The following is a 72,089-nucleotide window of genomic DNA, read 5'->3' on the forward strand; positions in this document are numbered from 1 at the left end:
TGTGTCCTTGACAAATAATAAAAAATATATATGGCACAATTAAAAGGCTATTTAAAAACATTTCTACAAAAGCGACCATGTCTGTGAATGTTGTTATATCTTACAATGATTATTATAAGCATATGGCACCGATGTTTAAGTGGCTGCGTGATTTATTTTTCACTTCTGTTTGTGGGATATACTTGCTAATACCAAATATTAACAATTGGCACTAGCGAAGGATAGATCTATTGGCATTATCCAATGCTTGTTATTCTTATTCTGGTTCCATTTACTTTAAGGAAAAGTATGAACCAACAAGATCCACATAACTTCCCTGCTCAGCCTCACTCAACTTCTGGTGCAAGCTTCAGACATTCCAACTAGATGACACTGCAACAGTTCACCTTACATCATAATAAATGTATGAATAGAAAAGCAAGCATGCAGAAACACACCCACAAACATAAGACATGCACACCAGCAAATGAAATCCATGAAGTATGTCTTACAATAGTGAATAAAGTGAAACAGCTTTAGCAGGAGCGGACTATGTAGAGCACTTGTTCCTAACAGGGATGATGTATGTCTTGTTCAGTCCAACAGCACTAACACTACAACAACTGGTCTGGACTCTATACTGTGGGCTAAAAAAAGCACAAACACATGGACACTGGGCACAACTGTACATGCACACAAAGGGGCCGATTACGATGCGGTAAGGAATGGCGTACAGCATCATAATCTCCTGTATGTAATAATTACCGACCGACCCATTTTGATGGAGTCAGTCGGAAAGAATCACAAACAGGAGTTCTGAATGGCTGCCGACGGGCTCGGACAGCCTGTCTGCCAATCAGAAGGCCTTCAGCAATCCCTCAGCCGGCTCTTCCCAGCCGAGGGATTATGATAGCAGTTTCCCACTGCCTTTCTGTGCTGGCCTTTCCGACTCAGAAAGGCATTGGAAACTGTCTTTGTGGGCCCCCAGCAGGGCCCCCATGGGTGCAAGGCTGCCATTTGGCAATCTTGGGGGCACCTATGGTGCCCGCCTGTTGATGCCTGCACCTGGTGGCAGTCACCTTGAAGTGCATGCCACGGGGTACAGGGATGAACTGCACCGCTGCTCTTTGCTATGTGAACATTCGGAATGCCTACTCTCATAGCAAAGTATAGGATTGCGACTAAACACGGTTCAGTCGCATCCTAATAGCGGGGCTGGAACTGACAACAGTAGGTCGTGTGGTTCCTTTTCCAGAGCGATGTCGGACGGACTCCGGTCAGCCCGACATTGCAATCGGACCCATAGCCTTTATCTCTCTCTATCACACACACAACCACCCACCCACCCACCCACACACACAAACACACACACAAGCGTCACTGTATATTCATTATTGCATTTTCTTTTACTTTCCTTGGTTTTTCTATGCAGTCCTCTTTTGGAGCTTCCAACAAGTCCTATGAAAATAGTAGCAGGCAACTGTATTCACTTAGGGGCGGATTTAGCCTTCGGGGTATGGTAATTACACTACCAGGCACTAGAGTAAAATACTCTGCTGTCCTGATGCAGGAACCGTACTTCGAATTTGGATATGTCCCCAGCCCAGCAGGAATATCTGACTATTGGCATTAAACGCCATCACATCGATTCCTGTCAGTGTATTGAAAGTGTGCCATACAGCTCCATCATCATGGCAGTGACATCGGGCACACTTTCAAATCCTCTTTTTCATTTTCAAAAACAAAATCACAAAGCAGCCTTCAGAATAGTATGTCGGTGGCAGAGACAGAGTAGTCTCTGTCACTGTCATACTTACATTCTACCTGACTCTAAATAAGGTGGGCAGAACTTCAGTTCAGTTGTGAGTGAGGACCCGCTCTGCCAAACTCTAAATCAGACATACAGGCTTGATTAAAGAGCAGCATACTTCCTCCAATCCACAAATATTCATCACCACATATTTTATATGCACATTAATCTAGAATTCTTTAATCCACATAGAAAACAACTATTGTAATCATTCATTTTATTGGTGCATACTTTGATGACAATAAAGATGAAAATCACCCACCTAAAATTATCCAACCTCATGTCTCTTCACACAGGCAGTGTGAAGGATAAAGACTGGAACTGCAGAACAGGTATCTGTTTTCAGGTCTGGCGTTAGTCGAGACATTTTGATTTTACTAAAATGATATGTATAATATACTTACTTACAAGGGCTTTCAGCCAGGCCTCTTCATCCATTCGACGGTTGTTGTTTCATTGCATGTTTCTCCTGGCCTCTAAAGTGTGCTGAATGGGGCAGTGGGCCAACCCACTCCAGCCACAATCTAACACCTCTAACTGTGGGTGATGGCATTCTGTTCTTTCACAATTAGCTCCTTCACACACAAAATTGGTTCCTTCAGTTCCAGGTCATGAGTTTTGCTTCTTTTTCAAAATAAAAATGTATTCGTTTAAATGAAAATATTTAATTCTCAGAGTGGTTACTTGTCATTTTAGTTACAGCCAGAATTGCAACTTTAGAACGCTTAACTTTAGCGCGTAGAGTCTTTAATGGGAAGGGCTGGCAAAGCCAGTATGCAGCACCAGAACAAGCGTCCTGGGTGGTGCTATACGTTAGAAATTGGTGGGTGGAAAAGGCCAGTGCTTAATTGGGCCATGGTTTCCAGTCCTCTGCACCAGCACCTAATTGTCAACACCAGCACTTATGACAGCAGCCACATGGTGGCGCTGTTTGTATAATTTAGAGATGAGCAGAACAGCACTTGTTTATCAATTGAGTATACACTTAAAACAACTGATATCTGCTGCCCAAGCCGTTTTTAGGTCTCGTATGGCATCGGGTGCACACATGTGCACTCGAGCTCACGAGTTTTAATGACTTTGAGTAGCGAGGTTACCCCCACCCCCCGTCTTCTCCATTGGCTGGCCTCCTAAACGGTGGCCAGCCATTGGAGAAGAGGTCCCAGTGACGTTCTTCTTTGGATCTAAGCCCCATTCTTTTCGAATTGCGGGCGTGTTTTTGACATTCTTTCTAGGCTGTAAACAACTGTCAAAAACACGCCCCCAGTCTGAAAAGACCGGCGCTTAGAGACAAATGGTTCTTCTTTCTATCTAAGCCCCGTCCTTTTCAGACTGGGGGGCGTGCTTTTGACTGTTGTTTACAGCCTAGAAAGAATGTCAAAAACATGCCCCCCAATCCGAAAAGGACGGGGCTTAGAGACGAATGGCGAGGGCTTGTTTTAAGTGGCATCACTTATTTTAGTAGTAGCTCGGTAATATTTGTTTAAATCTTTGGTTTGCCCCTGTAGTTCATGGGTTTTGTATTTCTGGTGCTTCGTTTACAAACCCTTAACTTTTACAGAAAAGAAGACAAAAAAACGGGACACAAACACATAGCAACCTTTCTTTTATAATGAAAAATCACAACATTCACAGTAATTTACGTGTTGAGCTATAAAAATAAAATACGTGCGTGTACCATTGCGTATCTTCTAAAGAGGGGGTGCACTGTAGGACGGATCTGTTTTTCAGTCTAAATGCAAAGTCCCATGCCGCAGGGGAGGGAGCCCGCGGAGTGTGAAGAGCTCCAGCCAAAGGATAAAGCGCCTTTTTCGGGCTATACTCAGGAGTGCGACCCTGCCCGCCCTCTTGGTTTGAGCTTGCTCCCGGGGAAGCGAGAGGCCGCTGGGTAGGATGCACCCGACTGGGATGTGGACTGGCGGCCTGGACCCTGCCGGGCCCCCGGGCGAACACCTCCATCTGGACGGCCCAGGTGAACTGCACCTACACCAAAAACAACCACACCCGCTCTGACGTGGGGGAGCTGGGGATGTTCGGCCAGCACCCGCTGAGGACGCAGGTGCAGGGTAGCACCCAAAACTACACGGCATAACCCCGTATTGCAACAGTGTTCAGAGTACATGTGGGAAATCATCACCGGCCCAAAACATAATCCAGTAGCCATACCTATGTGGGTCCCTCAGGTAAACTGCAAGTTCCAGAATGCTGTTTTGTTACCTCCTGAGCCAGGACTAGCTCTCAGTGTCACCTCTGCCACAGGTCTACTTGGCAGCTAAGGGTGGTAGTTTCCTTTGTGTCCCAGTATTAGTAACTAAGGCTTTCTCATAAATTCACGAGACATCTAATATATGGGATGGATTACCCTTTTCTGTGTGAGTGTGTGTGTGTGTGTGGCTCTGTGTGTGTGGGGGGCTCTGTGTGTGTGTTTGGGGCTCTATCTGTGTGGGGGTAAGCATGGGCGGAAAATCCGTTACGCTCGCGGATTTTGCGGATTTTCGGGAAATTCGCAATCCGCGAGATTTGCGAATTTCCCGCAAAATCCGCAAATTCGCACGCAGCAGATTTTTTTTGCGGCGCGCGGCGTTGGTGATACAATTTTTGCGGCGCGCGGCGTTTATCATCGTTTGCCGAGTTGTTTTTCTCGATATTTTGCGAGTGCTGCGCCATTTTGGATCTTGCTGTGTGATCCCGCGGGAATTTGGCGAGCGCGATTACGTCATCGCGGCTTGCCAACTTGCACAGCGAGAGTTTGTCAACGCGAGTACGGCGAGATCACGTCTCGCGGTACTTCGCAATTGCGAGATTTGAGATGCGGCGAGCAGCAAGAATCTCGCACAAGCGAAAACATAAAATTTGCAATTCTGCACATGAAATCCACCAGCAAGCAGCATAAACCTTCTTAAAATGATGATTTTTATCTGAATAACTCCTTAGGTTGACATTTGCCTGCACTTTTTTAGCGAGGAGTCCATTTTGGGGAGGGGGGAGGGGGGTGGGAGGAAGGAAGTGCCCCACAGTCTTCAACTTCCTGTTCCTGTTCAGCAGGCTCCTCCCAGTGCTTTGTCCATCTCCTGGTCACTTTTCATTTGGATCTGGAGCTGAAAGGATTACTTTTTGTGGATGCTGCTGGATCTTTGGATTTGAGGCCTTTTTGACTTTCTTTGGATCACTGTTGGATTAGAAATTTTACAAGTAAGTTTGTTTGGGGCATTACAGTTGCTGCAACTAAAATTTTGGAATTTTCGATTTTTGGGCTGTTTTGGGGCCTTTTGCCCAGGGGTACTCAGTGGTGGGTGGACTGAGTCTTTCTGTGGGTTGTCTTGAACTTAAACATCATGGAGGGCATGGATGGATTGGGATTGTGCTGATTTTTCAGTCATTTTCGTTTTTTGGGGCTGTACTTGTGGCCTTTTCACCAGGGGTATTTGAGTCTAGCATGGGCCTAGTCTTTCTGTGGGCTGTCTTGAACTTAAACATCATGGAGGCCATGGATGGAATGGGATTGTGCTGATTTTGCAGTGTTTTTCGATTTTTGGGGGTGTTCATGGGGAGGGACAGGCCATGTGGCTGGTGGCCATTTTGAGTGCTGCTACAGGCACTGGCCATGTTCTGGGAGAGGCAAGTGGCCATTTTGAATGCAGGCTTTGTTGTTAGGCCTGCAACCATTTTGCCTACTTTTCAACCTTTATGCCCAGGGGTAGTGAGTCTTGCATGGGCCTAGTCTTTCTGTGGGTTGTCTTGAATTTAAACATCATGGAGGGCATGGATGGATTGGGATTGTGCTGATTTTTCAGTGATTTTCGTTTTTGGGGCTGTACTTGTGGCCTTTTCACCAGGGGTATTTGAGTCTAGCATGGGCCTAGTCTTTCTGTGGACTGTCTTGAACTTAAACATCATGGAGGCCATGGATGGAATGGGATTGTGCTGATTTTGCAGTGTTTTTCGATTTTTGGGGGTGTTCATGGGGAGGGACAGGCCCTGTGGCCATTTTGAGTGCTGCTACAGGCACTGGCCATGTGCTGGGAGAGGCAAGTGGCCATTTTGAATGCAGGCTTTGTTGTTAGGCCTGCAACCATTTTGCCTACTTTTCAACCTTTATGCCTAGGGGTAGTGAGTCTTGCATGGGCCTAGTCTTTCTGTGGGTTGTCTTGAATTTAAACATCATGGAGGGCATGGATGGATTGGGATTGTGCTGATTTTTCAGTGATTTTCGTTTTTTGGGGCTGTACTTGTGGCCTTTTCACCAGGGGTATTTGAGTCTAGCATGGGCCTAGTCTTTCTGTGGGCTGTCTTGAACTTAAACATCATGGAGGCCATGGATGGAATGGGATTGTGCTGATTTTGCAGTGTTTTTCGATTTTTGGGGGTGTTCATGGGGAGGGACAGGCCCTGTGGCTGGTGGCCATTTTGAGTGCTGCTACAGGCACTGGCCATGTGCTGGGAGAGGCAAGTGGCCATTTTGAATGCAGGCTTTGTTGTTAGGCCTTCAACCATTTTGCCTACTTTTCAACCTTTATGCCCAGGGGTAGTGAGTCTTGCATGGGCCTAGTCTTTCTGTGGGTTGTCTTGAATTTAAACATCATGGAGGGCATGGATGGATTGGGATTGTGCTGATTTTTCAGTGATTTTCGTTTTTTGGGGCTGTACTTGTGGCCTTTTCACCAGGGGTATTTGAGTCTAGCATGGGCCTAGTCTTTCTGTGGGCTGTCTTGAACTTAAACATCATGGAGGGCATGGATGGATTGGGATTGTGCTGATTTTTCAGTGATTTTCGTTTTTTGGGGCTGTGCTTGTGGCCTTTTCACCAGGGGTATTTGAGTCTAGCATGGGCCTAGTCTTTCTTTGGGCTGTCTTGAACTTAAACATCATGGAGGGCATGGATGGAATGGGATTGTGCTGATTTTGCAGTGTTTTTCGATTTTTGGGGGTGTTCATGGGGAGGGACAGGCCATGTGGCTGGTGGCCATTTTGAGTGCTGCTACAGGCACTGGCCATGTGCTGGGAGAGGCAAGTGGCCATTTTGAATGCAGGCTTTGTTGTTAGGCCTGCAACCATTTTGCCTACTTATCAACCTTTATGCCCAGGGGTAGTGAGTCTTGCATGGGCCTAGTCTTTCTGTGGGTTGTCTTGAATTTAAACATCATGGGGGGCATGGATGGATTGGGATTGTGCTGATTTTTCAGTGATTTTCGTTTTTTGGGGCTGTACTTGTGGACTTTTCACCAGGGGTATTTGAGTCTAGCATGGGCCTAGTCTTTCTGTGGGCTGTCTTGAACTTAAACATCATGGAGGGCATGGATGGACTGGGATTGTGGTGATTTTGCAGTGTTTTTCGATTTTTGGGGGTGTTCATGGGGAGGGACAGGCCATGTGGCTGGTGGCCATTTTGAGTGCTGCTACAGGCACTGGCCATGTGCTGGGAGAGGCAAGTGGCCATTTTGAATGCAGGCTTTGTTGTTAGACCTGCAACCATTTTGCCTACTTTTCAACCTTTATGCCCAGGGGTAGTGAGTCTAGCATGGGCCTAGTCTTTATGTGGGCTGTCTTGAACTTAAACATCATGGAGGGCATGGATGGATTGGGATTGTGCTGATTTTTCAGTGATTTTCGTTTTTTGGGGCTGTACTTGTGGCCTTTTCACCAGGGGTATTTGAGTCTAGCATGGGCCTAGTCTTTCTGTGGGCTGTCTTGAACTTAAACATCATGGAGGGCATGGATGATCTGGGATTGTGGTGATTTTGCAGTGTTTTTCGATTTTTAGGGGTGTTCATGGGGAGGGACAGGCCATGTGGCTGGTGGCCATTTTGAGTGCTGCTACAGGCACTGGCCATGTGCTGGGAGAGGCAAGTGGCCATTTTGAATGCAGGCTTTGTTGTTAGGCCTGCAACTATTTTGCCTACTTTTCAACCTTTATGCCCAGGGGTAGTGAGTCTAGCATGGGCCTAGTCTTTATGTGGGCTGTCTTGAACTTAAACATCATGGAGGGCATGGATGGATTGGGATTGTGCTGATTTTTCAGTGATTTTCGTTTTTTGGGGCTGTGCTTGTGGCCTTTTCACCAGGGGTATTTGAGTCTAGCATGGGCCTAGTCTTTCTGTGGGCTGTCTTGAACTTAAACATCATGGAGGGCATGGATGGACTGGGATTGTGGTGATTTTGCAGTGTTTTTCGATTTTTGGGGGTGTTCATGGGGAGGGACAGGCCCTGTGGCCATTTTGAGTGCTGCTACAGGCACTGGCCATGTGCTGGGAGAGGCAAGTGGCCATTTTGAATGCAGGCTTTGTTGTTAGGCCTGCAACCATTTTGCCTACTTATCAACCTTTATGCCCAGGGGTAGTGAGTCTTGCATGGGCCTAGTCTTTCTGTGGGTTGTCTTGAATTTAAACATCATGGGGGGCATGGATGGATTGGGATTGTGCTGATTTTTCAGTGATTTTCGTTTTTTGGGGCTGTACTTGTGGACTTTTCACCAGGGGTATTTGAGTCTAGCATGGGCCTAGTCTTTCTGTGGGCTGTCTTGAACTTAAACATCATGGAGGGCATGGATGGACTGGGATTGTGGTGATTTTGCAGTGTTTTTCGATTTTTGGGGGTGTTCATGGGGAGGGACAGGCCATGTGGCTGGTGGCCATTTTGAGTGCTGCTACAGGCACTGGCCATGTGCTGGGAGAGGCAAGTGGCCATTTTGAATGCAGGCTTTGTTGTTAGACCTGCAACCATTTTGCCTACTTTTCAACCTTTATGCCCAGGGGTAGTGAGTCTAGCATGGGCCTAGTCTTTATGTGGGCTGTCTTGAACTTAAACATCATGGAGGGCATGGATGGATTGGGATTGTGCTGATTTTTCAGTGATTTTCGTTTTTTGGGGCTGTACTTGTGGCCTTTTCACCAGGGGTATTTGAGTCTAGCATGGGCCTAGTCTTTCTGTGGGCTGTCTTGAACTTAAACATCATGGAGGGCATGGATGATCTGGGATTGTGGTGATTTTGCAGTGTTTTTCGATTTTTAGGGGTGTTCATGGGGAGGGACAGGCCATGTGGCTGGTGGCCATTTTGAGTGCTGCTACAGGCACTGGCCATGTGCTGGGAGAGGCAAGTGGCCATTTTGAATGCAGGCTTTGTTGTTAGGCCTGCAACTATTTTGCCTACTTTTCAACCTTTATGCCCAGGGGTAGTGAGTCTAGCATGGGCCTAGTCTTTATGTGGGCTGTCTTGAACTTAAACATCATGGAGGGCATGGATGGATTGGGATTGTGCTGATTTTTCAGTGATTTTCGTTTTTTGGGGCTGTGCTTGTGGCCTTTTCACCAGGGGTATTTGAGTCTAGCATGGGCCTAGTCTTTCTGTGGGCTGTCTTGAACTTAAACATCATGGAGGGCATGGATGGACTGGGATTGTGGTGATTTTGCAGTGTTTTTCGATTTTTGGGGGTGTTCATGGGGAGGGACAGGCCATGTGGCTGGTGGCCATTTTGAGTGCCTCTACAGGCACTGGCCATGTGCTGGGAGAGGCAAGTGGCCATTTTGAATGCAGGCTTTGTTGTTAGGCCTGCAACAATTTTGCCTACTTTTCAACCTTTATGCCCAGGGGTAGTGAGTCTTGCATGGGCCTAGTCTTTCTGTGGGTTGTCTTGAATTTAAACATCATGGAGGGCATGGATGGATTGGGATTGTGCTGATTTTTCAGTGATTTTCGTTTTTTGGGGCTGTACTTGTGGCCTTTTCACCAGGGGTATTTGAGTCTAGCATGGGCCTAGTCTTTCTGTGGGCTGTCTTGAACTTAAACATCATGGAGGGCATGGATGGATTGGGATTGTGCTGATTTTTCAGTGATTTTCATTTTTTGGGGCTGTACTTGCGGCCTTTTCACCAGGGGTATTTGAGTCTAGCATGGGCCTAGTCTTTCTGTGGGCTGTCTTGAACTTAAACATCATGGAGGGCATGGATGGAATGGGATTGTGCTGATTTTTCTGTTTTTTTTCCGATTTTTTTTGTGGTGTATAACTGAACTGATGTTCCTCTGTCTTCCATTGTTTTTAGGTGCACAAGACTCAAGAGAACCACCAGTGCCAGGAAGAAGTCCTGCAGCGGTGTGTGTGTGCAGCATAACGTCACGCGACGTCACGTCTGGCCTCAGACAACTCTACAATTCGTGCAACTGCGGCCTGCTGTCTGACCTGCTCTGAAGAAGATGGCCCCAAAAAAAGTTCTCCGTAGCTCCTCTAGCAAGAAAGTTGCTAGTAAGGAGCAGAAGAAGCAAGTTACCAAGGAGGCTGGTGTGCCAACCGCCACGTTTTTTGGGAGAAAAAAAAAAGTACGCCTGCAGCAGCAGCAGGATCTGCTGGGGACCAAGCTGGGAGCAGCACCCCTGCTCCATTGGGTTCAGTGCCTCCACCACCACGCCAACTTAAGTCAAAGCCCTTGAGTGCTTCAGAGGCAGTCAGTGTACTTCTCCAATCACCATCGACCAGTGATGTTGGCTCATCGCAAGAAAGTAGCAGCAATGTCCCTGAATCAACACAGGTTGTTGTAACTCATCTGACAAGTGTTGAACAACCACAGCCGCAACAACAACACCATGTGCAAGTACACGCCCAAGTACATGTGGAAGGAGAGGCAGCAAAAAGAGATGTGCAAGCAGAGGTGCATGGAGGGTCACAAGTCCCCACAATAGTTGTTCCTCCCGAAGTAGGGGCACATCAGGAAATCGACAATGAAGCCGAGGTATCATTGGAAGCCACTCCTCCTGATGATCATTCATTGTCTTCCACATCCCTAGCAAGGAAAAGATCAAGGGGGGTGTCTACATCTTCTTCAAGCCCACCTCCTTCTGATGCAAGTGATCCATCTTGGGAACCAACACTGCGGTCTGACAGTGAGGCACACCATGATCTGACAAAGGTACCTAAGGTTAAAAGTAGGTCGTCGAAAAACTCATACCTATGGAGTGTGATGAGGCTCAACAAGAAGTGACAGATACTGCTGGTGATGAAGCCTCTCACGATGATGACGAGCCAGTCATCACAAAGGTCACTGCAGCCCCACCGGGCATGCAGCAAAGAGACATTTTGACCCTATCCCGAGAAGCTGCTGAGCGTGATGATGATGTCGACGAGGAGGCAATGGAAATGGAAACACAACAATCATTAGATTTGGAGTTAAGTAGTACACCAACACCTACCGCTTCCATATTTCTTCCTTGCAAGAAGGTACCCACCTCGACCTCAATTCGTGGTGGTGAAAGTGCAAAACGTACTGAAGTTCGGCAATCCACATCCTCCACTTCATCTGGCATTAGCAGCAGGACCACCACCACCAGTATCGCCACCTCCTCCGGCCCCCAAAGACATTTCAAGTCTCCAGTTTGGGACTTCTTTAGTGTTTGCCCAAAAATGGAAAACGTAGCCATTTGTAGCATTTGTAAGCTTCGAGTTAGTTGTGGTAAGCTTGGTTCTAACTATGGTACCGGAGGCCAGAGAGGTCATCTTAGGAGAGCGCACCCTGTCCAATGGTTTCCGCACCTAGAGGCGTTCAAGAAAGCCGGAATTGCACGTAATGAAAACGTTGATTTTTCATCTGATGATGACGAGGAGGAAGAAGACGATTCAAACACTTCACTTACACCCAGTACCCCTCTCAGCAGCACACCCCATGTGAGGCACACTAAGAGTGTGGGAGAGAGTGAGACATCAATGCGGAAAAGTTAATCAGCGAGCGTAACTGGGTCGAAGATATCATCATCATCCCGTAAATCCTTGGTCCAGGGCAACATTAAAAAGATGTTGTTTACGGAAGCGCAATATGAACGCAACCACCCACTGACGCGTCTGTATAACACTAAGCTGGCTAAAATGCTAGCTCTGGACCTTCTCCCTTTTTCTTTTGTAGAAGGGGTTGGTTTTCTAGAATTAGTGGCAGCGCTCTGCGCTAAATGGAAGGTTCCTAGCCGGTTCTATTTTGCCCGAGTTGCGGTTCCAGCACTACATGAAGATGTTCTGAAGGTGATTGGGGCAGCTTTGCAGAAGAGTGCTGTTCACACTATACATCTGACAACAGACATGTGGACCAGTGGCGCAGGCGCTGATTACATGTGCATCACTGCACACTGGGTCTCTTTTTCAGGGGCTAAAGCAAAGCTAAACGCAGGTGTTGACGCGGACATTGTTTTTAAAGCTGCTCGGAAACATGCAACACTAGCCATGTTTGGTTTGGAGAAACGTCACACAGCAGAAAACATTTTGGATGTCTTTAACACAAAGGTCCTTAACTGGCTGTCCCCACTAAAACGCCAGGTTGGTTATGTTTCCACGGACAATGGCTCCAATATAGTTAAGGCCATGAGGGACGGTGACTATTTCAGAGTGCCGTGTTTGGCGCACTGTATAAACCTGGTTGTCCAAAAATTCTTGGGTAATAAAGGCAGTGCAGCGTACAGTGTATTGGACACCTGCCGAAAAATGTGCAAGCATTTCAGCCATTCATTTAAGGCCCGGAAGCAGCTGAGGAGCCTGCTATATCAACGTCAAATGCCAGTGAAAGCCCTCATCCAGGAGGTGGTAACACGTTGGAACTCAACCTTCTACATGCTTGAGCGTCTGTATGAGCAGTATAAGGAACTCAATCAATATTTCCTTACAGAGGGTACAGAGGAGCTGAGGATGGGTGCGGCGCAATGGAACATAGTTCAAAGCCTGACACGCATGCTTCGTCCTTTTGAGTTCTTCACGCGTGCAGTCAGCAAGGAGGACTCTAATTTGGGAAAAGCTATCCCATTGTTGTACATGCTGGAGGACCAACTGAAGGAGGTGTGTTCTGTGTTTGAAAAAGATGAAAAAAACCAAGACTCTTTGCTTCTGGCTGAGAAATTATTAGAGCTCCTACAAGGTGATGAACGTCTCAAAAAGATCCACTCAGAAGAGCATTACATTTGTGCTACTATTCTGGATCCACGCTACAAAAAGGCGCTGGCAGGCCAAGCATTCTTTCCTTTTGATGATGAACATGTTCCAAAGTACAAACATTGGCTAGCCTTGTCAGCCAAGAGGTTTGAAAGAGAACGGCTGAAAATTGAAGGAAATGGCAGTACATCAGCAGGCCATCCCCAGTCAAAACAATCCACTTCTGCACCTGTGGCTGTGGCACAAGTGACCTCTCAGCCGTTACAGACACCGGCAACCGGATCATCTGCACGAGACACAACAGAAACATTGGAGGCTGAAGAGGATTGGCTAGCTCGGCGTGGGTTTGGTTCTCAAAAGGTCAGAGGCACAGCAAGAGCTAAGCAAAGTGGAGGAACCTTGGATGAGGACCTTGAGTCGATGGTGAAGGACTATCTGAATGACTCAACAGAGGTCTATGTTAATTCTGACCCATTGGCGTATTGGCATGGGAAAAAATAATTGTGGCCACAGCTCACCAACCTGGCTTTAAACTACTTGTCTTGCCCACTCGCAAGTGTGTCGTCTGAACGGGTTTTCAGTGCTGCTGGTGGCATTGTAACTCCCAAACGGAGCCGCCTCTCGCCCAAAAATGTGGAGAGGTTAACAATGATCAAGATGAATCAGCACCTCATACCACCAGATTTCAGAGTACGAGAAAGCGTGCCGGATGAAGAGGAGGTGGCCAGCAACATAGATGAGGGAATTTCTACTCTGTCAGGTGACACTGAGCTCACCCTGCCTGAATTCGCAGAGTATGATGACGAAGCCTTATTCTTATTCCTGGACCGTGATACCGAGCCCTGAAAATGAGACAACGAATCAATAACTTTCTTTTTCGTCCTTATTCACTTTTATTCCTGTGTGTCTGTCTTTCTTTGTTGTGCACAGTTAATATATTTCAAACTTTAATCAGATAATCACAAAATCAAGCCCATCAGCAGAACTGTCTTCACTGGTTTGCTAATTGATTTGAAGTTGCCGCAGTCTGCATTCCTCAGGTTCACAAGTTCAGAAGAACATGCTCCTCTATCCTCCTCCTCCAGACTCCTATTTCCATCAAACCAGAGGGCTGGTTTACGCCCAATGAAGAAAGACTCAGCACTTGTGGGGGTGTTGTTGTACCTCTTTGCAGGTGAGTTGACGGCTCTGGGACCATTGTTGGGAAGCTCTAATACCGGATAAAAGTGGTTTAGACCAAATCCCAGGCGGAAATTTTTTTGTGTTTTTGATGACTTGCTTGCCTTTTAGGTGCTCTTAGGGGGGGTTCCGTCTGTTTGTGGGTGAGTTTCGTGGTCTGGGAGCACTGCTGGGACACTCTAATCTTGATTGCATTTGCTTTTCAGGAAATCCGTGGTGGCAACCCCGACTTATGGCCTAGCTACGCAGCGCGTTTGGACCGAAGGCCGAGAAATATTGCAAGTATGAGATTTTGCTTTTGGCCTGTTTGGGGGTGTTATGCTTCTTGGCGGGTGGGTTGGCGGGTCTTGGGGCATTCCTGGGAAGGTCTAATACCGTGTAGAAGTGGTTGGGACAAAATCCAGGCCGATTTATTTTTTGCTATTTCTGACATTTTGCTCACTGAAGCGTTTTTGGGGGCCTGTTTGTGGGGCTTCCTGGTGTTTGTGGGTGAGTTTCGGGGTCTGGGAGCACTGCTGGGACACTCTAATCTTGATTGCATTTGCTTTTCAGGAAATCCGTGGTGGCAACCCCGACTTATGGCCTAGCTAAGCAGCGCGTTTGGACCGAAGGCCGAGAAATATTGCAAGTATGAGATTTTGCTTTTGGCCTGTTTGGGGGTGTTATGCTTCTTGGCGGGTGGGTTGGAGGGTCTTGGGGCATTCCTGGGAAGGTCTAATACCGTGTAGAAGTGGTTGGGACAAAATCCAGGCCGATTTTATTTTTGCTATTTCTGACATTTTGCTCACTGTAGCGTTTTCGGGGGCGTGTTTGTGGGGCTTCCTGGTGTTTGTGGGTGAGTTTCGGGGTCTGGGAGCACTGCTGGGACACTCTAATCTTGATTGCATTTGCTTTTCAGGAAATCCGTGGTGGCAACCCCGACTTATGGCCTAGCTACGCAGCGCGTTTGGACCGAAAGCCGAGAAATATTGCAAGTATGAGATTTTGCTTTTGGCCTGTTTGGGGGTGTTATGCTTCTTGGCGGGTGGGTTGGCGGGTCTTGGGGCATTCCTGGGAAGGTCTAATACCGGGTAGAAGTGGTTGGGACAAAATCCAGGCCGATTTTTTTTGTTGCTATTTCTGACATTTTGCTCAATGTAGCGTTTTCGGGGGCCTGTTTGGGGGGCTTCCTGGTGTTTGTGGGTGGGTTTCGGGGTCTGGGCGCACTGCTGGCTATGGATAATTTACTTTGCAAGAGGTTTGAAGCAAATCCATGGTGGCAGAGGGGAGTTAGGGCCTAGCTGCAGAGCGCGCGCGGAGTGATTTGGGAAATTTGTGAAAAACTGACAAAGTCCCCATTTTTGTACTTTTGCTCTTTGGCTGTTTGGGGGTCTATTACTCGTTTTCTCCTGGGTTGACGGCTCTGGGGCCATTGCTGGGAAGCTCTAATACCGGATAAAAGTGGTTTGGACCAAATCCCAGGCGGAAATTTTTTTGTGTTTTTGATGACTTGCTTGCCTTTGAGGTGCTCTTAGGGGGGGTTCCGTCTGTTTGTGGGTGAGTTTCGTGGTCTGGGAGCACTGCTGGGACACTCTAATCTTGATTGCATTTGCTTTTCAGGAAATCCGTGGTGGCAACCCCGACTTATGGCCTAGCTACGCAGCGCGTTTGGACCGAAGGCCGAGAAATATTGCAAGTATGAGATTTTGCTTTTGGCCTGTTTGGGGGTGTTATGCTTCTTGGCGGGTGGGTTGGTGGGTCTTGGGGCATTCCTGGGAAGGTCTAATACCGGGTAGAAGTGGTTGGGACAAAATCCTTGCGGGAAAGCCTTTTGGCACTTTTTGTAACTTAGGGTTCGTTAGGGTTAGCCCTAGCAGCAGGATTGCATGTGTTTCGGGGTGTTCTAGATTTTTGCTACTGAGTTCTGGGGTCTTAGAGCACTCGTGAGAATGTGTAATTTTGGTTGCAAGTCATTTGAAGAAAATCCATGGTGGGAAAGGGGGGATTTGGCATAGTTAAAGAAAGCCTTTGCCACTATTCTTAACTTAGGGTTCGTTAGGGTTAGCAGTATTTCTATTGCATGTGTTTGAGTGGGGGGGATTTCGAGTCTTGGAGCGATGCTGGCTATGGATACTTTAGCTTGGTTGCTTGCAAGTGGTTTGAATGCAATCCACGGTGGGTAAGGGGTAATTAGGAAGGGGGTACTTCGGCCTACTTTTACTTTCAAAGTAAGTTTTGTCACCAGTTTTCTGCTAGGCCTCGTTTTTTGAGATTTGATTGGGGGTCTTCTACATTTTTGCGACTGGCTTTAGTAAGGGTCTGAGTGGGAGCACTGCTAGGAAGATCTAATTTTGTTCTAAAACACAGTTTACAGTACACCTAGCTTGAGGGGAAAGATCCGCTACATTAATTTGCCCCTACTTATTTATCCTTCAAAAGGTGACTCAGACAGAGTACGCACTTTCAAAAATATTGTACTGTCTACTAGGAAAATCAAATTGTGACTTTTTGCACTCCACAGCCTACATACCTTATATTTATTTATCAGTGGTGTTGTAATATTATATCACTTCCTGTTTTTCGTTGAATAATTACAGGCCGGGTTTCAGTCTCTGCAATGGGGAAAAAAGGATGGAGTCAGGCTTCACATTAGCGAGCCACAATTCAGCATCAGGCAGGCAGTGGACAGGGTGTCTTCTGGTGACCAACATCGATGGACGAAGCGTCGGCTGCAATGGAGGAGTGCCGCTAATAAGAGGATTTTTTTTCTGCAGGCAACTTACTTACCACTTCCAACAGGACAACTACAACAACATAGATACAGTATCCCTTGCCTTTTTCTCTGACTGTGACTGCATTTCTTGGATCTCTCTCTGCTTCTGAATTGATCCCTTAACACATCACTTAGTCCACTCCACTATCACATCTGCACCACACATAGTCATTTGTAAGTGCTCCTACGTAATTCGCAAGTCGCAGCACGCCCCAGCCCGTAGAGGACTGGGATGGCCCCATGATGAAGCATGTCACCAAGGGGCAACCCTGGTGAGTGAGGGGACACCTAGAAAAAAAGCAATTTCTCCTTTTCTATCTACTACACCTTCCAGACCAACCCCATTGAGTGTTGTGAATGGATTTATAGTGACCAGCAAGGCTCTCATGTATCTGGCAACAGAGACCTTATGTTGAATATAGTTATCAATATTTCCACACACGCCCTGTACTGTTGCATTCTTTCTTCCACAGTTGTCGAAAGTACTACTTACTTTTCACTGACATGCATGCAGTAGTGCATGCACTTTCAAAGATTGATGGATAGGTTTGTACCCAAAGATTTGTTTATGTTCACAATTGTTTGTCCATGCTGTGCTATTTTTTCTTGTCTCCCAAAACCTTTCCCAAAAACCCCCGTACCCTTCCATTTTTCAAACCCTAACCCTCTTCCCCCGGGCTGTGTGGTTTTGATTGATGTGTGACTAAATTACAGCAATAAATCCACACACTTGCTGGGGAGGATAAGGTGATAGCAACAGGCTGGTGAAGAAATCCGAGGATATATTCTTACTCTGCTTGACAAAGACCCATGGCTAATGTCAAAGAACTTCAACCGAATTAGTTATACTTTAACATTTGTTAGGCTACAATGTGGCACTGTTCTAGTGTACTTCTGTCACCTGCTATATTCACTATTCTACCGTTGTATTGCTCAGGAGGACAAACCAGATTTCATTTTCTTTTTTTTCATAAGCAAGCAACTGCCACTGTGTCACACCACTAGTACCACCGCTATGAGGAAATTTTATCCGCCCAGGATTGCCAACCTTATTTGCTGTTTCCCGTGGAGCCAGCCCTGGGCCTAGCCCTACTTGCAAACAGAAATTACAGGTAAGATAGGCGTTTGGTTGGAGGTAGTATAATGGAGTATTAGGAGAGACGAGAGATTTGATTGACGGTAGTACTACTAAAGTCCTGGGACTATTCAGGAAAACAAACTTACTGTTATGTTAAACCCCCACCCACCAGACTCAAAAGCAGTAAAAAACAGGTATGGTCAGATAAAGTTTAAAAAAGTATATTTTTATAGCCCTAACAAAAGAATCTCCCGCAAGACCCTCCCTAACCCCAACGATTGTCCTTCAAAAGTCCCCAAAAATCCCAACTCCCAATTCCCACCCCCCAAAAGTCTCTAAAAAAGGGGCAAGGGACACTATGGCAGGGTGCTGTTGGAATCAGCAGCCAGGGCATCATGCTCCTTGCGGAGGGTGGCAAGTTCGAAGCGGAGGCCCTCCACCACGTTCTTATAGTTATGGACCTCCTGCTCCAGGTAGGACAGTCTGAGGGATAAGCGGCGCCGGTGTGCCTTGCAAATCCTGTGAGGGGCAGCTGCTTTCTTTGCTGCTCGGCGGTGGCGTTTGGCTTTGGTAGCCCGGCTCCGTACCGCTGGAGCACTGCGCTGGCTGGCAGCCCGCACGGAGGAGGATGCAGCTGTCCCAGTGGACGTTGTTGTTGTACCAGACTGCGTCTCCTCCTCCTCCAGGGCCACCAGCCGCCGATATTCAGCGACAGTGGCATCCAGCCTCCGTTGCCGGGCCATTCGAGCCAGCTCCTTCCTCCTTGATGGTGTCTTGGATTTGGAAGGAGCAACTACATGAAAAAAGAAATACGTAGTCTGTAACCAATGCTCCTTAAGATCAACACAAAATGATTGAGCAGAAAGTTGTCACAGTACAAGTAGCAAATTGAAAGCACAGTACATAACTATTGAGGACAGTATCTATGTAACCTCCGACTTCTTCATCCTTGCTTTAACATTAGTGGGAGTTTAAGGAACAAATTCTACGAGCACTATGGACTTCTATTACAGTCGACTATGACAGTACACCACTCTTCTTCTTCTTCTTCTCTCTTGTTTAGGAAAATTGGTACGTTATCTTATGCAAGCCGGCATAATGCCAGCGCAGTGAACTTGCACCCGAGAAAAACAGACGCACACCATGGTGAGTGAGACAGACTTGCGTTACTGTACCGGTCCAGTACATGCAGGTGGTGAAGCTCTTACTTTTCTATTACAGGTGGCACTGAGAATACTCTGTTAAAAGGGCTACTGCTTAATTAATTTAGCTTTCACCCTACAGTGCAAATGAGTATTAGAAAAGGAAAATGAAGAAGCTAAATTATCTGATTATCTATCACTTCACATGGGATGTATTTGATGACATATGGGATGACTTTAGGTGCTTTGCTTATTATTGAGTGAACAGTGATACCCCCACACATGAATGACGTACTACTACTAAACTAAAGTTATTAAGGGAGGTAGGGAGTGTCCACCGTAATAACCGGATATATGCTGTGCTTGCAGTTGCAATACAAACTACTGCTACTATTCATGGTAGTCTTTGGACAACGTTACAACTTCTTTTCCTTGCCTTTCCTACACTGGAACGGACGTGCGGGTGCAGTGTTACATGCTCTTCAAAGTAACACTTAGTTCATCCATTGACCGTCTACTCTCTCTAGATACACATATGCTATCTAAGAGTCAGATAGTACCATGGATGATCCAGGCATCCATCCATTCAAAGTATATTGCACACATACAGTTTCTGTCTCACCCACCCAGGCTGTTCTCCTTCCACCCATCCTTGCTTCATCATTCACCCAGCCATGCACCATACCATTTTCTTACCTTCCCAGCCACCTCGGGGACCAAGCAAACACATATCATTCTTCTTTGCCAGTCATCATTACATTTCTCGTGCTTCCACACTTACTTACACCCTTCTTTCGCTTTTCGTTCATCCCATCCATCAAGTTCATCTCAGATCTGATTGGGATTCTTCTCGTCAAAAACTTCACAGCTAAGTCGAAGTACATTTAGAGGAGGCTACTACCTGCTTTTTTTCTAATACACCCGTGCAGAAAGCACACTCTGCAGTCTTCAATCTCAATGACTTAGGAATGTATAGCTTACCTCTGCCCGCCACCACCGTGTGAACCCTCACAGGCATTTCCTTGTCCGGCACTTGCACCGCCTCCTCCCCAGAGTTGTCCTCCTCGTCCAATGCCACCACCACCTCCGCGCTGGCCCCGTCTCCAGATGTTCCACCTACAAAGTACATTTAATAATGTTAGAATACACCACTCACTACTATATAATATTTGGTCTAGGAGGAAGAAAGAAATGTGAAAAAAGTGTACAATTTAATAATTTATGACTGTGTACTCTAGAGTAAAAATGTCCCTTTTTCCAGGGAAGGCTGTTGTCTTGCTGCACTTTTTGGCACAACTGATGAATGTTTGCTTTTTACTTTTTAACACGCACCACTTTTTCTCCTAACAGACAGAACCTTGACTTCTAAGAACACGACCAGGATCAAGTTCAAACCAGGTGAGAGCTCGGCTCGACCACAAGAAATGTGTCCAATTAATCGTCAGCACTAAGCACTTTTCCATTTTCAGTTACACGTTCACTTTTATGACAAACTTCAATTTAATAAATGTGTTTACTTTTAATAAAGCTTTTAAACTTAAATAGACGCTGTGGTTTTTGGTCCTCCAGACTAGAGTGGATGAGTTAAAGGTTTTCGAATTTTTGCAAGCATGAGTCCGTGCCTCTGCCATCGGTGACTTTGGGAGCTAAATGACTCTGCCACACTATCTAGTCAGTAAGGAGATTGGGGGTTCAACTACAAAGTCTGTTATCACTGAGGTATGTGGAAAGTCTAACAGTTACAGCACCTATTATAATTGATAAGCTAAGCGATGCATTATTTAGTGTCCATAGTTCTGTTTGTGCAGATTTGTCCCTGCAACAGTAGTAGAATGGATTGTCCTCCTATCCAAACCAAAAGTAAAGTAGTATCTTATTATTTCTTGGTGGTGGTCATTCACCTTTTTATTGTTGGCAATGGTCAAAGCATAAACATTTAGAATACTTGAAAAGACATTATGGACAATCCCAGAGGACTGCACTCAGTGCATAGAGCTATTGCTGACTAGAATGGGAGTCCAATGGAAATGCCAAATGTGCAATCTTAGTTAGCTACACAGACAGACTAATAAGAATAATCTAGTAATACCACACGGAGCCATAGTCGAGGCAGGACAAGAATTTAGATCCTGTCTACAAGAAGATCAAAGACGATTTAGAAAAAATCGAATGAGGAACGCTAGGAAAAAATAAGTACTCTATATTAAAATTAAAACTTACTGGGGCCAGCAAAGGAGCCCTCGACTGCCCGGTCCTGGCCTGCATCGACAACAGCACCCTCCTCCTCCTCCTCCTGTGTCCTCCTCTTGCCCCTGGGGGAAGCTGATGTACAACATGAAAGAAAGAAAAACAGAAAACATGGATGATATTTCTCAACCAAATCAAACATTTCAAAAGAACTAACAAAGTAACAAAATATTTTTGCGAAATAGCAAATAGGGAACGACTCCACGGGATATATTATTGACCAATCTCATGTGGTCGAATACGTCATTACTTTAGTATTGCTTGATTTGCGGACCGTCGAATTGGAAACTACCCTATGTAACTCACTAAACAAAGTACTAAAAAGGTTTGCCTAGGATTGGCAGGCAGCAGTCCGCAGCACGCAAAGTGACAGCCAAAGTCCATCGTGATTGAAGATCAGCGACAACACTAAAGTTTCCTACTACATTCACCAGTCATTAAAATACTCAAACTATTAATCCACCACCACTATTTCTTCTTATCGCCATGTGTACAAAGGAAGGACTAGACTTGAGTCTGTAGGGGCTGATTTAGAAGGCCCTTGCGGCTCTTTTGCTCCATTGTTGCGTGACTTTTGTGACGCAGCGACAGCACAAAAGAGTTGCAATGGTGCGGCGTATATTAACAACGTGACGCATATGGGAGATGCATCACGTTGTACAGCCCTGCGCCAATAGGGGGCGTTCCGGCGCAAGGGAGGGCGTTCCTGCGCAGGAACGCATCCTAAAAGTGGCTGAGGGAAATCTACAAGATTTCAATCAGTCACTTTGAGGACAATGATGCGTGACTCAAACCCTGCGCCTGCTTGAAGCAGACGTACGGCTTGACGCAGCATTGGGGAGATAGGGCACCCCAGAGCATTGATGGAGCTGCACCATCGTTGCGACGCAACTCCAGCAATGCGCCGCCTTTACGGCACAGATGCGTAACGCTTTGGTGACGTTTTGGGCCCATGGCGCGCCGCATTGTAAATACGGCGCACCATGGGTGATGGTGGCGTGACGCACAATTACTGGCGCATCCCTGCAACTTTGCAGGGATGCGCCGGTAATTAAAAATCTGAACCTTAGTGTGTAGCATTACGCAGTTCTTTCAACTACACTCATACATAATTTCACAGGCCAATGAAATGAACACAAAATCTAAAACAAATAAGCATAGTAGCAACACTACTGAGAAGAAGGAGAGCAGTGTACCTGAAATGCACAGAAGATTTTGAAATAAAATTTACCTACAATGTAATGAGCAGCATTATTGCTCTTGGTAAAAAACAAAAATTTGCAATATAATAACACAGCAGGAGAAAACATAGTAGTAAAGACATAGCTACTACTACTCACCAAGCCCGGGGATCTCAAGGCCAAGGAGGTCGAGCAGATCTCGCTCACGGGTCAGGACATCCGTCCAGCGGTGGGTGGCCTGGTTGTAGGTGCGCCAGACCCGAGAGTGGTGGTAAATGGCCTGGCACACCTTCTCCCACCGCTTCCGGCGCTCCCGGGCCCCGTACCCGGCACTGATCTTGCCGCCTCCCATGATGGTCCTGGGGAGGCGGCGCTGAACATAAAAAACGAGTTGGGCCACCTCCTCCGGGGTAAAGATCTCCCGTGGCATCACTAGCTCCCCCCTCAAACGCCCGCACGGGAGCCGGACACGGGGTGCGGTACCCTTCCCCTTCTCGGGATGCTTCCCGGCTCCCTTCACCATGGTCTGGGCGGAAAGGAATAAAGAAAATAGAATAGGGAAAAGAAAAGAGTTTACAAAAGTAGTTTAAAATTAACCAAAAGTAGCAGTAAACACAAAAATATAGGGCTAGAAAAATAGAGGGATAGATAATAAGTAAAATAGATAAAAAAAACTTCAAACAAGCAAAGGATGGCAGAGATTGACAGAGGATACAAAGACCATGCCCAGAACCATAGCAATGAATGAGAAACAAGATGGCCGCGCCGTTCACGACCGCGCGGGTAAGTTCGCGCGAGATTTTCCTTGCGAACACGCGCGAGACTGTACTGGCAAGCCGCGGACATTGCGAGATTACACTTCGCGCCCGGAAACGGAAATACGTCAGGCAAAGAAGATGGCTGCGCTCTTGAACGACCGCGAGGGTAACTTCGCGCCTTGCGCTACGAGCGGCTCGCAAAAACGCACAAAACCTTGCCAACTAACACGCTGCAAAAAACAAATTGCATATTCGCACGAATTTGCGGCTTCCGAATCCGATCTCGCGCGTGTTCGCGCCCCGCGAACCCCCGCAAAATTGCAGAAAAACGAGTTTTTCAAAACTGAAAGCACTCGGCAGGGGCAAGAGTTCAAACTCATCATTAGTAACAATTCCCGGTAGTGCTTCCTGACTGGGGCCCCTCCAGAATTCAGTTGCTAGTTGCAACAATTGTATGACCCTGCTCTGACCCTCACAGCAGGCTCATACAATAGCTACAAGTAGGCCACAAAGGTCCTGGGGAAAAAAAATGCACTGCAACAGAAAGCAAAATTACAGATAAGGAAGCAGGTGCCAGACTGGAATTTTAAAACAGTGACACATTAATAAACTAACCCCAAATTAATTCATCTCAGTTGAAGCAGGGCTGGTGTGCTTGCTTTCCCCCCATAATCTACAGTAATGATGAACCAGAGGGTGGCATTGATGTAACAGAGGGTTGCAGTGGTGAAACAGAGGGGGCTGGGAACCTGTGATGATGAACCAGACGTAGAAACAACATAATTCGCGACCGTTGCGCGCCGGAACTGGTACGAAACCCTCGCGAACTGGCAGATATCCTTGCGAACACAAAAAAAAAAAATCTGCCAATTCGCAAGAATTCGGGGATTTTGCGGATTGCGAGTTCGCAAATCCGCAGAATTCGCGAACGCGAGATTCGCAAAATTCGCCCATACTTATGTGGGGGGCTCTGTGTGTGTGTGGCTCTGTGTGTGTGTGTGGCTCTGTGTGTGCGTGGGTCTCTGTGTGCGTGTGTGGCTCTGTGTGTGTGTGGGGCTCTGTGTGTGGCTCTGTGTGTGGCTCTGTGTGTGTGTGTGGCACTGTGTGTGTGGGGCTATGTGTGTGTGTGAGGCTCTGTGTGTGTGTGTGTGGTTCTGTGTGTGTGTGTGTGTGTGTGGCTCTGTGTGTGTGTGTGTGTGGCTGTGTGGCTCTGTGTGTGTGTGGCTCTGTATGTGTGTGTGGCTCTTTGTGTGTCTGTGTGGCTCTGTGTGTGTGTTTGTATGTGTGTGGCTCTGTGTGTGTGTTTGTATGTGTGTGGCTCTGTGTGTGTGGGGCTCTGTGTGTGTATGTGTATGGCTCTGTGTGTGTGGGGGGGGCTCTGTGTCTGTGTGTGGGTCTCTGTGTGTGTGGGCCTCTGTGTGTGTGGGTGTGGGTCTGTGTGTTTGTGTGTGGCATTTGCGAGAGAGATAAGCTATTGGCATTGTAAATGACAATGCCATTTATTTATCTGTTTTCAAAAGCAACACATAAATAAAAATGTTGTCATTTACAATGCCAATAGCTCTAACTTTTGCAAAGACTAGACCGTTGCATTGTAAATGCTTGTTATAGTTTTGGGGGCCTGGAAAAGTCTGTATCGCCATACTTCTAGCAGAGTGTGGGTTTGAAGTTGTATCAGTACTGTCATTGGCTACACTGGCAGTGACAATGGGTGGTGCAAGCTGCGGAGGTGTTTCTGTGCGGCTTAGCTTGCGGGCAGGGCTGCTTTGCTCTTGGAGCAGGGCAGGGGAGGAGTGGTTTGCCCACTCCGAAGTGCATTTGACTGTTTGGCAGGCCCTCTCGGGCAGCCCAAACGAGTAATGCGCAGTTTCCCAGTTCTACACCTGCATGGAGACTGTGCCCAGGCCCCTATTCGCTGGCTGAGCGTCGAACCAGGACGCTCAGACCAATCACAACACTGCATTGCAGCATTGTGGTTGCTTACCAATCACAATGCTGCATTGCAGTGTTGTGATAGATCGGGGGAGCCTGGCTGTACTTCCTGTTCCTTGAGTCGAAACAGGAGAACAGGAGCAGAGACACGGGACCCTTCAACAAGGTAAGAGGGTATTTTTTTATATTGCCCACATCCCTCCACCCATGTGACCTTCTCCCCCGTGAGCCATGCCGGCCACCTCTCCTCACATGGAGTAAAACTACGGCACCACGAGCAGCCATGGAGGTGCGTTTTTTCCGTAGTTTGCCATTTACCCAGTAGGGGTGTCAAGGCTTGGTTTCCTCATCTTCCATTCTCTTCCCCAATTTAATGTTATTGAACCCCTCCCATGCTGGTGACGAACCCCAGCCGTCACGCCCTGCGGTGGGCGTGTGCTGATGACGGCTGAGGTTTGTCACGGCCCCTCCCTGTTCTTTTGTTTACCGCACAACGGTAAAATCGCGGCAGCAGCGAAGGGGTTAACCAGATGATTTTTAAAAAAAAACATTTGACATCAGTTCCATAAATCCCTAGAAAGCACCTTCCAAACTAATCTGAATTTCTTTTAGCACATTTGGTTTGTTCTAAAAAGCAGCCACTGGAGTAGTGCCACACACAGAGAATGCAGCCAGGAGCAGCGCACAAGGAGCCTTTTCCATCTCTGTGCACCTCGGTCTGGTGTAATCCCAGGCCTTGGCTTCCTTATCAGCCTTTGTTCTCTGCAGCATCGTGAAACCTTAGAATGCACACAGACAAGCACTCGGCATCAGTCTTTAGTTTATGCACAGAAACAAAACTTTCCCCAGTCTGTGTCCCCTTGGTCTGAAGGCTTCACAGCCATCACTGCCATAGCTGCAGCAGAAGAAGAGGTCATCCCTTTCACTATTTCTTCTCCCAGCCCTTTTGCAAAAGTCTAATAACACAATTATTTACTTTTCCTGCTACGACACTTAACATGGTGGTGTTCTAAAATCTTCCATAAGTATGTTTTATAGTTTACTTGCTAAGGTTCTTGGCAGGCCCAGATCTCTGTACTGGGGTGAATGTATGACATTTTTCTGCATTCTGTCCATCACCTGTGGTTTTTGCATTTGTCACCCCGAGTGGGATGGGTATGCTCAGACGTGAGTCCCATGCACTCCACACCACTGGATTCAAGCAAGCCGGGCTGAAGACGGCTTGAATACTAGAAACCGGTCCTCGGAAGCTTACTTCCGGTCCAGGGAAGGCATGGCTTGGCAGTTCGGGCTGGTCTGTTCCCATGAGGCACAGGGTCAGACTGATTTGCATATGGCCATGTCTGAACTGGGGTGGTGTGGATTGCAAAAAAACGATGGATTTGGGCCCAGATCTCTGTACTGGGGTGACTGTATGACATTGTTCTGCATTCTGTCCATCACCTGTGGTCTTTGCTCTAGGCAGGCAGCTCCATGAGACTGTACATTTCTTACTCACAAATAGCCAAGCTAGGGTATGTTTTGTTGTGAATAGCACTCGACCTGTGGAAATTTAGAATTTCGCTTTTTTTGATGCACCGGCGGCGTAGCCTAGCTGCCCAAATTTGCAAGGCCATGCAAAGTCGTGGCCTTGTAAACATGAGACGTAGGAGTGGCGCAAGGAAGATAAATACTTGATTTTTTCTCCATTTTTCTCTTTCTATGTGTGCTGCATCATGCAGGACGCATAGAAAGAGGAAAATGCCATCAAAATACTCACCACGCAATGCAGGCACCCAGGCGCAAGGCAGCCAATTGTGCGCCAGCACAGGGGAAAGCACATGGAAGCATAAACATTGTTGTTAATATATTACTGTGCTTTTAAAATGATGTAGCTCGGCACAGCAAAATGACTGGCAGCGCTGCGCCGCATAATACTTTTGTAAATGAGGGCCATAGACTTTAGAAATTGGGCTACTGGTCGAGGGGGGTGAACCCCTTCTCATGCAGCAACCGAAATTCTTCTCAGGGTGAAGCCACAAGCAAACCTCTAAATCATCCTGTGCTCAACCCTTGGGTAAATTTGCATAGAGCAGTTAGGCTTAACTCAGAGACAACGTGTAAAGTGTTTGTGTAACACTTCAAACAGTAACACAGTGAAAACACTCAACAAAAGGATCCCACACCAGAGATAGACAAATTTAGTAATTGTATTTATTTTATTTAAAACAAGACCTAACCAACAACATTCCAATCAGTAGAACCAGAGATATTTAATTGTAAAGATTTTAGCAAAAAATAGCATTTAAAGCACCAACCTGTAGATATCTGGATGCACCGGACCGGGACAAAGTCGCAAGATCAAGCTTACTGTGATGGAGTGTGGGTCTGCTACAGGGACCCAGTTAGGCCTGCTGAAGAGAGTACCTTAAATCCGTGTATGTGGAGCGTTACGAGGATCTGAGTCAAACAGGGCCGGACTGGCCATAGCGGGCACCGGGCATTTCGTCGGTGGGATGGAAGGGTGGCGTCAGTTCAGTTTTGGTACCCTGGGCGATGGTTTTGTTACAGGTGGCAGGTTTTGCAGTGGCTGCCTGTGACAAAAGCAGCAGGTGGAGTGATGCTTCCCACTCGCACCCCCCACCCCTTGGGGGCAGGTCAAGCTGATTGCCAGGGCTGGTTTCAGTCCCTAGTCCGGACATGGCATCGAAGATGCATTGCGCAGCTGAAGCGATGCATAAGTTCCAAGATGCGGCGAGGCTGTGGTTTGAGGTCTTGCATCGTCGTCGAAGATTCTGTCGACACGAGCTTGCGATGCGAAGTCCAGGGTCGGGAATGCATTGTGCAGTCAGGGAGATACATTGGTTCCCAGGAGCTGCGAGGCTGCAAAGTGGAGTCTCGCATCGTCGTCGAGGTTGCTGTCAATAAGGGATGAAAGGGCATGTGCCTAGGATGCATCGCGCAACAGCGGTTCCATGTGGTGAAGGGCTACAATGCCATGTGGGTCTTTGGGCGGTTCTGATCCACGCAGAAGCGACAATGCGTAAGTTCAGCTCTGGTATGCGTTATGCAGCAGAGTTGATGCCTGGGTTCTGCTGGATCCACAGAGACTGGCAGAGTACCTTAGACCCAATTCCAAGGGTCCAATCTAAAAACTTTTCTGTTCAACAAATAGTCTGTCATTCTGTATTCAGCCCTATTGAGAACACTTGTTAGCTTTCAGCGTTGGGACGCCTCCGGGCAGCTATTCTGCGCTTTACAAAACTCATTTTCATTTCATTTCGTTCATTTCATTCAGGACTGGGGTTGCACCACCAGGCAGGGTAGACTCACAGATGGCAGAGTCCAGGTGTAGGTGCAGGTTTGTTGGACGTCTGCTGGGTTTCCGGGGGTCTGCAGATCAGGAGATCAGCTAACTAGCCCTTGGGAGTCAGTCTGGGGTTTGTGTTTAAGAGATGCAGGTCCACTCCTTTTCACCCAGGCAAGAGGGTAGCAGGTCAGCACAGCAAGGCTGCAGTCCAGCAGGGTAGCATTCCAGCAGAGTGGCAGTCCTTCACCAGCACAGCAGTCTTTCTTCCTAGCGGAGAATCCACAGGTCCGGAAGTGTATTGAAGCGTTAGTGTCCAGTATCTATACCCAGTTGTGCCTATGAAGTGGGGGTAAACGCTACTAGAGGTTGCTCTTTGAAGTCCCCAGGCATCCTGCCTTCCCTGCCCTGACTCTAGACTAACTACAGGGGGTATGCAGCCCTTTGTGTGGAAGCAGGACACAACCTATTCAGGTGTAAGTGGGGCTGTGCTCAGCTCCTCCTTCCAATCTTGCCAGTGATGGTCCATCCACACCCCATTGTGTGTGGCTGTCTAGAAGGAATACACAAAGCCCCACTGTCAACTACACCCAGTCCTGTGACCAATGGACAGGCTACAGGCACTAAATGGCTCAGGCAGGAATATTTTTGGGGGGAAGACCACCATAAGGCTGACATGTCTAACAATAGTGCTCTGACCTGTCCTGCCAAGTTTTCAAAACACACGCACATTGACTAAGATAATTTCAAACTCTTGATTTTTCCTGTTAATAGCTTCAAAATGTCATACTAATCCACACTTACTCTCGCACCTTGCCATTTGCACAGTTCTTTAATAATTCAAGCACTTCATTAAAACACACCTTTGTTAACACCCTCAGCTCACGCACTTTTTTTCTACTAATACATCCTTGCGATCACTTGCACTCACTCTAACTTGCTTGCAGATTTATTCACACAAACTGATTCACACACTTATTTATGGGCAATGGTTTATTATGACTCATATTTCATGCTGTCTCAAGCGTATTCATATAGTACTCCCAGATACACAATCAAAAGCACACATATTACGCACAGATGCCCACATAAGGTCATTCTCAAAACTAACACATACACTCCCATACATTAACACGTACACTCACATATATACGCACTCCTGTTACAATGCAGGCGTTGACAGTCACTCATAAATCCTGAAAAGCGCATATGTTTTCAGTAGGACACACACATACACCCAAATACACCCACATTTAGGCACAAACTAAAACACTAATCTATCCATAGTTATGCAGATTTTTAAAGTGCACTTAATTCTTCAAGAAGATCTCTTGGCGCTACCATGAGCATTAACACTGAATAGTAACAGCCTTATATTACCTTTCCGTTAATTATAAATGCTGTGATAATTTAAAGGTTTTACTTTCACCAATTTAATGGTAATCCGTTTACTACCTAGTAGAATAGACGGCATGGTTGACCATGCAGGATTTGAATTTGTGACCTGCAAATCACCACCGATGACAGTAGTAGGTGTCTAAGGGCCATATGTATCATCAAAATGATTTGCGATTCTCAAATAGCGATTTTTAAGAAATCGCTATTTGAGAATCGCAAATAGTTATGTATGTACAAAATCGCATTTCTTTTGCGATTTCTTAAAATTCCTCAATTGCGATTAGCAAATTGTGAATTGCAATTAAGGAATAATTTCCCATTCATTGCTATGGGCCAGGAGGCCCATAGGAATGAATGGGAAGGTATTCTCAATTTGCGATTCGCAATTTGAGAATCGCTAATTGAGAATAATTTCAAGGGTGCAGGGGTGTCCAAAGGACACCCTGTTGCACCCCTGAAATAAGCATGGGTGCACATGTGGCACACATACATGCCCTAAGGGCATGTATGTGTGTCACATGGCACTTTGAAAAATGCAAAAATGTGGATTTTTCATAGAAATCTCAAATTACCACAAACCTGAAGTTGGTGGTAATTTGCGATTCCTTAAGGCAAAATTGCACTTTTTTTGTGCTTCTTACATTGCATTTAGGGAATCGCAAAATTTGTGATTCCTTAAATGCGTTTTGCATGCAGATTTGTGTGATACATACCATTTACAGAAAATGCTTTCGCCAATTAATAATATAAGTTTACCATTTCAAAACTACTGGCGTGTTGAGAGCAATGTGTTGCCCATCTTTGTACCTTAAGCCAATAGGTCTAGTGGCAAGCTGTTATTTGTAGTACAGTTCCAAGATGGCAAGAAGGCTTTTTCTAAATATAACTGCATCTTGGAATGTTAAATCAATGATAAAATGTGCCAAAAACATTGAAAGATGGCTGCATATGTACACACAGGTTCCCATCTTTGAACGGAGTTTGCAATAATTTATGATTGGTTTACTATTTCACGATAGGAGTCTTGCTGCTTTCAACACATCGGGTATCTGGCAAAGTAAGGTCAAAATGATTCAAACATGGCCCAGGGGTCTACAAGGATTGGCAAAGCCAATCGCTCAGCGGGTCGCCAAAATAGGTCAGACCTATTGACTTTTCTAATGCTTGTTTAAACACCAGTGCTACAATGGCACAATAAGGTATCCTTTGTCTGAGGTAGTTTTTAAATCCACACTATGTCGGGTCAATTATTATGTTGTGTTCAAGAAAGCTGTGAGTTTTCTTGTTCCTCTGTACTTCCTACTACTTGTGTAAGAAAACGTTTAATTTAATAGATTCATGTCTGAGTAGTGCATTTTCTAGTTTTGTTTTTTTCTTTTACACGGAAGTAAGTCGGTGAAAAGAGAAGCAGCAAAATACAAACGCGAAGGATGCTCCATGTTAGCGGGAGGCAGGTTAATTACAATTCGCCTCTGGATATTCTTGCTTTTTTCATACCAAAGCCAACTACTGTCTCTGTAATACCATTAGTTCTGCACACTGATGTTCTGATTTCAGGATTTTTAATCCTTTCTGATATCCTCCCTGAGCTCTTTGTCTTTTCAAGTCCAATAAAATTCAGAAGATTAAAAGTACACTTCAGGGATATCTCTGAAAACGTTGTATTGTTTTTACTTTGCATTGAAATCCCACCTTGTTGCAGGGATTAACTCTTCTCAGGAATATTATATGTATATCCTATGGCTATCACTAAACTCAATTGTTATGCCATATAATGCCAAATAGATCTGTAAATAACAAAGCGACGCAGTGAGCTTATACTTATAAATTAACAAAAAATAAATATGGATAAATACAGACGGAAATGTCAAAATAATAAATACCATAAAACCAAAAACCCGTTTTATAACCCACGTGTCTAAAGGAAATCTGCCTGAAATCAAACCGTATCCTCAATCCATGAAAGAGGAGGTGAACATATCACAGAGTGAGTGCCTTGATCCCATCTGTGAAACAAAAGGGGATGATGGACAGAGCTTTTGAGCAAATCAAACACTCACCCCCAGTCAACTGATCTGGGTTTAATCCATCACCATTCTTTAGCTCACTCAGCCACCCCAGTTCAGACATGGCCATATGCAAATCAGTCTGACCCTGTGCCTCATGGGAACAGTCCAGCCCGAACTGCCAAGCCATGTCTTCCCTGGACCGGAAACAAGCATCCTGGGACCGGTTTCGGATTCATAATCCTCATCAGCCAGGCTATCTTGAATCCAGTGGCCAAGTGAGCAAGGGACTCACGTCTGAGCATACCCTGCCATGTGCAAATCAGTCTGGCCCTGTGCCTCATGGGAACAGTCCAGCCTGAACTGCCAAACCATGTCTTCCCTGGACCGGAAACATCCCATCCCATCTGTAGCCTGTTGCTTCTATTCCCTAGTGGATGCACATGGCTGATGCACTCTTTTCTGGGAAATGCATGGCTGTTATTCCCCCTTCCTGTCCCTTAGAGCCAAGGACTGTGTAGACATATTGGTCAAACGAAGAATCATGGTACCCCCGTTAGAGACTGCGCTAAGAAGACATTAGTCTGATGGAAGGAGCCCTTCTGACAAAGACTACTCTTATTCCCCCTCTGGGAAGTTGCATCAATCTGCTCTAAAAGAAGAAATGCTGACACATGTAGGAAAATGTAATTGATAACTCGGGAGGGGGAGTGGCCTCAGTCTTGAGTCAGCTGTGTCTGAGATCCCACACCTTACACAAGCTTTCACTTTTATATGAAGTGTCTTGGACGAACTCTTGGTAACTTGGCTGGAGATCCATGCTTCTCACTGACAAAATGCATGCCGCATTTAAGAATCCCAATCAACATTGTAATATCAATCAAAAATCCCAAAACAATTTAGCAAAGGAAAATATACTATTTAATGATTATTATGGCACCAAAATGCTAACAATTAATCCACTCTCTCGGAAATCGTCTAATGTAGAAAAATAAGTGCCGGTCCCCTAAAATGAGCGCACTGGCCACCACTGGAAACCACCGGCTCAAATAAAACACTGCTGCAAGTTCACAAAATCCAAGGCCTTCTCTACATATACTGGAACAGTTGTACCAGGTGCAAAAATGTTAATCCATTGACTTACTAGAATTTATGACCCTTCGAGTTGTGCTCATTGTGCATCGAGTTCAATCCCAAAAAAGAGAAACCGGATGAAATCCATACTTTTCATTTACCTAACCAGTGGAGCATAATTGAATTAACAAAGATGTCAAAATCTGCTCCTCAGGCAAACCAAAGAAACAGTGTTATGTTTCATAAAGGTACCCTAATATAGGCCCAGGTAAATGTGTTTGTATTTATATAGCGCCTTGACCCAGAGGTCTCGTAGCGCTGTATTCATACCACTGTGGAACCCTTCCTGGTTTTCCTGTGAGATGTCCACTCCTGGGCACCCCCAAGGTGAAGCCAGGCATCAAAGCACTGCTGGGGCCGTTGTGGAGATTAAGCAAGCTATTGCCCAGAGTCACAGAGTGGGACCCATGATTAGACTAGGCACTGAGGCGAGAATTATCTGGTACAGGGAGATTGAGTCCAAGAGCCGCCGAGGTGGGAATCGAACCCTGGTCCCGGGCCAGATCTCTGTATCAGGGTCTGCTGCTCTAACCATTGAGCCACGCTTCTCCACGTCACATCATACCCCTTCACTTACATTGCCTACCCTACACTACACAGTAACAAGCCTTTTAAGATTGAACCTTTACCTAGTTCTAGTCCTGGGCGCACAAGTAGGGTTTCCCTGGACAATAACGTTCTATGACTTCCTCATTAGACTGACACAGTACAAGGTTCATCCCATACGCCATCCTCAAATCCAACAATGGCTAATACAAGAAAGAAGGGAAAAAGGAACCTTAGATTCTTTCTGTATAAATACAGCACCTCTTGCTAGTGTTAGGGAACCAACACTTCCAGGCCGACTGGAGACCAGGACGGGGTCCCACACTCTCTTGCTTCAGATAATAGGGTTAGACTAAACCTAGAGGGATTCTTGGCTTCAGACCTACTCACATGCTAGGTAAACTTAATTACATCTGGATAGGCATCGTAGGAGTACCCGTGCTTTCTTTTATCGTGCATTTTATATCTATCTATTTGTACATGACTGTTGCAAAATGGTAGACCTGTACTATCCTTTTTTATTCACTGTACTGCTGATCATATATCTCTGCTTCTGTCTAACGGTTGTCGCAGCACATATATTATACACTAGAAGAACAACTGTGCAATAAATTCTTATTGTAACACGCCTGACTGTTGCTTCTGTGTAACTCTGAGACCGAATAAGTGAGCACGAGTGACCGAACGAAAAGTAGTACATTGTTTCCAAGATTCTGGGGGATCAGGGTTGGCATGACCTAAGGTTGCCAGAAACGATTATCTCCCCAATAAGAGGAGTTTATAGTGGCACTGTGAGCTAGCTAATGCAAGCAGGCTAACATACGCGGTGGGGGTGCTCAGAGTTAGTCTGCCACCAATCCTACAGCTTATGTTATCCAAACGTGCAGGTCCTGCATGGGTACTATAGGAACTGCATGAAAACAGGTACATTTTGTGAACAAACACAGAAAACCACCTGTGTTCAGACTGCTCTTGCCGCCCATGTAGGTCCCAACCCTAAACAATTCTAATTGGTTGGAAGAATGGACAATTGTTCTTGCAACAATTTGTCTGGAAACCCTTTCAGCTAATCAAAACATGCCCACATGGTAGGCTTGTCCTGAGGAAGTAATGGACGCAAATTAGAACAGCGAATCCGTGAACTTTGCAAACTGTTTACGAGTAAAGAACGAGCCTGTCATCTCACAGCTGTCCATGAATTCTGAGTGAGAACTGAACGCAGCCGTCTCAAGACCTGTAATCAAAGCATTAATACATTTCACATCAAAATGTGGAGGCCAGGAGACCCCAAAGCAGTGCTCACTCCTCCGCTAAGACGGAGGAGCAAAGCCCCACTGCTTTTTTGTAGTAAAACAAAAGGAAAATAAAATGATAAAAACTTGCGTTATCATTTTACTTTCTCCTACTTCTGTGGCTTTGTGTGATGGAGCAGGGCCGGTGAAGAGTGGTAGGCAGCACCCTCCTAAGAGTGCAATGACTGCTTAGCTGGCCCTCTGTGGGCCGCCCAAAACAGTCTTGCGCACTTCGCATGTTCTCCAAGCAGGCTGTATCGGAGCCTACGTGGAGATCATGCCTAGGCCTCCAGGCTGCATCTGAGTGCCAAAACACGGCGCTCAGACCAATCACAACTCTGCTAAGGCAGGGTTTTGATTGGCTGACTGGGAGCTTTGGTGTGACGATATTGAGGGTGAGCGAGGGAAGACTACGGAGGAGAGACTCAGCGAGCAAGCGGTGAGAAGGTACATTTTTATATTATTTTATTATTCCCGCTTCCACCGTGTCCTACCTCCTCCTGCCCCCCTTCCTCTGATCCGTGATGGCCAATGCTGCCCACAAGAGAACTCCAGGTGACTGGTGTGTGCAACCGCGAGAAAACAAAGCAAATCCCTTGTAACTTGGCACAGCTGGGATAATGGGACATTGTGGGGTGCTGCTCAATGTATCTGGGTGTCGTCAAATTGCAGATCTGGCTGTATCCCCCCATTTCCTGCACTACCCATTTGAGACACATAAAAAATCACCTTCAGGTGGTATTTGATCAAACACGCGCCTACCTCCAGTAAAAAATCATGGGCCCTTTTTTTTTGGATCAAATGTATTTTATTGAGTTCCACAAAGCGATACAGTCAATCACTCCCAGCAATGAAGAGCTGTATCAGCATTAGCCTATATTTGCAACATATGTATGGCACAGATGCATGCATATTGTGCAAAGACTTGCATTAGTGATTGGCTCGTGCACACTCAGCCTTCAACACACACACACCAAGCAGACACCAGACATGAGTCCCAGAATGACTCTAGTATTTGGTGACCTGGTGGAGCACACATTATCCTATGTGGCACTGTTGGGCACCTTTGCTGTACAAAACGTTAATTGGTGTGTGTCATGGTGTGCCATATTTGAAACCTTTGTTGGGTAAACAGACTGAAGAACTGGGAATCACACAGTGTTGTGTGGTAAACGCATTGGACAACCATTAATTACACAATGTTGCGCATCAGTGATACACAGTTTTGGTGGAACTCTCCGGAACAAAACACGTGCAGGCCAAATTGCTTGCAACGTTTGTGCAACAGTTAACAATATAGAGTGTAAGTGTTAGAGATTCAATTTGACTGCATAATCTGGAGCAGCCCACTGTTTATGACTAGGGGGTGGCATCCAGACAACACTTCCATGTCTCATTTATTTTACCACAGAGTTCTGCAGAACGTTCCTGCCACAGAACGATCCACTATTGGTACATGTCTGTGATGCACAGAAAGTGTTGGTGCGTGAAGCACAGGGCACAGACAACCAACCAATGCACCACACTTGCAAACAAAGGTAAATCCCCAGCATTTATTTGAATGCACGTTTGATTCTTTTGTGTGGAGCTCTGCTTGTGGCCTAGAGCCATTCACCCCGGCTCATCTCTGTAGCCCAAAGTCATTTGCCATGTCTTAAATACAGCGGGACAAATATGGTCTGTAGCCCATGGGTGTGGGAAATTTTCGGTAACTTACTGTGACTCCAGCAGTACAAAAAATAGAACTGTACATCGTCAGTGCATCAGTGTATCCTGCACTGCATCAGTTTATACTGCACCATATATTGACTACAACTTAGCTCTGGGTGCTGCACAGACACTTCAAACAATCCGCCCCCCATTATTTGCTGGCCATGAGTTCTGCATTTGTGGCTGTTGATTTTTGATTCTTTACTCTACTTTTGGTTGAACATTCCCAGACCGGTCCAATTGTCAAAAACGAGGCAACTTTTAGCCAAAGTTATTTTTTGAGCTACTTTATTACTGTATTCAGTGATTTGCATTAGGATTGGTGAATTAGAGATGGCAGTGGTTGAAAATAGCTCAAGAAGCTCTCGACAAATCAGTTATTAAAACTCTGAGTTGGCTTTCAGACCATATCTGCAAATCCCAGATCAGCAAGGACAAGTAACATGTATCTCTAGGTCCCATGTGTTCAGCATAGACTTAGTTTTCATGAATTTCCTAATATTGTAATTTTAACTCACTGATTGTACATTAAATTTAGCAAAATTTCCTTCAGAAGTTTTTGTGTCTCCAGCAACATGATTTTTGCTAGCCCAGGTTAGGTGGAGATGGCTATAGACTGAGAAAAGGTATAGGCCACTGAATTTGTTATTTACGTCAATAAAACAATTGATTTGAAGTTATCAGGATTGGCACTGTGGACTGCAGATGGTGACAAATTGCAAAAGTAGATTTATTTTAAAAATGGGGGGCACGCTGTCAGGCAAAGTGACATGTTGCCTGGAACATAAGCTAGGGATGTGATGATATATAGACTCTGTACAATGTGGAACACTGATAAAAATTGATTTTTTTTGTCTAATTGTCTCAAATATGATAAATCACCATATCTTTCATTTTGACAATATACTTAGACGACATCATTAATTCCAAATTAAAACTCCCTCTAAAGTGTCTGGTTCTGATGTCCTGAACTTTCAGGCCTTGCATTCTTCTTGTTTCATTTTAATATATTAGTGGTATAGTCTGACAAAGGCTTCTGCAAAGACAAACTAATTGAAAATCCTATGCACTAAAAGTGCAATTTTAAAGGGTGCCATGTTTTACAATGATGGATGAGAAGCGCCGAAGCTCTGCTGCAGCCTTTTTTCTTGCCTTAATAATGTAATAAATGGGCTGCCAGTTTGAATAAAAGTCAATTATTGGTTCAAAAAAATCAAACGCTACATTTTGTCAGGTTAGTCATGAGAAGGCAGCTCAAACAAAACCAGGTCAGATATATCAACCTATCCATTTGCTTTACTATTAAGATGGCTGTACACAAATTTTAATATTCCGTATTCATATTTGATTGCGATTAAATATATCCATTACTATGTTATACTATGCTCAGTATTGCATCTCCAATGGACTTTTAATACCTATTTTTTTTTTTTTTCAATTTATAGGGCGCAACAGCTACCCAAAAAGGTTTCCCGGCGCCTAAGCCCTGAACACAAATGGTATGGATTGTGCCTTTAATGCACACAGTAAATACTGCCACGGGTTGGTAGGATATTCCCTTGGTACCGTAAATACCCCCTTCTCTGAGTATTCCGGTGGAAAATTTGCCATAAGATTTTGAATTCGGGCACTACTGCATCAAATTCCACATGAGTCACTCTTAACTGGCCATTCACCTTCAGTATATTTCTGCAGGTGTGACTGGCCAAAATTGACCTTGGAAAAATTGCAGGAGCATAAGGATCTGCGGAAAATGCAAAATTTGCAATTTCGATATAGGCTGATTTATCACCCAAATCGGCAATCAGCACCAACACAAACTGCAGACAATATATCCTTCCTAAATCTGCATTTGTACAGTAATCTCTTAACTACCATCCAAATTAATGCTAAATATCATTATACTTATGTTTATTTTTGCACTTTTAGGTAAAATGAACTAGGTCTAAAAAGGGGTCAGATGTCGTTTTATCAAACAGAATAGAGGTCTCAATAGCAGGAAAAATAACATATAGTAATTTATAATAGTTTGCAATTAGAACACAAAATTATTTTCTCAACTCACGTTCAACTCTATGTGGCAATATGTACAAGATTAGATGTAGGATCTCATAAAAATACTGAGCAATTTCTTGTAAGATATTTACAAGGACTGTTTAAGATATTCATAAAACCATTTTGTCACATTTAAATGATAATCCATACAGGCGTGTGCACAGAGAGGGTTGGGCAACTCTAGCTGCCAAAGGGCCTCATTAAGTATGGCCTGGATATATGTGTAATAATTACCACACACAATAAAAATCAACAAAGTCCTCTAAAATGAGGCATCCCACAGTATTGATCTGGGATTTCTCTCCTGATAAATATTGGCAATTTTGCCCTGCCAAAACGTATCTGTGGGATGCAGAATTAATCACACACAGTATGCGACGCGAGCACTATTGAATGCAGAGGTCTTGATTTCAATATGCAGTAACGTGAGTTACCAGACATAGAAATTATCCAGCCATTCCTAATGTGGGCCAAAGATGAAACTATGAGGAATTGCAGAGATCCACCCTGGATAGAAACTGTTTATGCCTTTCTTGAAGGTACAATGAGTAGAGATAAAACAGAGTGAGAGGGGGACAGGTCCAAATATATTAAAAGTCTGGGCCATTATGAGTTTTTTTCATTCCAGGCTTTAAGTAAAAGAGATTCAGAGCTCCGGAGACATGGGAGAACCCGTGAAATTCAGCTTCTTCTGAAGATAGTGAGCAGTTCCCATGTGTAGGATTCCCTTGCATTAGGTAAGCCATTTTGTGTTTCATTTCTTAACAGGCAGCCATTAGAGTGAGATTAGAGCAGGGGAAAGTGTTCAAACTATTTGCTTTTTTTCATAAATCCTTAATTGCCTTCTGTTACGCATAAAAACAATATGGATATATACAGGATCGCTGTCAGAAGTTGTATTTGTGTAATGCATAGACTAATTCAATAAAATATGTTCCTCAAGACTAACCATCATATAATAACTAATTAGTTAAGACTGCATAATCCCATCAAATCACACCAAGCTATGCCCCACAGCAGCATCATTATTGGATGGGTAATAGTATCTACAACTTGCAATACAGAGGGAAAACACCCATCAAACCTCCAAGTGTTTATCCTCAGTCTTGATTCTAATCCATGACCATCAACCACTCCAAGAATCTTCTTATCTATCCAATCCTTCTCCTGAGACAGTTACCTCCACGAAAAAGGTGGCACTATCTGACATCAGAGGCACTGATGCTATGAGAATCAGGTTATGAAATTACTAAACCCCGATTCCATACCAAGGTCAATTTGAACAATTGATAATTTACAAGGTATATGACTTTTTCACACGAGGCACTCAAGCACATCTCTTTCTACTACTCTTCTAATATTAACACAGACGCTGATCTCCAGAAGCTTAATATGCAGATTTTAGCTGTTGTTAATGCTGTTGCCATTCATCTGTCAGTGTGTGTATTCAGTCTTATCCTAGCTTCCAAATCATGTAGTTTGGCAAAGAGTACTGATGGACAAACAGTGTTTCTTAATGTATTCAATATATCCATCCAGTGAGATTATTTAGTTTGACAGTACCATAAAATGTGCAGTATAGCACACTCTCCATCTCCAACTGTTACTCTATGGGATTAAGCCTGTTTTATTGAGTCGTTCGAGTGACCAATTCCAGTCTTGTAATATCTTAAAGCCAAGAAACTTTGGTCTTGATTCTCTAATATACTTATTCTGAGGTTTAATTATTGTTGCCTATTCCTTTTGGGAATAGTCCTTCGCCAGTTGTCTTCCCCAGTGGATTATTGAAGATTCATGTGTGGGTGTGGAGTACATCTGTTCAACAATTAGGCCACAAAGGTCGAATATCACACCAATATAATTTCCATACATCCTGAGATATTCCCTAACTAAGGGTGGTAAAGCAACTCTCTGACCCAAAGAACTGGGGGTGCATGCAGACAGGGAGGCATATTGTGTGCCCCCTGCATGCATCCCCTGGCACCACCATGAATACTGTGGCAGTGCAAAACTACTAAATATGCTTTGCGGTACAGCAAAGGCACCCCCGCCATATATGGGGCCTCAGACCTCGGACCTTCAGGTCCCTGGTGGCAGCAGTGGTCCCATGGCGGTCCAACCGCCCAACTTGGTATAGGGGGTCAGACCACCGGTGCAACAGTAGTTGCACCACCACCATGCGTTTGGCCAAACTCAAATAAGGTCCTATGTGTCATGGAATAGTTAGTAAATGTACAACAAACTTCTAGTCTCCCAAGGCTTCCAGTATATTGTAAGTAAGTAAGTAAGTTATTAGGACACTTGTAAAGTGCAATGAATGCCAAGGTGTCTTAGCACTATAGGTAGCCAGTGAGCGGGGAGCGGACTATAAGAAGTGGCATCATTTCCTATCCGGGAAAAACCAGGTCTTTAACATTTTCCTGAAACATATTCTGGAGTGCTGGAACTTGAAGGAGGAAGGTAGCTTGTTCCAGAACTTCGCCGCTTGGAACGAGAAGCTTTGCCCACCCATCGGGCAATGAAATAACCTGGCGACCTGAACTGGTCCTTTGTTTGCTGATCCAAGCTTCCAATTTGGTAAATACCACTGAAAGATCTGTAAATCCTCCCACCCTCTCCCATACAGTGCCCATTGGACCAAGCACAAAGCCTTATTCTCAATGCGTTTCTTGATCGGTAGCCAATGCAACTCCCCGAGGCTGTTTGAGATGCTGCTGTGTTTTGCAGTGTTTGAGGTTTTGACAGTAAATGCTTATCAATTCCCAAGAAGAGTGCATTACAGTAATCGATACGAGAAAGGACTGTGGCCACTATGACCACTTTCCTGGGGTCTAATGGAATAAACGGCCAGATGGTACACAAAACTTTCAAAAGGAAGAAGCAGGAGGATGTGATTTGGTTAAACTGTCCGGCAAAGTTTAGTTGGGCATTAAACAGAACTCCTAGGTTCCTAACCTTTGGCGATGGGTTTGGGCAGAGACCTGCTTCTACGGGCCACCAGGATTGATCCCAAAGTGGGGGCCCTTTACCAAACTCTATGACCTCCATTTTTCTTGTGTTCAGCTTGAGATAGCTCTGGTGCATCCACCCCATAATTTTCTTCACACAATTATCGAATCTCCCAGCCATCATTTCAGCATCTGAGGAAATGGAGATGACAATCTGCGTGTCGTCGGTCACCAGCGAGAACCCGCACTCCCTCGTTAGCTTAGCCAATGGCGTAACATATATGTTAAATAAAGTAGTGGACAGGGCTGAGCCTTGCGGAACTCCACAGGGAAAACCTCTCAATGTCGGATTCTCCCAACACTCCCTCTGTGCTCTAACGGTAAGGAACAAGGTGAGAAGGGCCAGAGCCGTCTTCTGGAACCCTATTACCTTCAGCCGTTGCATCAACACCTGATGGTTCACTGTGTTGAACGCGGCTGATAGGTCTAGCAGTACCAGGACGGCTCTACCTCGTCCATCCACTTGTTTGCGTATTTTCTCTGTTGCTATAAATTTGCGATGACTCTGTGGAATGCCTTGGTCTAAAACCATGTTGAGTTGAGTCCAAAAGGTCATTGGCATCAAAAAAGCTAATTAGGTCTTGGTGAGTGGCAAACAGGACATCATTTTTCACATCGAGTGGGTTAAGGTAGGATTTGTTTTAAACTGATCTAATACAGGCTTTTTTCCAAGAGAGTGGAACCAATACCATTATTCAGAAGTGGGGTTAGTGTGATACTAATTGTGTCAGAGGCTAAGGGTCTTAATGCGGGGGCAGGGATCAGAGGAGGAGCCACATTTTGAGGTCAATTCCGATTCGGGAGAAAAAACGTCCGTACGATTCGCATCCGGAGCCCTCCCTGTACGAATCGTACCCGTCCATCCGAGTCGCGTAGTACAATCCGTATTTTGTGAATCCGTCCGAAATGTCGCGATCCATACGTATTGCAAGGCTGAAACTGTGAACCGTACGACTCGTACACATGCCGTACGACCCGACAAGTACAATCCGGAACGTGTTATGAGGATGCGATTCGTACGGTCCACGTCAGGTAAGGGCGATTCATACGGAAAAGCACACAATCACATACACACCGTACGGTCCATACCCCCCATGATCGCGGGGTACGGTGCGTACCCCTGCGATCATGGGGTGTACGCATCGTGCCCCTGCGATCGCAGGGTGTACCCACCGTACACCCTGCGAAAATGGGGTACGGTCCTTACGCCCCAAGATCACGGGGTACGGTGCGTACCCCCCCATGATTCCCCCTCATGGTACGCACCGTACCCGGGGGGCCGTTCCATACCTGTTTCGAGCCAAACTCGCCTGTCGTAGGAAAAGGGTTGTATGGTGCGTAACTGACATGAATCGTACTTGCTGGGTCGGAAAAACCAGCCGCGAACCGTACGGAGGTCGCGTAAAGCGGGTTCCAAAGGGAGAATCATGCAGAGATTTGAATCGTACGGTCTTTGTACGATTCGTACGGAGTCCTGATCCCGGTACGAATCGTACTTCGTCGTACATGTGGGGGATGTGGCAGGGTACGAATCGTATGGGAAAAACGCTCCGAACGGCTATTCGGAGCGATTTTTCCCGAATCGGAATCGACCCCTATGTGTCTAATAGCAGATTGTTGACTTTGTCCACCATTAGTACGGAGAAACTACTCAGATGGCAGATCATGGAGTCCTAAATAATGATAATAATAATAACCTTGAATTTGTAAAGCGCACACCTACCTCCAAAGTGGTTTCCCAGCGCTGTGGGCCCTTGGGAAGATGAAGCGAGCTATTGCCCAGAGTCACATGTTGCTGTCCAGACCTGCCACCGGCACTGGGGACCGAACCGTGGACCCCGTGGTCCGGAGTCAGGCACCCTGCCCGCTGAGCCACACCTCTTCCAAAATTGCAGAAAATGGAGGGAGTCCGGTTGACTCCGGAACCTCACTCGCAAGTTCATCATACACCTTTTTAACCTTCTCTTGAAAGAAATCAGCCATTTTGTCACAAAGGGCTTGATCAGGTGCAAATTGATTCATCGATTGTAATTTGGACAAGGCTATGATGGTCTTGAAAAGTTCTCTTGAGGAGCTTTTGGCAGCTTTAATTTTATTAGTAAAGTATTTCATTTTAGTGCTTATAATCGCTGCCTTATACTCCGCTAATGCTAGATTATATTTATGTTTGCCTTGATTGCTGTAATCTATCCTCCATACCCTCTCTGCTTGTCTGCATTTTGTTTGAATAGGTTTGAGTTCTATGTTATACCAGGGAGCTGAGGTTTTGTTCTTCCTGACTTTGGTGTTAGTTACCGGGGCCAACTAATCCACAGCAGGTCTAATCCAGCCCTCATAGTAGTCAGTCGCCTTATTAATGTCTACCACTACCTGAGGTGTGCTTTTATCTAACATCTCTACAAGATCTTATTTTTTAATTTTTATACTAATAAAATTAAAACCTTTCATTCCGACCTTAGATCTCAAGACAGAGGTTCAAGCACTAGTGATCTCCAAACTAGATTATGGCAGCGCCACCCTCGATGAACTACATAATGCAAAATTGGCACCTCAAAAGGCAACCTTTAACGAAGTGGATTGACTCATCGCAGGCTCTAAAAAATGATCACATCACCCTAGACCTGAAAGCACTTAACTGGCTACCCTATGAGGCAAAAATCTTCACCACAACACTCCAACTTACCTGGCCAATAAACTTGTCCTATCATGCGAGAACAGAACTTAAAGAAACTACTAATGAACAGATTCTTTCCCATGAAAGATGAATCCGTCTCAGCCATTAACGTCCATGGCCTGCCCCTGCACAAGACTCTCTGGTCCTTCTACATCCCCACTTTTACCTTTTTCTATGATGACACCTCTACTTTATTTAATGGACCTCCCTGAATCCAGACTTTACGAATGCAAACTTATGTTCTATATTGACTTTGCTGTTCTCTGTCAATTGTATACTCCTATCTGTGTACCTTTTTGAGTTCCTGATGAACAGTGCTCTGATACCCGGAAGGGTCATGCTTGCACTATATAAAAAAAAAAAGAAGAAGCACAAATATTTTAGCACTGGTTAGCAGTGGTAAAGTGCACAGAGTCCTAATGCCAACCAAAATAATTCAGAAAACAGGAGGGGTGGAGGCCAAATGTAGGAGGGAAGACCCAACCAAGGTTGTCAAGTCTAACATATACCATATTTTCCAGTCCCAGATTGATTAAGAAACTTGCAGCCTGATTCATGAAGCGAAATTGCGCTCGCAAAGGGCCAGATTCTGAGAATCTGGCCCTTTGCGAGTGCAATTATTGCATTTGGGATTCATCATCCCAAATGCAAAATTCACTATTTAAGAACTCGCAAATTTGCGAGGAATAGCATTTAAGGAATCTCTATTAGAGATTCCTTAAATGCTATTCATGAAACATTTAAAAATTGCGAATTCGCAATTTTGGGCCGCTATTTACCGCGAGGTCAAACATCGTGGTAAATAGCGAAAACTTAGAAAAATGCATTTAAATGCATTTTTCTAAGTTGCATGTTACACACACACATGTCCTTTGGACATGTGTGTGCGCAACACCTGTTTCAATTTGCATTTAAGGGGTGCTACAGGGTGTCCTTTGGACACCCCTGGCACCCTTTAAATCGCTATCTTATTTGCGATTAGCAAATTGCTAATCGCAAATAAGGAATACTCCCCATTCATTCCTATGGGCCTTTTGGCCCATAGGAATGAATGGGAAGTTATTCCTTTTTTGCGATTAGCAATTTGCTAATCGCAAATGAGGAATGTGTAGGAATCGCATTTTTTTTGCGATTCCTACATGAATCCTGTTTTGCGAGTCTGTAATAGCGATTCCTTATGAATCGCTGATAAAGACTCGCAAAACGGGTCTTTGATGAATCAGGCTGTTGGATACATGGACGTCATTTGGAGGGAGTCAGGGCTCACAGCTGTGGCCTCTTGCTTGCTCCCTGTTACTCTTGGCACTTCTTTTTCACACCCTGGCCTCAGAGGGGTCAAAACTGTTGCCTCCTCTGAGCCCAGGGGTTGAGAAGGAAGGAGTAGTAGGGAGCAAGTTAGAGGTCACAGCTGCAACCTGTTTCTACCTCCAAATGATGTCCATGCATTGATATCTTGAAGATTTGGGCGTGTATATCAAATTACATCTAACAATTCAGCTTTATTTGTCAGATGGGATATTGGCATTGCCAAACACTTCTCCTAAATAATTTTATAAAAAGTGAAAAAATCATGAACTATCAATAAAAGTGAATAGAGGGACATGTTTGTGTGAGTGAGTGTTAATCAAATGCCATTGGCATATAGAAAATACTTTACTTAACCCACATTGATCTCTATACTTATAATATCATTGGATGTGCATAGGGCAATAGACACAGGTTTTAGCACTTTGAGAAACAACAAACAGGATGATGTTAGCGAGTTAAATAACCTTGTGATCTTAGAGATGAGTTCATCTCCAAAACCACTTCTGGCGAGTTGTGAAAAAGATGATACCATACAATGCAGTTGAATGCCTCCTGTGCATCAAGTTACAAAGCAAATGCTTAATTCAGTGATTCTGTAGTCTGACAGTGAACATGGGCCAATGTACGCAAGTGATTCCTTGCGGAGTGTCCAGACAAGAACCCTACCTCAGAGTAAAGGACAATAGAAGGGATGATCACTTTCCTCAACCTTATCACTACGATTTTAGCTAGAATTTTTATATAAATAATGCCACAGAAATGGGTTGTTAGCTCCCACGTAGTAATGGGTCTTCCCGCTCCTTTGCAATAAATTAATATACACATTGAGGCATATTTACAAAAAGATGTTGGAGCGCAGAGCTACACCAAATTTGTCAGCGCCATACTCCAACATTCTTAAAACACAGGGATACACCGTATTCACAAGAATTTGGCGCACCCCTGTGTTTCCCCTAGCGCTGGCACAAAAAAAGCTGCCTAGCTTCAGTGCAGGCACCCTACCACCATGTTGCAAGGGCGATTTTTTATGTGAAGGAAGGGACACCTTCCTGCACATAAACAATCAATAATAGCAATTTGCTGTATATATGTGTGCAGTAGAATGCAGCACACATGGAAAGAGCAAAACATTAAAAGAAATTTGTAATTTCTCCTTGTATCGCCATTCAAACGCCTGGTAATCTATATTGTTAGAATGGCACTGTTTTTGGCACTGCCTCAGCTTTGGAAATCTGGGGCAGCATCAAAAAGCAATGGGTTTTGCAGTGGAACGCCCATAGCAACACCCAGTGCACGCCCCTTTGCTGCAGAGGACTGCGGCGCAAAGGAATTATAATAGTATTGTATATTGTTGTAGCGGGCTGCTAGATTTGTAAGTGTGTAGGGTGGGAAGTTAATTAAGTATACTTAATCCATAATTATTAATAACTTATCATTAATTACTTCATTGAATATTAATTATGTAAATTGTGTAATAGTTATTTGTAGGGTGTGGGTTGGTGGGTTTGTATGGATACGGGTGGGAAATTCATCAGTAGTTAAAAATTGATTAATAAATATATATTCATGAGTAATTAGTTAATAATTAATAATTAATTGTTTAATTAATGGTTACATTCCGATTTATTAATTAATATTTAATTAGCTGTTAACAATTTCAGTTGTGTTACATGCAATTATTTAAGGTATACTTTAAGTGTGGACTGCTAGGTTTCAGGGGGTATGGCGTTGTAAGGTAATTAAGTAATACATTATGGCAAATTTGCTTTAACTGATGATTATAATATTTGTTAATAATTATGTTAATTGTATAATAGTTGTTAAAATATATATAAATACACATTGTTGTTAATTAATAAAGTTTTTATAAAGAGTTTTATATTTGTATTAAATTAATAGGATTTCTCTTTTACATATGTTATATGTTTGAAGTGAAGTACTTTCCCTACTGTTGTATAAACTGGAGTGGGAATAGTAAATGTAACCCTTCTGAAGTCCAACACTTTCCCTGCTGTTGCATAGACTGGAGTGGTCATTGTAACTTTTACTCCTCAGAGGCCAACGCTTTCTCTACTGTTGCACAGACTGGAGTGGGAGTAGTAAATGTTACCCCCTCTGGAGTCCAACGCTTTTCTTACTGTTGCACAGAATGGAGAGGTACTAGTACATTTTACATATCGGGGTCCAACGCTTTCTCTACTGTTGCATAGACTGTAGTGGGAATGGTAAATGTTACCCCTCCGGAGTCCAAAGCTTTCCCTACTGTTGCACAGATTGGAGTGGGAATAGTAAATTTTACCCCTCCGGAGTACCACGATTTCCCTACTGTGTCACAGACTGGCTTGGTGTAGTATATGTATTATTCCCGGAGTTTAATATTATTAATGTTGTTTGAACATATCAAATATTATTATTTTTATATTTGTTCCATCTTATAATATTCATATATATGGATATTTTTTGTATAATTTAGTTTTTGTAATATTGTTTGTACATTTTATATGATATATATTACGATTTTTTAATTTATTTATCATATTGAATTTTATTTCTTAATACATTTTATATTTTATGTATGTGTTTATATGTATATAAATATATATATATATAGTACTATATATATGCTTTTTTTAGTAGTAAATAAAAAATATGTAACGTAAAATATATATTTTTAATAATAGTGTTATAATATATTTATGTTTATGTAAATATACATGCACATATATATTTATCTGTGTATGTTTATATAAGTATACATTTATATATAGTATTAAATGTAATTTACAGTTTATTTTATATTATATTAATGTTATATATGAAAATATTTACGATTTACCATTTTAAACTACACATATATATAGTCACAGAAAAAACATAGGTTTTCAGGGGTGTTGTAGTTAGCTGAACATTTCACTCGTACAAAACCATAGAAATTCCTCTGTTATAGTTAGTTCTGCTAACTATAACTCGCGCACCCGCAATGCACTGCTGATGATGTCACATATTACATCATTCATGACATGGTCAGTGACATCACTGATGACATCTCAAATGACATCACTGATGATATCATCCAGTGAATGTGGTTAAGTTTGAAATGTATATATGTATTACATATATACCAATCTGTATTGAAGATTGAGTGGATATATAACTGTCTGGATGGAGGATTTAGTAACTGTCTGACTGTTTAAGTGAGTAATTAAAAGTGTCGCACTTAATACATGGATTAGTAACTAGACTATGTGAATTTGTGCATCACTGTCTCTGTTGTTGTATAACATGCTGCACCGGTTGGTTACTAACTACATGAGTGTTTAGATTAGTTATTGATTAGTTGGGTGAGTATTTGTATGGGACAATGAGTTTGTGTGTGGTTGGATGGGGTGTGTGTAACTCTATGCATAGATGTGTGAATGGTTGATTGCCTAGGTTTTAGAGTGCATGTAGAAATAGTTGTTTGGGTGACTGAATGTATTTATTTGTATGTTCGTGAGTGCATATATGTTTTTAGTTGTGCATCTTCAACAAAGTAAAAACATAAAAGGCATTGTATGTGAGAGTTGGTGTATATAAATTAGTATATGTAAAAGTCAGTGATTGTGAGATTAACTATATGAATGAGTGCAAATGTACAAATGCCTAAAGTTGCCAACATTAACAAAGGACTACATATTACTTTAATCCAAAAAGCTGGTGGCCATATTGGCCTGGTCATGATGTGAAAATTCAGGAACTGATACAATAAAGAAAAGAAAACAAGTGTTAATATGCACACAATGTCATTTCAGCATATCTTGCGCCGTGACCGCCATACCTGTATGTTCGTCAACGTGACTTATTCATAATAAACATACTTAGGATTGCAAACATCAACATAAACAATGGACTACACATTACTTTAAAGTGAAAGGATATCGGCCATATTAATCTGGGCCCGTTACGTATTATAATGGTTCTCACACGAAAGAAAAGAAAAAAAATGGGGTGTTGATATACACACACTATCCCTAAATAAAGTTCTAGCGATTATAGTTCCATTCCATTCACAGCTCATTTGAGATGTCATGAGTGATGTCATGACTGATGTAACTGACCATTTCATGAATGATTTAATGTTTGAGGTCACTAGCAGTACATTGCGGGGGTGTAAGTTATAGTTATCCCAGGTAACTATAATTGCTGAATTTCACTGGTTGTGTATGAATGAAATCTGAGTCTAACTATACCGTCCCTGTAATATTTATTTTTATCAGCAAATTTCTAGTTTTTTTTAAACGTTAAGTAAGATGCATATTACAATGGATGGTGGGGGGTTGGAAGCAAGGCCTAGCATTGTGCTGCCCCAACCCAAGCTTGCTGCTACTGCCTTCCCTCTTCCTAGCCATCAATTGTCCAAGTCCATGTCCCTGCTCCCTTATTACAGCCCTGTGTGGCCATTGTTCTGCCACTGGCATTCCCGCCTTCTCTGAACAGTTAGCTTGCTGCCCCATCCACCTCCTCCCTATCCTCTGTTGTCTGAATCCATGGACTAGCCTCCTCCCTCCTGCCATGCATGGTCTGATGTGCTGCCACGTCCACTCCTCCTGCCCTCCATTGCCCAATGCTATGCTCCATCGTTGACTTCCTGCTTAGCCTCTGTGCTTAGCTTGCTGCCCCTATTCTCCTTCCCCCTGCCCTCCGATGTCTGTGTGCATGCCCCCCTGCTCCATCCTTTTTGCCCACCATGTTCCATGGACCTGCCACTCCTATCTACTCTGAGAGTTCTAATGAGCTGCCACTCCCCACCCACCTGCCTAGCATTGTCAGATGACTGTAACCTATCCCTGCCACCCCCACCCAGCCTGTCCACATTCCATGCCCCTATCCCCTTTCTCCTGTCCTCCATGGTCCATTATACTGCCACACCCTTCTGCCCTCCCTGGTCTGTTGTGCTGCAACTGCTGCCCCTGCCTGCCCTGCGTGGTCCTTTGTGCATGCCCCTGCACCCTCCTTCTTGCCCATCATAGCCATCGTGCTGCCACTAACCCTCCCGCTTGCCAAGCATGGTCTTCTATGCTGCCACAGCCGCTCCCACCTTCCCTATGTGGTCAGCTAGCCCCCCCTGACCTCCTGACCCCCTCCCACCTTCCCTTCATGGTCTGTGTGTATGCCATTATAGTATCACATCCTGCCTGACCTCCATGGTCATCTTGCTGCTCCTGCCCTGCACCCTTGCCCCCAGCCCTCTGTTTCCATGTACAGACCCCTATTCCCTCCCTCCTGACTTGTCTGTTCCATTGTAATGCCCCTGATCCATCCCTCCTGCCCTTTATGGTCCGTTATGCTGCAGCTTTCTCTCCTGTCTGTCCATGATGGTCAGCTAGCTACCATTGCCTCTTTCCCCCCTGTTCTCTGTTATCCATGTGCATGGTCCTGTCCCCTCCCTATTGCTGTCTATGGATTGTTGTGCTGCACTCCCTTCCTGCATGCCCTGTGTGGTGTATTCTGCTGCTGCAAACCCTGATGCCTGCCCTTCAGGGGCAGTTTGGTGCACCTCTCCATGTCCCTCCTGTCCTCTGTAATCCAAGTCCATATTTCTACCCCAATTCCTCCTGTCATCCATGATCCAATGTACCATACTTGCTAACATTTTGAACTTGGTAAGAGGGAGATTTTGAAAAAAACTGGGGTATCGATTTTCCACTTTGACTTACATTGAAAAAGAGGAGATTGTAGACAGGAGACAGATCAAACGAAGCCCATTTGGGCTTAAAAACATTGGACGTTTCCTGGCTGAATCGGGTCTGTTGGCATGCATGGTTGTACTACCACTGCCTCCTCCTTCTGCCCACAATGGTCTATTATATTGCCACAGCCTCTCTTGCAAGTCCTGTATTGTTGGTTTGTTGCCCCTACCCCCCTTTCCACTGCCCTCCATAGTCTGCTGTGCTGCCACTGCCCTTCCTGCCTGCCCAGTGTGGTCAAATTGTTGCCTCTGCACCCTCCTACCTGCCTTCAATTTTCAGAGTCCGTGCCCCTGGCGTCTGCCTCTCAACAGTATCCTAATGAACAACTAGATTGCTAACATTCTATATTTATTACAAAAGTGTGGAACGCCTGACGTCATCTTGATGTAATCAAAACTGTTATACCTAGAGCATTTCCTTTAGAAATTACATATATGAGAGGGTCTTATTTGCATCAACATTATGGTTAGTGCTATAAAAAACTAAAATGAGAACATATTTTCTGAGTTTTCAAATAGCGACAAAGCACGTTTAAATTATTTGTTATATTTATGTTTTTTATCCAGTTGACCACTTGATTAAATGTTGCACTTAAGGGAGAGGCTGTGGTGTTACTTCCAGAGCTGCAGACTTTGCAACTGCGGAACCAGGTTGGAGTTTCTGCTTCAGCTTGACATTCTGTGATTCTGTTCAAATCACTTAATATCCCCATGTCTAAAACCAAAATTAATTTGTTCTTGTGCGATGTAACTAATGCTCATGTAAAGCACTCAAATACCTGACAAGTCTGCACTATATAAAACTGCAAAAACACAAAAAATAAAAAGTGTTTTGCACACTTCTGTCATTGGACTACATCTGGGTGATATTTGTGCTACATTTGGGCACTTTTGTCTCTGGTGTCCATCTTGGGAGAAGTATTTGTTATGAAGTTTCCTAATTTCCTCATTTACCTCAGTGTCCTCAGTAGGAAATACTTTCAGTTTTTTACTTTGGTTCCATCAAGAAGGAATTCGGATGTGTCACACATTTGCCATAAATTCTGAATGTTAGCTCTCTAGTTGCTCATTAGATCACTGGAGTAAAGTTACTGCTCACCCGGTAAGTCTGCTGCTGGTATTCAAAGTGCATGTTTCAGTCTGCATGTCAGAATTTTTTAATGAATAGAAGAGGATTTGAGTAGTCAAAATGTGCCCTAATTTTTCTTTCTGCAGCACTAATCATAATTTCTATGGCAAAATGAACCCCCTCCTTTTGTTGCTTTGCAAATTAAATGTTTTAAGTGGTACCACTTTATTCCAATCAAGATGGCTTCAGGTGTGCCATACTTTTGTCATAAGTAAGACTGTTAGCGCTGTAGTTGTTTTTTAGAACACTCTGGGACATTCTGTCATTGGGCTATACTTGGGCTACATCTGGGTGATATGTGTGCTACATTTGGGCTCTTTTGTCTCTTGTGGCCATCTTGGGGGAGTTATTTGTTATGAAGTTTCCTAATATCCTCATTTACTACAGTCTCCTCAGTAGGAAATACTTTCAGTTTTTTACTTAGATTCCATCAAGAAGGCATTCAGATGTGTCATATATTTGCCATAAATTCAGAATGTTAGCACTCTAGTTGCTTATTAGATCACTGTAGTAAAACTACTGTTCACCAGGGAAGTCTGCTGCTGCTATTGAAAGTGCATGTTTCAGTCTGATGTAATAATTTTTTTAATGAAATAGAAGAGGATTTGAGAAGTTACTCAAAATGTGCCCTAATTTTTTCTTTCTGCAGCACTAACCATACTTTCTATGGCAAAATGAACCCCCTCATTGTGTTCCTTTTTAAATTAAATGCTTTAAGAGTTACCACTTTATTCCAATCAAGATTGCTTCAGGTGTGCAATACGTTTGTCATAAGTAGGACTGTTAGCGCTCTAGTTGTTCTTTAGAACACTCTGGGAAGCTGCAGTAGAAAACAAAGGAATCAACAGACAGTCTCTGCCCTTGTTGGATGTACATGTTTTACTGAGAATGTCAGACTTCATTCTCACATAACTGAGAGAGATTATGTGAATTAACAGAAAATATACTCTCAGTTTAGCTTACAGATCACCTACCAAACCTCTGGGAAAAGCATGAGAAAAACGTTTTCTCTCAAACATGATTCATGATATTCCAGCAGAAGGCTTTTTCACACCTCCCCCCGCTCTCCAGGAAGCTGCTGGTTCAAGGGCTCATCCTAGCCAGACTTGATTATAGCAACACCGTCTACCTCGGTGCACCGGAGTTCACCTTAGCCAATCTCCAACGGGCACAAAACGCGGCGGCAAGGCTCATAATGGACCTCCCCCCTAGAGCCTCTGCCAAACCAGCCCTTAAGGCCCTTCACTGGCTCCCTGTCCGCCAGCGAATTGAGTTTAAAGCAATGTGCACCAGTCATAAACTCATTAATGGTGCCGGCCCTGCCGCCCTGAAAGACCTTGTCGCCCCCTACAAAGCCTCAAGATCACTGCGCTCGGACGACGAGCATCTTGCCATCGTCCCTAAATTTAAGAAGGCTCATACCGGCGGCCGTCGCTTCTCGGTCAAAGCCTCTTCAGGGTGGAACGCACTGCCTCGCCACTTGCGTCTGGAACCCTCCCACGCCCTCTTCCGGAAAAAACTAAAGACTTTCTTATTCCCTAAATAGCCTTCCGGTCCCCCCCTCCTCTTGGATATCGCAATTCCATAGCGCGGGGATGCCTCCGGGTCACCAGGCGCTTTATAAATTTATAAATAAATAAATAAATAAATAAATGGTAAAATCACCTTAGAACACACCACAATTCCTAAAATGAGTATGGTAACATCAACAAATGATTTATAAAGTAACTAAAGTCTTAAAACCTTCTATTAACTGCAATGCTTTTTAATGAGGTGCTATCATGTATATCAGTCCCAAGATGGCTGCCAACACTTTTTGGATGAAGTGCTGACAGCCAATCAGATCTCATGATGAGATGTGTGGTTAGGCTCCGCCCAGATATACATATTTCTTTTTCCATCAATATTAAAAAAACTACTGAATGGGTTTACACCATTTACCAAAAAGGGCTCTTTCTGAACCAAGGGCTACCTTTTTGCCAAATTTGGTGTAATTCCATTCAGCAGTTCAGGCTGTAGCCATGTCTAACGTTTCCTATGGAAAATTTCATGGAGAAAACACGTTTTGGGACCCCCCTTTTTTCTCGGCACTCGCTTGCTGAATCACCCCGAAACTTTCAAGATAGGAGCGGACCAAAGCGGGCCATAGGTTTTGAAAATTTCAAGAAGATTCGTCAATCGGCGCCAAAGGTATTAGGAATAGAATGTTGAAATGTTCTTATGGTAACTAGGTCCTAACTGTAACTACCTACTGGCGACCGCCAGTAGATAATGTGTGTGTGTGTGTATATATATATATATATATCATCAATACTAAAAAGCCTATTTTGAATATGAGTGAGGAGCTGGATTTTTTAGTGGCAGAAAGACTAAAAACATTGCGCCCAAGACATTTAAAACCGCCACAAGGAAACGCAGGAACAAACGCAGGAGGGAACAGCGGAAAAGGCGCAAATAATGCCACAAAGAAGAAAATATTTTGGCAAAAGAACCGACGCTAGATGATAAGACAATTGTAAATCTATCTGATGTAGTCCTGATGAGAGCTGAACAGCAACTCTTGTCATTGGGGTTAAACTTTTGCCCTGGTGAGGACTTCAATTATGCGAGGACTCGCATAGATGTGTACTGCTTTATACGTAAGCTTAAGCTAAAGAAATTCTTTGCATTAAAAAATGATAAAAACTTAGATATGGGCTCATCAAATCTTGTGGGAACATCCATTGAGGGGGAGGGAGGACCAACACCACAAGCCCTGAGAGCTTCTGATGTTGCTGGTGTTATTACTATGCATGAACTACTTGAGGAAGATGGAGATATGTCAGCAGAGGAGTCAGTTGACCCAGTTGACATTTCCACACAGGAAAGACTTCGCAAAATAGATTTTGTTCAAAAGGGAGCAGGAATAAGTCAATTTAAGAATAAATCATGCTTTCTGCCCCTAATGCCGAAAGACGCCATAGATACCTACCATGACATGATAGGGAATGATTTGAAAAAATTAAATACAAATGTCAGGAAAAACAAACAACAGCGAGGAACATTTTTTAGGAAACTAGCATATGACAAGTTAGTCAAAAAACTGGGAGATAACTGTGAGGTGATCGTAAAAAAGTCTGATAAAGGCGGTAATTTAGTGTTATGGCCGAAAATGGACTATATAATGGGGGCACAGAAACAGTTAAGTGATGGTACATGTTATCAAAAAAGTTCCATCAAGGAATATGAAAGAGCAAGGGAAACCTTACAAAAATCATTGATGCAATGGAGAAGGGAAGGATTACTATACAATGATGAAAGCAAGTTTCTCTACAAGGAACATCCGGTGTTGCCCATTTTGTATCTGATCCCAAAGATCCACAAGAGGGTAACACCAGTACCGGGGAGACCAATTATCTCTTCCATTAATAGCGCTGGTGAGAATATTGGGCAGTATATAGATCACTTCCTGCAAGATCTAGTTAAGTCACTACCGAGTTATATAAGAGATACAGGACATTTCTTGCCAAAGATGAATGATGTGAGTTGGACAGAGGATTCTTATCTAATAACACTGGATATAGAATCCTTATACACAAGTATTGACCATAAGCAAGGACTAGAGGCAGTTAAATACTTCCTTTCATTACGACCAATAGAGTTCTATAGCCATAATAGAACTGATTAGCTGGTGCCTTAACAATAATTTCTTCCTATTCAACAATACTCTATATAAACAACTTAGAGGCGTGGCCATGGGGGCCTGCTTTTCCCCCAGCTATGCGTGTTTACACGTAGGCTGGTGGGAGGAGCAGGTCCTCAGGTGCACACACCGCCAACAACTGGAAGAGAATGTCTCCACATATTACAGATATATTGATGATGTCTTTTTAATATGGCGGGGAGATCCAGCATCAGCAGTCAAATTCATTGAAGACATCAATGTTAATGATTTTAATTTGAGGTTCACATCACACATTGACACAACTCAGATTGACTTTCTTGATGTAAGGCTTCATGTGGAAAATTCTAGACTTGAAAGTACTATGTTTAGAAAACCAACAGCAGGGAACATTACGCTCCATGCGAACAGCTCACATCCCAGACACTTGTTGGCCAATATACCTTATGGGGAAATTCTAAGATTAAAACGAATATGCAGCAATAATGAAAACTTTAAAACCTGTCAGGAAGGTATGCGGACTAGACTCATCAAGAGAGGATACAGTGATCAAATCATAAATGATGCAATTGTAAAAGCCCAGGATCATTCATGATCCAGTTTATTTGAGAAAAGAAAACAACAACACCGGGAAAAAAGATGAAAATGATTCTATAGATAGCCCGAGATTGATCACTACATACTCAAGACAGGAACGCAAAATTAGAACTATCATACAGAAACACTGGCTCATTGTATTAACAGATACAGTTCTTCATGAACGCCTGTCACCTTCTCCTACTATAACTTTCAGAAGGGGCAGATTGATGGGCAATGATTTGGACAAGAATTCCCCAGAAACGAGAAAGTCCGTGAATTGGTTTCAGCCAACCAGGGGCTTTAAACGATACACAGCTTGTCGAGCATGTAAATTTGGGTGTAGTAAAACATCTTACATGACCCCATATGATGCATCTCCAGTGGCAATTAAGGGCAGCTTTAATTGCAAAACAGAGTTTGCCGTGTATGTCCTGACCTGTACCTGTGGCCTTAGATACGTGGGAAGCTACAGGTACACATCAGGATACTACAACATCTAGGAGCCATCCTTCATCATGACACGGCTTACCCAGTGGCACGACACTTCAACAAATGTCATAACAGGGATCTAAACTGTCTGTCTTATTATGTCATTGGGGCAGTGCCAGAAAGCAAAAGAGGTGGCAACCGTGACAAACAATTAAGACAGTTGGAAACAAAATTTATCCTTGAACTTGACAGTAAGTGGCCACGGGGATTGAATAATGCAGAGGACATGCACACTTATTTATGAACCCAGTGCTTTGCTCTAACAAGTATTAACATAGCCATTAATTTAACTATGAATACTGAGGATTACTGTACTTGCAAAATGAAATACCTATGAAAGATGCCATGTCAGAAACTCTCTCTCTTAAAGGGGGGAAAAAATACTTTTAACAACCAATGATGATATTATATCTTTTAAGCAATTTTACAAATCTTTTATATAGTTTTTAATAGTGTTTTTTTTATCCGGCTGGAGTAAAAACTTTACACTGTTGAGATAGTTTGAAATGAGATTTTGCTTTTAAAGGATATATATATATATATATATATATATATATATATATATATATATATATATATATATATATATATATATATATATATATATATATATATATATATATATATATATATATATATTTATCATGTTTGTAAGGGAAACTTTAGATGAAATTGCACTTTATTTTTATTCACTGTTGGTTGTATTTTTGTACAATTCCTTTTGCACTTTATGTACAATTCTTTGCACTAGAAAAAGGCACTAAAGCACTTTGTGTTGCGTATTTGCACATATATATATATAATTTTGGGGTCAATAGGTTGATCAACAGGATAAAATGAGGTCTAAAAAATGTGATAAATATCCCGCTCTACAGTAGACAAATTTCGATGTGATTATAACATCATGGATTTAACCAGCGAAAATATGTCTTTTATTTATTTATTCATATGATTATCAGTATTTGTACTGATTAATGTTTTAAATAATGAGACTGCACTTGAGAATAATAGTGCTAAAATTTGTTGATATTTTTTTCAAGGCATTCATGCAGCAATCATGTTGGGAACTACTAGAACTATCTATAGTCTGTTGTTTTTGTCCAGCATCATGTGACCCAAACCATCACCGGGGTAGGGGTGTGTACATTGTTAACCACATTACAAAAAGTGAAAAATGCACAAAGAACGCTGAATGTGAACAAGGGCTCCTGAAGCCCGAAACGCGTTGTTGCTGGCTGGGTTGAACAACTAATAAAAACTTACCTTGCCTGAGAAAACGCTGTGGTCGGTCTGAGTTCCTGCTTCGCCGCGAAAAAACGGAAGTGGCTGGAATTATTGGTGCATATATATATATATATATATATATATATATATATATATATATATATATATATATATATATATATATATATATATATATATATATATATTCCCCAACATCTTCCTCAAAGAAAGAAAGTAAGCCGCTTACTTTCTTTCTTTGAGGAAGATGTTGGGGAATATGTAACGGCGTGGTTCTGCTGTAAAGCTACGCACCTCCTGCAAAGAGCGCCATGCCTGCCCGAAGGGAACCGCAGGTGGAGTTACATATATATATATATATATATATATATATATATATATATATATATATATATATATATATATATATATATATATATATATATATATATATTCACTGAAAAAACCATAGGTTTTAGGCCTTATATAGTTAGGAATTAGCATTTAAAAAACCTTGAAAATTCACTGAAAAAACCATAGGTTTCTGGCCCTATATAGTTAGGAATTAACATATAAAAACCACTGAAATTGCTCCTATATAGTTAGTTGAACTAACTATATATTTCGCGCATTCGCAATCCACTGCTGATGATGTCACATATTACATCATTCATGACATGGTCATTGACATCACTGATGACATCACTGATGACATCTCAAATGACATCACTGATGACATCACTGATGACATCTAATTTGACATCAATGATCACATCACTGATGATCTTCATGTGATAATACAATGCTGCTCCTTACACTCTAATATAACCTCTGTTACACCTAGTGTTAAATACAGAGTATCATTTTTGAAACCATTGACACACGAATACCAGTTACTACATACGCACTCACTGATTCCTACGTCTACACACACATTCACTCATTCAGCCATACAATCACTCGTTCATACAGTCACTCATTATTACAACACTATCATATGCACTCATACACCTATGCAGACACTCACACACTGCCACTAATCCATGGAGTTACTCACACACCTAGTCAGTCCTGTAAAGATTCAATCACACTTTGATTTCTTCATCTATACAGTTAAACACAGAACAGCTTACATTTTCACAGATATACTAACACATACTTACTCACTTATACAATCAAATCCTTCATCCATACTCTTATACATCCACTCATTCTTCAATATGTAAAACATATTTAAACTTTACAAAAACACACAGACACTGGATGATGTCATCAGTGATGTCATCAGTGATGTCATTTGAGATGTCATCAGTGATGTCATCAGTGATGTCACTGACCATGTCATGAATGATGTAATATGTGACATCATCAGTAGTGGATTGCGAATGCGCGAAATATATAGTTAGTTCAACTAACTATATAGGAGCAATTTCAGTGGTTTTTTATATGTTAATTCCTAACTATATAGGGCCTGAAACCTATGTTTTTTTCAGTGAATTTTCAAGGTTTTTTAAATGCTAATTCCTAACTATATAAGGCCTAAAACCTATGGTTTTTTCAATGAATTTCAATGGTTTTTTATATGTTAATTCCTAACTATATAACGCCTAAAACCTATGGTTTTTTCAGTGAATTTCAAAGGTTTTTTAAATGCCAATTCCTACCTGAATAAGGCCTGAAACCTATGTTTTTTTCAGTGAATTTGCAAGGTTTTGAAAATGCAAATTCTATTAGCGGATAACGTTTAAATATGCTAATATCCTTGTGGGACCACCTGAGCAGCCCTAGGGATTCGATTTTTGGACCGGAGCAAGATGCTCTCTGATTGGGCCATATTTCTTGCCTTCTGCCCCCCTGATTGTGCCGTATTTCTTGGCTTCTGCCCCCCTGATTATGCCGTATTTCCTGCCTCATGCACCCTGATTGTGCCATATTTCCTGCCTTCTGCACCCTAATTGTGCTGTATTTTTTGCCTTCTGCTCCCTGATTGTGCCGTATTTGTTGCCTTCTGCCCACTAATTGTGCACTTTTTTCTTGCCTTCTGCCCACTGATTGTGCCGTTTGTCGGGCCTTCTGTCCCCTGATTGTGCCGTTTTTTGTGCCCCTTCCCCCCTGATTGTATTATCTTTGCCAGTGTTGGTTCGCTGCTGGTATTGCCTTTGTCTGTGTTTTTTTTTTGCTGCCGTTATTGTCTTTGCCTTTTTTTTTCTGCCGTTATTGTCTTTGCCAGTGTTTGTTTGCTGCCATTATTGTCTTTGCCAGTGCTTGTTCTCTGCTGGTATTATCTTTGCCAGAGCTGTGTGGGCTATGGGAGCTGTGTGGGCTGTGAGAGCTGTATGGGCTGTGAGAGCTGTTTGGGCTGTGAGAGCTGTGTGGGCTATGAGAGCTGTTTGGGCTGTGAGAGTGTGGGCTGTGTGGGCTGTGAAGGCTGTGAGAGCTGTGTGGGCTGTGAGAGCTGTGTGGGGTGTGAGGGCTGTGTGGGCTGTGAGACCTGTGGGGCTGTGAGAACTGTGTTGGCTGTGAGAGCTGTGTGTGCTGTGAGGGCTGTGAGGGCTGTGTGGGCTGTGTGGGCTGTGAGGGCTGTGTGGGCTGTGAGAGCTGTGTGGGCTGTGAGAGCTGTGTGGGGTGTGAGGGCTGTGTGGGCTGTGAGACCTGTGGGGCTGTGAGAACTGTGTTGGCTGTGAGAGCTGTGTGTGCTGTGAGGGCTGTGAGGGCTGTGTGGGCTGTGTGGGCTGTGAGGGCTGTGTGGGCTGTGAGAGCTGTGTGGGCTGTGAGAGCTGTGTGGGCTGTGAGAGCTGTGTGGGCTGTGAGAGCTGTGTGGGCTGTGAGACCTGTGGGGCTGTGAGAACTGTGTTGGCTGTGAGAGCTGTGTGTGCTGTGAGGGCTGTGAGGGCTGTGTGGGCTGTGTGGGCTGTGAGGGCTGTGTGGGCTGTGAGAGCTGTGTGGGCTGTGAGAGCTGTGTGGGCTGTGAGAGCCGTGTGGGCTGTGAGCTCTGCTTCTTTTGTGCCTCGGTCTACCTAGGCGGGCTGTGAGAGCTGTGTGGGCTGTGAGAGCTGTGTGGGATGTGAGAGCTGTGTGGGCTGTGAGGACTGTGTGGGCTGTGAGGTCTCTGTGGGCTGTGAGAGCTGTGAGAGCTGTTTGGGCTGTGAGAGTGTGAGCCATGTGGGCTGTGAGAGCTGTGTGGGCTGTGAGAGCTGTGTGGGCTGTGAGAACTGTATGGGCTGTGTTGGCTGTGAGAGCTGTGTGGGCTGTGAGGGCTGTGTGGGCTGTGTGGGCTGTGAGGGCTGTGTGGGCTGTGAAAGCTGTGTTGGCTGTGAGAGCTGTGTGGGCTGTGAGAGCTGTGTGGGCTGTGAGCTCTTCTTCTTTTGTGCCTCGGTCTACCTAGCACAAGATGGATGTCAACACTTCCTGGTTTGTAGTGTTGACAGCCAATGAGCATGCAACTTTCTCTGGAAGGCATGCTGATTGGCTGCTACTGTCTATCAACACTCCAAAACAGAAACAGTTGGCAGCCATCTTGTGCCTCAGTAGACTAAGGCACAGGAAAGCAGGAAAACAAATGTGTAGAACTCAAAAAGGGGGGAGGGTAGAAGCACCCTGACCCTCTAGGCCTGCTCAGGGGGTCCCACAAGGACCCCCAAGGCCCCCAAAAATTATTATTTTTTTTTTGAAAAATCGCGGGGTGCTCGCACGGTGCACGCACGGTGCACGCACGGTGCTCGCACTGTGCGCGCTTATAGATATATAATTGATTTCAACTTGAATTTTCTCAGCAACTACTGGAGGGATTTACACCATTTAAGCAAAAGCGTGATCTGCGAATCAGACTCTACCATTTTGCCAAATTTCTTGTAATTCTGTTCAGCCGTTCGGGCTGTAGCCGTGTCTAAAGGTCCTATGGAAAATTGCATGGGGAAAACACGTTTTGGGACCCCCCTTTTTTCTCGGCCCCCGCTTCACGAATCCCCCCGAAACTTTCAGGGAAGGAGCGGAGCGTAACGCGCCATCTTCTTTGAGAAATTCACATAGATTGATCAACCGGCGCCAAAGTTATTCCCAATAGAATGTTGCGGATTTCCTATGGAAACTAGGTCCTAACTATATATACCTACTGGCGACTGCCAGTAGGTGATATATATATATATATATATATATATATATATATATATATATATATATTGCCAAACAGTTCCAAAATCGTCACGCTCTCAGAGACCAAAACACATCACGCCAGAATGCAGACTCCAAGGGTGTTTATTAACACCTACTACATGTTTCGACTTACGAAAAGCCTTGATCACGTAAGTGAAAAAATGCATGCAAACACTCTCAATAAAGTTACAAGCCAAATCATGGACACAAACAACGGACTCGGGAGCCTGGCCATTTGGTAGCAGACATCTTGGAATGGTAAAATATACATGTGATTGTAGTAAATACTGAATTCTCGCAGTTCCTGTGTCTACAACTACCCAAGACAGTACAATCTACAACATTGCAAGATAGTGAAATGCAAAGTAATGAAACGCAAAATAGTGGTAAAATACAAACAACCTTGAAACGGACATGAATGGTATTAGACTGCATGTATCTCCCAAAAGGGGCACACCATGTATTTTAGTCCACAGTGTGTGTGCTGGATGTGGTCTAATGACGTAATTCTAAACATGCCCGTATAGAATATATAGTCAGAATGTCTAGGTACGGTAAACAATACCGCTGCACTGGTCTAGTTTATGTTGCTAAAGTTGTTCTTTTCACAGGAAGAATAAGCAAGAATTGCTGCAGTCCAGTTCAGCTGAAGGAAGGCGTTTACTTGTTTCTTCCCAATCCCCTTTCCACCTCTTTGCTGCCTGGGTACTATATGCAGTAGGTAGTAGAGTTTGGGAATTGTGGAATTAATCATCGGCTCCTGCGGAAGTTCAGAGTTCTGGATCGGTACTTGACAAGGGGCGCCTGATATGGACTTATACTATAGAGCTGCGCAGAGTGAGCAGGCATACCATTGTATACATGGACCGCTCAACATACCACACATCCGTATTGAAACAATAGTTGCGGCTCCGAAACCTGTTCCGTCCTTGCTGTTTACGCCTCCTGATAGACATATGGCGATAATCGATTCACTTAACACAGTGATGCACTCTTGGCACTACTTACTGAAATTACAGGCAGGGGTTATACTGTATTCCCCAGTGGCGCGGCTGGACTGGTGCCGATGGCTCACGCGCTGTATGAATAAAGGGGTTGTGACAGCACTCCAAACGCTTGAAGCTCAACGTGTTAGTGACCTCTTCATAGATGGTGTGGTTCGGAGATGGGGAGACATGATGGAGGATGAGGGCACACCGACACTTCTCACAAAATTCCAGTTCTACAGAGTTAGACATGCACTTAGTAAGCTACTAGGGGACGACATGGCAGAACCCCCCAAGATGCAGGCCTTGACAACCCTCATTAAAGCGTAGACATCCACTAGGATAGTATGTAGAATTTATCACATCTCGATGTCTAGTAGGAGGCATGAATACACTAAAGCAAGACTGGCCTGGCAGCGAGACCTACAGAGCGACATTACAGACAATATATGGACGTACTGCTGCATGAGCACATAGCGGATATCCTTGATCAGCAGACATAGACTAATACATTTTGCATTTCTTAATAGAGTTTATTATACTCCGGAGCGACTGTATCGATATGGCTTGGGAGAAGAGTCTACATGTGATAGGTGTAATGTCCAGTCGGCTAACTTTTTTCATTTAGCCTGGATATGTCCAGGGATAGCTCATTTTTGGGGACACATTTTTGTTGAACTGAACCGAGTTACGGAGCTGTCGTTAAAGCCGGAAAAAAAAAATTAGGATTAAGAAGGTTCAGCCCTAACTACTGTTAGATGTGTTTTCGATTGACCCCCACTGACTACTCTACCTATCCATTCCTGAAATATTTATATCTTTTCTGCTTTTTTATAAATGTGCTGATGTCAATTAATGAGGGGACAACTACTGGTTTGGTATTGGATCGTTAGGGGCATAACAGACATCATTATACTCATGCAGGAGATGTGAACAAAATCTGGTCCCTGTTGAGAATCTGTGAAGTGAACAATATCTTTGTTGTAATAATATACAGTCCGTAGTTGTTGAACGCCAGAGGTGATATATTTCCTACTACAATACTTGCTGATATATACACTAAGGTCCATTCTTTTTAATAATTCACTCAACATAACACAGCAAGCCACCTTGCTGCACTGAATGAAAGGGAGAGGGCAGGAATGCACCGTATTTAACATTATACTGCACATTCCTGCTCTCTGCCTGTGCCGACGCACAAACTGCCGCCTAGAGTCAATGCAGGCACCCTTGCACCATGGTGCTAGGGTGCGTGCACTGAAGGGAAAATTGTTTGTTTGCAGGAAGGTTCACCCCCCTGCAAAATACATTCCTCAAAGGCATTTTCCTTTTTGCTAAGTGTGCTGCAAAAAAAACTTTCTCCTCATTGCGCCACTGGTTGGAAGGCATACAATTCTGATGCATTCACAGGTCTACCAATGTTCTTAAATCTGGTAATGTGTCAGAATTCATAAGGATGCATGGGAACACCCACACTCCACCCATGGCACGTCTCCTTGCTGCAGAGTAATGCAAGGCCACGATTTACGGTACCTTGGGTTACTCTAAATTTATCAAGCCATTCAGGGCCATGCAAGCTGACCTTGTCTGGCTTGATACATCTGAGTTAGGTTTTGCATTGCCCGTGCTTCTGATTGCATAGCTCAGGGTGACGCAAAACCTTGAAAAATATAGGCCTAAGTGTATTGTTTATTAATTCTGCCGTGCAGTGCTCTGTTGTCTTCCAACACCAGTTGCTCGTGCCTGAACCGTCATTGGCATAGACAGAGTACACATCCAGGAGTGTTCCTTCAAGTAATCATAATATAACAGTTTAACCTTTATAACCATTTTAAATGTGACCTCATATGCACTGTAAAGGGTAGCTATTGGTACACACAACACCTTGCATATATTCAATTATGAAATTGCTGCTCCCTCGTCTATCAAGAATTAGTCTTCAGCTCTTGCCAAGAGAACGTGATTCATCTCAATCTGTTCGTCTCCTCGATTACTGTGTCTAAGCCTTCTTTGTCAAATTGTCTGCTATCCAGTCTAACATGAATCACTCTGGGCTCTTAGATCAAGCCCTTTGAAGGCTGTGCATCTGTGGATGTGTTCTCATCAGTGGTGCCATATCTATGGTATCAGAATCTAAGTGGTGTACAAAGGACTCCAGGTCATGTTGTGCAGTGACTAGACCAAAACTGATGTCACATTTCTTGAGTCAAGGTTGAAGCATCAGGAACTTTTTACTAGCAAGTTAGAGTCTGATAAGTAATCTACAAAGATCGAGATTGACAGACTATTATTGTGAAAAGGGGTTTTACTATGTCAAGCCATTTGTACAGTATATGCTGATGAAATAGTAAACAAGCTATTATAGGATGAGGACCTTTAGAAAGAGAGGCTCCTGGCTGGATTCTGCATGTCGTAAGAAATTCAAGGTATGGTCACAGACCAAATCCAGCTGCAGAGGCAGGAAAATTAGCAGAAACCAATCATATGGTGCCAGATGTACGACTATGACAATTTGCGACTCGCAAATTACGCTCGATTGCGAGTCGCAAATTGCCATGTACAACAGTGTGTGAGACACTGTTTGCAATTCCCAATGGGGTCGCGAATTGCATGCTTCATCAATATTCATGAGGCACTCGCAATTTGGGACCCCATTGGCATGGCTGGCCTCCCAGGGATGGTGGCCTGCAGGATGCAGCAGACCCACATGTCTGAGACTGCTTTTAAATAAAGCAGGTTTTTTTTCTTCATTGCAGCCTGTTTTCCTTAAAAGAAAATGGGATGCGTTAAAAAAAAAAGAAGAAGAAACGTTTTTCACATTTGTAAGTGCATTACCTCCCTCTTGAAGAGGGTGGTAAATTGTGAGTGTTTTACGGTCGCAACACATTCATACATGGGGTAGAGAGTCGCTATTAGGAAGGGACGCCCTTGAAACACCCCTTCCTAATAGGAAGTCAAAATTCCTATTTAGCAAATCTCAAAAAAATTGCGACTCACGAAATAGGAATTGTACATGTAACTATTGGTTTTTGCATGCGCAAAAGGGTCACTAACCTGTTTGCACATGCAATTTAGGGTTGTACCTCTGGCCCATAGCCTTGGTATTCTTTTTCAACCACCCTGTGTTAGAAATTGGGTTACTGGTTAAGGGGGGTCAAACCCTTCTCAAGCAGCAGCTACTGTAATCCTTGTCAAGGTGAGATACAAACAAACCCCAAATTAACCTGTGCTCAACCCTCTAGTAGCTTGGCACAGAGAAGTTAGTCCTAACTTAGAGGCAATGTGTAAAGAATGTATGCAACAAACAGTAATAAAGTGCAAATAAAACACAAAGAAGATCCCACACTAGTTTAGAATAATAGAGTAAATTAAACCAAATAAATCAAGAAAAGAATGACAAAAATACAATCAGTAGAACCTGGTTCCCTGGAGCACGGGTCAGCTCCAGGGAACCAGCTAGGTACTTATTTCCTGGTTGCAGAGCATTACGAGGTCCCATTTTGAGGATGCATCATGCTTCTGAAGTGGTGAATATGTTCAGTGGAGCTGCAATGCAAGGTCCTGCGTTGTTGTTGAGGATTCCCTTGGCAAGGGCTTGCAATGAAAAGGCGTTGAGGATGTGTTGCGCAGTTGAGGTGATGTGTCAGTTCTGAGGAGCTCTGAAGCTGCTATGTGGGACCCTGCTTCGTTGTTGAGACTGACGTTGATGAGAGATCTATGATACAAGGGCCTGTATCAGAGAACCTTTGTACAAAGGCAGTTCTGGTGCGAGCTGCGATGTCGATGTGAAGCCTTCATACTGGGAGAACACTCACAGAAGAGGTGATGTGTCTGTCCTGCTCTGGATTGCGCCACTTTTTGCTGGATCCACAGATGGGCTGGCACAGCACCTTGAGGCCCACTTTCAAGGGTCCAGGACTGGGTTGGCACCATTTGCAAGGGTAAGACTCACAGATGACAAAGTCCACGTGCTGAGGTCAAGGTGGTTGGAGCCTTCTGTCCCTGAGACTGTAGTCAGGAGGCCAGTCAACTAGCCCTTGGAGTCACTCTGGGGTCCTGGACTTAACAGATGCAGGTCCGGTCCTTCTCACTTAAGCAAGAGGGCAGCAGCTCAGCACAGTAGGCAGCGGTTCTTCAGGGCAGAAGTCAAGCAGAGTGGCAGTCTTTGCAGCAACACAACAGCCCTTCTTCCTCGCAGAGTATCCACAGGCCCCGAACTGTACTGAAGAGCTGGTGTCTCTGGTCCAATTGACATACCTGGTCCTTCCTCTAAAGTAGGAGAAGCTTCTAGAGGTTTCTCTTTGACGCCCACAGACTTCCTGCCTTCACTGTCCTGGCTCCAGACTAAGTACAGGGGATATGCAGCCCTTTGTGTGGAAGCAGGACACATCTATTTAAGTATACGTAGGGCTGTGCTCAGCTCCACTGTTCCATCCTATCAGTGATGGCTCATCACAGATAGGGCTAAGTGTGTTTTTGCGCCTGTGATCATTGCGTTACCGTAGTCCAGTTTGGAGAGGACTAAGGATTGTACCAGTCTTTAGATCTTCAATGTTGTGGGGTTACATTTTTTTAAGGTGTTTCAGCGTGTAAAATGCACTTTTTGCTGAGGCATTCATTTGCTCTTTCATGGTCAGTTTTTTGTCAAGTGTAATCCCCGAGGATTTTACAGAGCTGGAGATGGAAAGTTTGCAGTTTTTTTGCAGTGAGACTGTTGAGCCAAATATCTACAGGAAGGGACTTTTCTTTTAGTTGGATGACAATGAGTTTGATTTTGCTGGGGTTAAGCTTAAGATGTTGGTTAGTCAGCCAGGATTGAACCGTGGAGAGTGCTGTTTAGGTTCTGGATGTCTTTAACTCACAAGATTTTAATGTAGATTTGGGTGTCATCTGCATAAAGATGATATGCAATTCTGGCTTGTTTCAGGATCTTTGTAAGTGGTCCCATATAAAGGTTTAATAGTGCAGGAGGCAGGATTGACCCTTAAGGGGCTCTTTGTGTGACTGGTGTTGCTTTTGAGGAGGAGTTGTTTAATTTGATTAACTGTGTGAGTTTGTTCAGAAAGGAAGTAAACCACCAAAGGACAGTTTCATTGATACCTGCACATTGTGAGAGAGTGTTAAGGAGGATATCATTGTTGACAAAATCAAAGGCAGCTGGGAGGTCAGAGAGGACTAGGAGGCAGGCCTAGTCTTCATCCAGAGATCTGAGTAGGTCGTCTGTGATAATCAGTATTGCGGTCCCTGTACTGCAACCTTTCCTTACTCCATATTGGAAGGCTTCATGCAGGTTGTATTTTTCAATTTGGTTGTTGAGTTGTGCCAGCACATATTTTTTCAGGATTTTGGCCAGGAGAGGGAGGTAGTCATAGGTCTGTAATTGTTAAGGTCATTCTGGTTGGCATCTTTTTTTTGATGAGGGGGTGACTTGACCAAGTTTTGGAAATGCCGACATTGAGCCTCTCGATAAGCAGGAGTTGATGATTTTGGTCCATATTGGAGATATGATGTGAGTGAGATTTTTTAGAAACGCAGCATGGAGGGGGTCAGAGATGTGTCAGCTTCATGCCTGTGACTAGTTTGAGGACTTCTTCTTCAGTGATATAATTGAATTTGGTCCAAGCTGCATAGTTTTTCAGTTGCAGGAGGTTCAGGTTGCAGTTCTGGATTGCTGAGAGGGAGGCTTTGGGTGAGCCTTCTTTGCAAGGGGGGGAATCCATGGTGTAGGGTATCTAGGAGGGTGGGTCAAAAGATAGTTCGATGTTAGTTATTTATTCTGAGAAGAATGTTGTGAACGCTTCACAGCGTTTAGTAGGGTCATTGAATGAGTGTTGGGGGAACAAGGATGTTTTCTGTTTGATGATGTTGGAAAGGTTTTTATCCCTGATCCTAGACTGGTCAAGAAGGACTTGGAAGAAGGAGGAATTTTCTCTGAAAATGTGTTTTAGGCGTTCACCTCAGAGGATCAAGAGATTAGTTAGCGAGGGCTGTTGTCTCCAGTTTCTTTAAGCCGGCCTAAATTGTTACCTCTCACTGTTAAGGTCTTTATTAAACCAGTATCTATAAGGGATATTCCTTGATTTCTTGAGTTTTAGAGTGTGACTGTATAAAGGAGTTCTACCATATTTGTGTTGTAGTGGGCGGTGCAGTCCTCGACGAAGGTGGAGTCTGGAGGAGGTAGAATTGCGGAACTGACTAATGCTTCTAACTCTCCCTGGGGGGATTTAATGTGTGAGCCTACGGACCCCTGTCCACCGCACATATTCCACAGAGCCTCCGCTGCCATCGCACCCTAACTTGGTCGCGGCATCTGCCCAGACGATTGGAAACGGGCAGAGGTAAAACCCCTCCTCAAGAAAAACTGAAAAAAAACCCTCCTCAAGAAAAACTGAAAAACTACAGGCCCATCTCTCTTCTCTCCTTCGCGGCCAAAGTCACAGAGAGACTCGTAAACACCCAGTTGACCGCCTTCGTCAAAGGTAACTCCATCCTATATGCCTCCCAATCTGGATTCAGCAGCAACCACAACACCGAGACCGCCCTCCTAGCCGCCACCGATGACATCTGCATGCTACTGGACCAGGGACACATGGCGGCCCTCATTCTGCTAGACCTCTTCGCAGCTTTCGACAATACACACTCACAGCCAGACTCCATGACGCAGGGATACAGGAAGCAGCCCTCAACTGGATCCAATCCTTCCTCTCTGGTCGATCGCAGAGAATCAGACTCCCTCCCTTCCACTCCGAACCCACTGATATCAACTGCGGAGTCCCCCAGGGATCATCTCTCAGCCCTACGCTCTTCAACATCTATGTGGCCCCCTCGCAGCCATCGTCAGACAACATGGACTCAGCATTGTATCCTACGCCGAAAACACTCAGCTCATCCTTTCCCTCATGAAGAATCCCGAAGACACCAGACTCTGCTTCCAGGAAGGAATGAAGAATATGGCAGCCTGAATGAAGGACAGCTGTTTGAAGCTCAACGAAGAGAAGACTAACGTCCTCATCCTCTGACCCTGCTCCACAACCTGGGACAACACCTGGTGGCCGTCCACCCTCGGGAACCCACACACACCAACCGACCACGCCCGGAACTTTGGAATCGTCCTCGACTCCTCCCTCTCGATGAACCACCAGATCAACGCCTTCGCCTCCACCAGTTTCAACTGCCTTCGCATCCTCCGTAAGACCATCAAATGTATCCCCTCTGACCGCAGAAGGACCGTCACCCACGCACTCATAACCAGCAGAGTTGACTATGGCAACGCCCTCTACTCTGGAATCAACAAAACTCTCCTACACAGACTCCAAACCATCCAGAACGCCGCAGCCATACTCGTCCTCGGGACTCCACGGTGCGAGCACATGACCCAACACCTACACGGCCTCCACTGGCTCCCCGTTGAGAAGAGAGTCACTTTTAAGCATGGGCGAATTTTGCAAATTTGCAATTCGCGAATTTGCGAATTTGCGATCCGCAAAATCCGCGAATTTGCGGATTCGCGGATTTTGCGGATTGTGTGGGAAAACGGTGCACATCGCTAGTGTGAGGGGCAGGGCCAAACGGGCGAGGCTTATATGCGAGTTCACATGCCTCTTGTGTGCATAAAAGGACAGGCACGGATCAGAGAAGCTCGTGGTCACAGGAACTGCACAGGGATTGAGCTCGTGAAAGTCAATAATGCAAAGGCCTCCATCAAGCATCATAGCTATTTTTCGACGATAGATATGGGGAGAACGCACACCTGCCCAGCCTCGACAAAACTCACATTTCTGGGGGGGCTGATTAACTTTGCCATCACACCAAAGAGTGCCGGGGTCCCTCGAGTGAGCTGTCCGTCAAGTGGGTAAAGGGCGCGAAGACGGTGCACACCACTAGTGTGTGGGGAGGGGCCAAACGGGCGAGCCTTATATGCGTGTTCACATGCCTCTTGTGTGCATAAAAGGACAGGCACGGATCAGAGAAGCTCGTGGTCACAGGAACTGCACAGGGATTGAGCTCGTGAAAGTCAATAATGCAAAGGCCTCCATCAAGCATCATAGCTATTTTTCGACGATAGATATGGGGTGAACGCACACCTGCCCAGCCTCGACAAAACTCACATTTTTGGGGGGGCTGATTAACTTTGCCATCACACCAAAGAGCGCCGGGGTCCCTCGAGTGAGCTGTCCATCAAGTGGGTAAAGGGCGTGAAGACGGTGCACACCACTAGTGTGTGGGGAGGGACCAAACGGGCAAGCCTTATATGCGAGTTCACATGCCTCTTGTGTGCCTAAAAGGACAGGCACAGATCAGAGAAGCTTGTGGTCACAGGAACTGCACAGGGATTGAGCTCGTGAAAGTCAATAATGCAAAGGCCTCCATCAAGCATCATAGCTAATTTTCGACGATAGATATGGGGAGAACGCACACCTGCCCAACCTCGACAAAACTCACATTTTTGGGCTGTAACTATTTTAGGATGGCGCTGGCAAGCTGCCAGCGCCATCCTAAAATAGTTACTAAATTAGCTTCATCAGGAAGCACTAATAGATAAAATAAAGCAGGTGCTCGAGCACCTGCTTTATTTTATCTATTAGTGCTTCCTATTGAAGCTAACTTAGTAACTATTTTAGGATGGCGCTGGCAGCTTGCCGGCGCCATCCTAAAATAGTTAGAAGTTCAACAGGCTTGAACTTTTGCCCCCAAATCCGCCGCTCACAGATCTCGTGGATTTTCAGTAAATTCGCGGGAGTTCGCGGATCGCGGATTTACCGTAAATCCGCGAA

This window comes from Lissotriton vulgaris, unplaced genomic scaffold (assembly GCF_964263255.1).
Source record: "Lissotriton vulgaris unplaced genomic scaffold, aLisVul1.2 SCAFFOLD_478, whole genome shotgun sequence".
Classification (NCBI taxonomy): Eukaryota; Metazoa; Chordata; class Amphibia; order Caudata; family Salamandridae; genus Lissotriton; species Lissotriton vulgaris.